Raw genomic sequence first — 72,089 nt, 5'->3', positions numbered from 1 at the left:
AAAGTTATTGTTTCTACTCAAAATGTTTGAAATATGTATATAAATGTTACCCTACCCCACCCACTTTAAGAAGTTGTTTGTTCATTTTTCTACTTGGAGGGCCTTATTCAAAATATCCCTAAAATTTACTCAAATCAGGGGCTGTTTTCAAAGATTGCATAAATTTTCTAAAAGGTTTATTGGTTGCGCTTGTCAAATATAAAATACTTTTACCATCTAGTTTTTAATTTATTAGACTTTGAAAATACAAGGCTCCATATTTGATAATAAAATTGACACAATTTAGCCAATAAATACCAATTATAATTGTTTAATTAAAATGAAACACTTTTTTCTTATCAAGAGTGGTCTTTGAGACACACATAATGTTCAAAGAAAAAAAAAGAAAAAAAAAAGTTGCCTCTTCTGGGGCTTGAACCCGCGCCCCTCAGTTTCAATGCAGTTGACAGTAGTTCTAGCCTATTTGAGTACACTTCAAAGTGGAGGTAATGCATTTTAACATATTTTTTTCATTCTGACGCTTCGAAATTTGTGAAGTTAGCAGCCTTGCAAGATAGTACAAACATGAAAACCGTCGAAAATGATTCGGTAGCACAGACTTAGACCGTTCCACGTCTTCTTTCAGTATCGCGATCTTTTTTTTTGAATATTGAACTTTGTTTTTTTTTTGTTTTTGTTTTTGTTTGTTTTTTTTGACGCTTCGAAATTTGTGAAGTTAGCAGCCTAACTGCCTGGCAGCCGAGCAGCCTAGCAGCCTTAAGAAATCTAAGGATAATTCAAACATGAAAACCGTCGGAAATGAATCGGTAGCACATACTTAGACCATTCCAGGTCTTATTTCAGTATCGCGATCTTTATTTTTTTAAATATTGAACTTTGTTTTTTTTACGCTTCGAAATTTATGAAGTTAGCAGCCTAGCAGCCCAGCAGCCTAGCAGCCTGGCAGCTTGCAGCCTAAATAGAATTAAGGATAATACAAACATGAAAACCGTCGGAAATGAATCGGTAGTACGTGTTTAGACCATTTAACGTCTTATTCCAATATCGCGATCTTTATTCTAAAAAAAAAAAAACTTTTTTTTTCATTCTGACGCTTCGAAATTTGCGGGATTAAACATGTTTCGTATAACGTAGGAAGTAGTCTTAGTCTTAGAACATTTTATCGGCTATAAATACCTTTGTTACTATATATAGTATTTAAATCTAGGGTATTTCAGGGCCATTATGGCAAGATCTAGGTCATTATGCAATTTTGGCCGCCTTGCTACTCGGCATTATTTTTCCATAATGGGCGAGTGAATGAGCGCACGTGCAGAATGACGTTATCAACTCTCAGTGACTTTCAAGATGGCTGCTGACGTTGAATGAACTGTAGTCACTTGCACACAAAATATTTTAAAGTTAAAATGGCATTATTATTCACAATCAGCAAAGCTTAACATTGAAGATTTATAAATTCAAGACAATATATGACCCTCAGAAATTCCAAAAATGATTTCAGATTGACGGTAGGGAAAAGATCGGATCGGTGGCATTTAGACCTAGACATCAGTCTCAGAAACCGTTCTTGAAGGCACAAAACTTCATAGAAAGTGGCACTAAATCTTAATGTAATTCTTTCAAAAATGTGAAGAATAGCTGTATTTATCAATGAAAAAAAAAACAAAAAAAAAAAAAACGTTTTCTTATATTTATTTTGTGTTGTCATGTTTTTAAGTTAATCGGAGACCTTTTCCATATCTGGGGCTTTGTGGAATCTCCAGATCTCACAACCATAATTTAATATTGGCAGTATCATTGAGTCAAATAACTTGAGTTTTTCACTAATACCAAGAGGTACAGCTTCAAATAAAGAATTTAATGCAAACAAAGCTTTTAAAGCCTGTTCTGACAAAAAAATTACCATTTGCAGACAATGTTACACCTAGATAAAAATTTACTAACAACATCTAAACGTGTGTTTTCGTAATATACATCAATATGTTCTTGCCTATTACCTAATTTACAGATCATAACAGATGATTTACTTCTGTTTACAGATATATTCCATTTCAAACAGTAAGCATGTAGTTTGTTCATTAAAGTTTGTAAACCATCTACAGAGAAGGAAAATAAAACTGTATCATCAGCAAAAAGTAACAGGAAAACTTGCAAATCGTTTAAGGATATTAAACAAAAACACTCTTTTCCATATCAGTTATAAACAATATGAACAATAGGGGAGATAACGTTTCACCCTGCTTAACTCCGTTGTAACTATCAAAATAATCAGTCAATTTACCATTGGAACGGACACATATCTTAACATTCTTGTACATACTTTTTTAACATGTTTATAAACTTAGATGATAAATCATAACTTAACAGTTTATACCAGATACCATTTCTATAAACAAGGTCAAAAGCCTTTTTAAATTCGATAAATGCACAGTAAATTTTCTTTCTTTCGTGTTGAGTAATCCTATTAATTAAAGACTGTAAAACAAAAATGCAATCAATAGTACTTCGTTTTTGTCGAAAACTAAATTGAAAGTCAATTAAAATGTCATTTTTCTCAACATACAGACGTGCTCGATTATTAAGTAATTGAGAAAATATTTAAGAAAAGATACTAGTTAACATTATACCTCTATAGTTATCTACATTACCGGTATCCCCCTTTTTTATGGACAGGGACTAATATACCTTTTGTCCAAGATTCAGGGTAAATTCCCTTATTGTATATATAGTTAAATAATTTACACAAAATAGGAGATAAGATATATTAGATATGTAGAAAATCACACAAAAAACATCAATAAGGAACACACCATTTCTGTCAAGTTTAATCTTCTACAAAGTTAGTATGATTGGCATAAAGACATAAAAAAGAATTATAATTGAAGTGTGAAATTAAGTCATGTGCTTGATATAAAACATTTTTGAAGATAACTTTTGTCAAAGCCCTAATCAAACGACAAGAAGGAAAAATATCGCAATAAAATCCCATTTCTTTTTTCAAAGGAATTTAATAAATAATAAACAACTTTAACTAAAGGCATTCTTTGTATTTGAAAAAATATAAGAACCAATGAACTAAAGAAACACAGAACGAACTAAGGAAATACAACGTGACTTTTTTAAAGTGCCAATCTAAAACGTTATGTTTTGTGAGTATTCATATTCGTATTCTTCATATACTTAAAAGACAAACAAAACTCAGTTTTCTCTTTTTAAAGATTATTTGATTGTTTTAACTGTAAACTTACGGGTTGTCATCTAAAACTTCGCGGAATTATGCCAAGACACTTTTATTAGTCACATTTTTTGGTATCGAAGAGTCACACGGTGGTGACATTCAAAATTATATAATGCTTAAACCTTTGCAAAAGTGTTAAAACAGTTTACACATGTGTAAGTGACATTAGAGTTTCATGATTCACCTTTTGTCCATGATTATACTGTTTTATATACACATGCATGTTAACATAGAAAACAGCTAAAACCATTATTCTGATATAATATCAAATACTCAGTCGTAATGAAAGTAATTGGTTATTATGATAAATTAGATAAGGCCAATTCTTTCCTACAGTACAATTATGTTTTTTTTTTTAGAAATTTAATAAGTTAAGCTTGAATTGTAAAAAGAAAAGACACTCCTTCCTTTGAAATTGAATATTTGTGAAAAACGTTTGAATGGGATTTTTTCTTTGAGATTAAGCTATTCGGAAGGAATGAACAGGCGGAATTCATTAATAAATAATAAGTATGTTGTTGAAAATATGAACCTGAACAAAATAAAATTTCAGAAGACGTTGGAAGTCGCAATACTTCGGAAGTATTAAAAAGGGGTGATTTTTAAATTATTTTAACTATCAATGGATAAAGTTACCTTCCTGCAACTATTTTTTATAGTTTTGATAACATGTGTTAAACTTTCTCAAAGCTTTATGATAAGAGTTATATTGATCCGTAAACACCGTGACCAACCCAATCTAAACTCGTGTGCAGCTGAACTCCTCAGCAAGGTAACGTGTTACGATATTGCATATTCATTAATAAATATACTGTTTATTTTCTGTGCTTTGCAAGACTGACATTTAATGATACTTCAGTTGTAAAATATATTCTCGCCTATGAAATTTGGAAAAAAAAACAACATGAAAATCTCATTCAAACAAACTTTGATAATAAGCTTCTGCGAGATATCAACGAAGTTAATGAACAGTAAGTTCATAGTAATGAAATAGATCCTTTCAAGTTGTCGCATTTTGGTGATGCCATTGCTGATAAGGCGCACATAGACGATATGATTAAGTATGTTAATGGAGTGAAATAAAGGTCTAAATCCTAACTTTTACAAGCTGCCCAAAAGTGTGCCTAAAACGATGGTGAAAATAAATAAAAACGTTTACCATAGTATATCTTTAACGTTACGTTTTTGTGTTAGATTATGGCTAGTTATTGATACTTAACCCAGATCATGGTAATCATTTTCGTTTGATTCTAAATACATATAATGAAACAAGTCACATCGTGGTTTACCACGCACTTACTTTTCACATACGCAACATATATTTATTGTTTTATTATTAGTACGATATAAGATGAGATATGATGAGACAAACTTTTTGTAATGCGAGATTTTTTGATGTCGAATTTGGGGTATTCATGACAATGATCATCTTTTAGAAAAACAAAAAGCCTCTTAGCAGTACTTTATTAATCATTATCTTTATGATATGATGTTGTGAGTATTTCATTTATTTTCTATTTGATATAATTTTGTCAAAAATATTTGATTCAGTTTTCATTTCATAGCCACGTGCTATGATCTATTACAGCCACGTGCTATGATCTATTACACATGCATTTTCTTTAGGCTGTTAGGCTGCCAGGCTGCTAGGCTGCTTACTTCACAAATTTCGAAGTGTCAAAAAAAAAAAAAAAAAAAAAAAAATAGAAATAAATAAAAAAAAAAAAAAAAAAAAGTTCAATACAAAATGTATTTTAAAAAATAACTGAAATAAGACGTGGAATGGTCTAATAATATGCTATCGATTCATTTCCGACGGTTTTGATGTTTGTTTTATCCTTAGTTTTCTTTCGGCTGCTAGGCTGCCAGGTTGTTAGGCCTCTAGGGTGCTAGGCTGCTAACTTCACAAATTTCGAAGTGTAAAAAAAAACAAAAAAACAAAAACAATGTTCCATATTTTAAAAAATAAAGATCACGATACTGAAATAAGACGTGGAATGGTCTAAGTATTTGCTACCGATTCATTTCCGACGGTTTTTATGTTTGTATTATCCTTAGTTTTCGTTAGGCTGCTAGACTGCTAGGCTGCTAGGCTGCCAGGCTGCCAGGCTGCTAGGCTGCTAACTTCACAAATTTCGAAGTGTCAAAAAAAACAAAAACAAAAAAAAACAATGTTCAATTTTAAAAAAAAATTAAAGATCGCGATACTGAAATAAGACGTGGAATGGTCTTAGTATTTGCAACCGATTCATTTCCGACCGTTTTCATGTTTGTATTATCCTTAGTTTTCTTTAAGCTGATAGGCTGCTAGGCTGCCAGGCTGCTGGGCTGCTAACTTCACAAATTTCGATGTGTCAGAATGAAAAAAATATGTTAAGATAAAGTTCAATATCAATTGAAAAAATGCGTGAAATGATCTAAAAAAGTGCTACTAATGTATCTCCGACTGTTTTTTTTGTTTGAATGTACAATTCTTAGTTTTCTAGGCTGCTAGGCTGCCAACTCCACGAACATTTGTAAGTCATGAAACGATATTAACGTTATGAGGCTATTTTTCTGTTTTTGCTTGTTAGGCAAAATACGAGGAGTTATTGACGATTTAATATGTTCAAATTGAAAAGTAAAACAAATTAAAGGTTTATATCCATTAAAATACATAATCAGACACTCATCTTATATATGTATTTTCCATTAAATCAAAAGTAGTATAATTACACTTTTTTAACACTAGGACATACTAGAAATGATTTAGATAAATATATATCGGTTTATATGTTATAAAATGAAGTCACTCACAATGATCTTACATAGTCATATTACAAAGGGCATTTAATTGTTGGGTTATTTCTGAATTTATTTTAGACCGATTATGTAGGTGTACGTGTAAAAAATGAGACAGGTGTATGTGAAGGTTTGTCACGTGACTTAGCGATCCATGAGGAAATCATAGATGAAGCCTATGCTTATGCGTATAGACTACAATACGACCAACTCTATCGACCACCGGTAACTTTCTTTGAATATATACCACATACATGTATTATACATAAGAATTGATAGAAAGCATATAAAAACAAATTTAGATCTCTTTTTCTCTCTTTGCTAAACTGGAGTTTCTTGAACTGTTTTATAACATTATTATTTAATGTTTATTATTTATTTGTTTTTCAGCTGGAAAAAAACACTATTACATGGGTTTTGCCTGGAATATTCGAGAGTGGAGCACAATTAGAAGTCACTGCAATAATGCCGCCCAGCCAAACAATCCTGTATGTAAATGATTAACACGAATACGATAAAATGTGACGAGCTGTAAATTGTTAAATAATGAATTTCATATATTCTGTTTATACATGTAAAATATGGAAAGGAGTTAATTACTTAAAGTCCGTTTTCTGTATTTAAAGTTCGAGACGGGTTTAAAAGGCCCATTATGGCACTGTACACTGTTTTTATTTTTCATCCCCTAAAGCTTTTTATTTCTGGTGTCTAAAAACATACTCACAAGCCAATTGTCCACGGAGCTAAAGTTATTTAATTACCTTGTTAAAAGCAATGATTGACCTTAGGCACTCATCTGAACAAATGATATAAAGAAATAAAAACATCTGGTTATTCAAAAAACGTTTTTACGGATTAAATTTCTAGATATATTGATAGGGATATGTACCTTTGATGAAAGATGAATTCTAACCAATGAGTGTAAAGTTTCTTGCTCACAGAGGCAACATCTTGCCCCGGACGGACTTTGAACCCATGCAGACAGCGATCCTTTGAATACTATCTCGACGCGCTAATTACTCGACCATGGCGCTCCTGAATGGTCAATTCACTTTCTGTTCGTGTCTAACTTGACAAGTAAACTTGAGAATACAGACAAAATATGATATTTTAAGCATTTTGTAAAAAATGAACATTGAAGATGTTTATTTTGTACAAAAACTCTTTTTTTTTTAAAAAAAAAAATTATAAGAGTTTGTGATTTATTTTTTTGTAGATATGTCGGCCTTCATGACGAATACGCAAGGGATTTGATGCATTTCCAGTAAGTTTGCTAATTAACAGTAACTTGATTTTCAAATGCAGCAAAAAGGTTCATATTGACACTGTAAAGTCGCATATGTTAACTACAATGACCCTAATTACAGTTACTATTAGTGTTCCCCTACAATAAAAATATGTTGTTTACTAGCATAATGCTTTAAAGGCCGGTTTTTTCATCTTAATTAAAGTGATTCTAAATATCCAGAGAATATTTTCTTGAATTTTTAATTAACAAAACAACCAACAAGTTGTATCATAAAGTATAGAGGAAGTTTTGTTTGATTGATTGTTTGTTTGTTTGAATGAATGTGATATCGGAATATATCTAAATGAGCGAGCGCTAGACTGCATTTGTCGTATGTTGGAACTTAGCGTGGCTTTAAGTGAAAATATTACAGCTGACTTGCGTTCACAAATGAAAAATATTCCTATCTTATATGTAAAACAATTAAAATTAAATTATGTTAATTCACGATTTTTATCAATTTTGCTTTTTTTGTCGCGTACTCCATGTCAGTTTGATGATGTCAAATATTGATATTGAAAATCAATAAAGTCATTATCCTAAGTAATGTAACATAAATAAAGTAATGGGGCGTCCGTGGACGGGTGGTTAAGGTCGTTGACATCAAACCACATGCCTTTTTACGCTGTGGCTTCGAATAAGAAAGGGACTTTGCATTCCTTTATGTGAGGAATCTTGTCAGCTAGCTGAGGGATTGTACAACAAACAACAACAATCACACCGTGTTATTCTAATTGTAATTGTCCATCAGTATCAATCCTATTATGCGTGGTCCGTAAGATAAATAGGGTACTATGGAGCTTTGTTTCCATGGCCGGTGATGTTGGACCCTAGAATCTCTGGAATAAGCTTGCTAATCACTTTTTTACCAATGTAACAAGTCTACAAACACACACTCCTTAATATCTTGCAATTTCTTATAGAGATTGATATAATTTTCTGTAATTGGCTGAAAGGATTAAATTCAATCAAATAAAACCTGGTTTATTGTTAATTATACTTAAGAATTTCCAGTAAGAAAAACATTTACAGGTATACTATTGAAAAAATTGCATCATGAAATATCAGAAATATTGAAATACAATTGTTTACCTTAAATAAAATGCAAACCTAAAACATTTTTATTGTATAATATCTAGATATAAGCACAATTCGTAACGTTATTATTTCCTTACTGAACATATACAATATTAAAATTATAATATATAATTCAAACACTTATAGTGCATGAAATGAATACTCTAAATACAATTTTAACTGTTTTTGGTTATAAACTACATTGCTACAATTCATTTAACAGTATAAATGGTAACGGAATGGTTCTAGACTACATGAACAGTGCAAAAGAATGGAAAGGTCCACGGAATATAGGGCATTTTGAAGATCTCACTGACGGTAAACATTTCAAGATGTTATATGTCGCGGAAGCAAATTTTATAAAAGTAAGTTTTCTTGAGACCAAATATTTACCAAATATTGATTTCTGCTTAAGCGTGGAAGGCAACTTCAATATTCAAGTACTGTCCATGAACAGGCTCAATCAAACCGGGCTTGCAGCATTTTCAATTTTGTCTTTTTTTGCGTTCTTAAGGAATATTGGATACCTTATTTAATTTTCGTTCGTTCGAACCCGGAGGGCACATTTGTTCGAGACATTGGTATTTCGGACCAGCCACGTCTGAAGTTGTATCATGTATAAAAATACGGTACTTTTCAGGGACATGGGTACGAAGGTTATTCTGGTGATATATTTGTTTATTATGGTATAAAATGATACTTAAAATGATTTAGCTGATTAATAAAAGGGAGCAAAATTATATATTATAGATTAGAATGGTGGTGGCTTAAAACATGTGTTACTGAAATCAAAGTGTTTGTTTTGAAACATTTTTGCTTGGCGGGTTATGCTATAATCTGCTGAATATAGATGACGACTGATTCAGGTTTTACTGTAGATAGCATATCATTTGCTTATCCTTTGCAGACTGTATACTACTAAATCAAATAACCAAATTCTTGTGCAAAGGTTTAGCGTACTATGAAGCACACTGGCAGTAACAATAGTTATCAGAAGAACTCTATGATATTTGATCAATCGTAACGGGGTTTTATGATGCTGCTACTGCTACTGCTGCTACTACTGCTACTGCTACTTCTAAGTTCACTATAATTTACTTTGGAATAAAACTTTCTATCGTAAAATAAATCCCTTTTTTAAAAGAATTCATCAAAAGAAGATAAAGAAATCAGAATTTACCTTCGTACCAAGCGAAAAAAAACGAACTTGATTAAAACTTCCAATCAGAAGAAGTCATTGTTTACGCAAATTGAAAAATATATATAGTGAACAAAATCTGTAAAAATTACATTGGAAAATAGTCGACTGTCAACAGATACTGGTATATTTGAAGTATTGATAGACAAACAAATACTCAAAGATGAAATCTGAAAACACTCAATGTAACTAATATTAAGCCACTTGTGACAGGGCAAATATTGATGCCCTGATCATGCGATCACAAAAAACCATCTTGTACACATTATATCTTTGTAAGGTAAAATGTAAGAAAATTTCAAATAAAAAGTACAAACATTTATATCAACATTACTTATCACATTTTAACTTCTTGTAACCCAACACCTGTGGGACAAGCTAAAAAGTTTAGATATCAACAATGCTCGTGGAATCACTATTAAGATTCTAAAAGGTTAGCATAACAGTAAAATAGTTTTTGATATACCAGTCTGATTTTCAGATAGGCTAAAGATAAAAGTAACATGTAAAAATCTTAAAGTAACATGTAAAATACCCGATGTGAAATAAAGAGTATGAAACAAAATACAAAAGGCAATAACTCCAAAATAATAAACAAACGAATGATAGTTCCAGGAATATACACATTTCATAAATGAGATCTATCATTCTAAAAGGTTTATAGTAAATATCTCTATTATTTTTTTTCAGTTTTGCTCTCGACAATTATCTATTGAGTTAAAAGTTAAAATCTCTATTGTTATGCATCTCCCCGTTCGAAAAAGAGAGAGTAAATTGTTTTGCTAATGTCAGTCGGTCGGTCGGTCGGTCGGTCGGTCGGATGCTCTGTCTATTGGTAGCCCACATGGTTTCCGCTGATTATCTTTAAAACTATTTATTTCAAAGTCTTCATATTTCGCATACTGTTTGATCATAACTAGTTAATAATCCTTATTGATTTTGGTGTCACTCCGATCGGTCAAAGGTCAAGGTCATCGGGGCCTTAAATATCAGAATGGTTTCCCCTGATTATCTTGAAAACAATTCAGCACTAAGTCTTCATATGACACGAACTAATTGCTTATAAATTGTTGATGACCCTTATTGACTGTAGGGTCACTAAGCAAAAGGTCAATGTCACAGGGACCTTAAATGTCAGAATGGTTTCCGCTGATTATCTTGAAAACTATTCATCACATTATATTCATAATTCACACAGTGACTGGCCATAACTTGTAGATTATCCATATAGATTTTGGGGTCACTACTTTAAAGGGCACAGAGGCCTTAAATGTCAGAGAATGGTTTTCGCTTATTATCTTGGAAACTATTTTATCACAAAGTCTTTATATTTTACATGCTGATTGGTAATAATTAGCAGATGACCTCTTTTGATTATAGGGTTGCTAGGTCCAAGGTCAATGCCACAGGGGCCTTAAATGTAAGAACGATTTCTGCTTATGATCTTCAAAGCTATTTATCAGAGGTTTTCATATTTCACATGGTGATTGGTCATAACTAGAAGGTGACCCCTATTGATTTCGGGATCACTTAGTCTAGATCAAAGGTTAAAGTTACATTTGCCTTGAATGTAAGTTTGGTCCCGCTTATTATCATGAAATCTATATATCACAAAGTCTTCATATTTTACATATTCTATATCCATATGTTGTAGATGACATTAATGTCACAGAGGTTTTAAATGTAAATATGGTTTTCGCTTAAGAGAGGTGCCCAACTTATTTTTGAACAAAAAGAAAACTTCAACCAATTCTAAGGAAACACTCTTTTATTGTAGTCATGTTCAATATGAGATCCATGTCAGTTGTAAATCATCCTACAACACTTTGATCACGATTTTTAAGTCTTATTTATAGTTTCTTGGTCAAGTTTGCATCACTTGTCCTTCAGTGCCCCTTTGAGACCGACGAGCGTATTTAATTGCCGCTTCTGCAGCCGACGTTTTAGAACACCACAGATACGAAAGTCCATCGGTGCAGCATCAGGTGATTTTGACATCCACTCCTCGGGGGTAAAAAAGTTAATTTGACGGTCTTTCAGAAATGAAAGCGTTTTAGATGTGTGGCTTGATGGAATGGAAAAGCCTTGGAACATCTTTCTCCAAAAATGGCTTTAGCACTGTGTTGATACAGTAACATAGTTCACCTTTGTACCTTTATCGATGATCCGAATCTCCGTTTTCCCTCTTGAAGACACACCATTTCATGCCATGAAACCGCTGGCAAAAGCATCGCGATAGACAAACTTTAATTTCTCATCAAGTTCACCCCCTTTTCTGATAAACATACCTGTCTTCGCCAAAAACATCTGCCTAAGTAAAACATAGCCTAATTTGTAAAGTTTTTCAACTGGTTGCATTTTAATTTCAGATAAGGCTTCGAAGATCTGGCCTTGTGCGTCTTAATTTGTGCCATGTTAAGCTGATGTACTTTGCACTAAGTCTTGTTTCGTAATTTTGCTTTATTATAGTTCCCGTTGACACACCCAATTTTGAAACCATTTCTCTCTAAGTAATGAAACGGCCAACCTTCCTTATGACGTCAGATGTGGCCGCCATGGGCCGTTTTGTAAATGCCCCCCCCCCCTTGTAACATTCGGAGATGTGGCACTGTGTTGTGACCCGATTTGGTAGTTAATATTCCCAATATAGCCCTAAGCAATGCTATAACCCGTAGATTTAATTTCTTTTTGAATAGTTCTTTAGCTGCGGTTAATCTTCAAAAGCCCCAATACTATACCCTCAACTTTGTCGCTTATTTCAGTACGTGCCAATTTCTCAATCGAGTTAAAGTACATGTAAATGTAAACATAGGTTATAACAAAGCCGATAATATACAACAGCCACGATAAACTCGTGCATATGTCTAACAATGCAGGATTTCTTTTGTTCAAAAATAAGTTGGGCACCTCTCGTATTTCCTTGAAAAGTTTCACTCACATTTCACATTGGTTATAACTAGAATGTCATTATTCTTTTTTCCATAACTGAATACTTCCATGTACCCATTATTGGCAAGTTTCTATAACAAAATTACCAATAATGTGAGTCAAGGGCTAGAATGGGGGCATATGTGTCGTTCGACATTTCTTATTTTTTCAATTTTACTCTGGACAAAAAAATAAAAAAGAAAACGTAGGAAAGACAATTACTTTTAAAATATATTATTAACTTAACATTTCAAGTACTTCGACATATGTCCTGGACAAAATTAAGTAAAACAAGGGCAAAATTTTCGCAAAATACGCAAGCCACGAAAGTTTTTTTCAGACATGACAGAGATTCGGGCATTATAGATATGCATATAGGAGATATGACCTGGGCAATATCCGGACAATATCTGGATATTTTATCATTTCTTGTGATTTTGACCATGCAAATATTTAACTAAATTAAACGTGACGCACTTGTAGTCATGATAGTTATTATTTGTGTTTCAATCCATTTGATGGTCCCCGTACACAAAATTTGACCCCTCAATATGACAGTGACTATAGTAGCAGGGACCTGGATTATGTGCGCAATACTTAGCTTCACAATGGTAGTCATGATAATGACCATTAATGTTCAATTCCTTAATAAATGAAGACTAAAGGTCCGAATAAAAGTTTTCATGTGACCTGATTCATGCGCAGGAGACTGCATGACATAGTGTAAAACATTTCTATAAAGTTTCATTAGAATCCCTCAATATGTGTAGGAAATATGCTCTAGACACCTTAAGAAACATTGACCTTGCATATATTAACCTTATTAACATGTTTCACACATGTAGTCATGAAAATGACCATTTGTGTTTTAATCCCTCAAAAATAAGGGCCCGCCCAGACGCCAGCCCGCCGAAATTGTTTAAATGATATTAAGTTTAATTCAAACTGACGATCTGTGCAATGTATTTCAAAAGCACTGGTAATATATGGCCCCGACTCGGCTAAAAGCCTCAGAGGATATGGGTCACACTCGCGTTTGTTAACATATAGAAAAACGACCCACTGACAAGATGTGAATATTAAAATAATCTTTTATTCTATGATTTAAAGTTTCTTTCCAACTTGGAATGCTTTATTTTCCTTGCATACTTAAAACAATTAAAACATTTCTTTCCTTAACACCGCTGGATCAAAGCTGTTTTGAGAACTACATTGAGTTGTATGCTTTGTCGGGAAGCCCTGTGCCAGATATTGAATGCCACCATTGTATTTCCTGATCCAGTTTTACTGCGTTTCCAATATTTAACATTGAACACTTTCTTTGACTTTCAGTGTTATGTAATCAGAGTCAATAGGTTATTAAACGATTGTGTATAAAATAAAGTAGTAAATTTACTTAGTAATGTTACTATATGGGTCAGAGGTATGGAGTTTGTAAAATTTTTAAAGATGTGGCCAAACTACACTGACGTTTCTGTAAATACATTTAAGGTGTTAAAAAACAAACTCCAACATCTATCGTTTATGGTGAACTTGCCAGAATACCATTATCAGTCATTTGCAAAGAAATGTCTATAAAATTTTGGTTAAATATTATGAAAACTCCCTACTCCCCTATGTATCTGCTATATAGAGACCTATGTAACACAAATTATTGGGCTTCTAAACTCTATTCAATTAATGATCATTTAGGTCGCAAAACTATTCGCTTAAATTATGACTGTAATGAAAATTATTTAAATTTGTTTAAAAGTAGGATTCGGGTCCAGTTTATTCAAGATTGGAATCATACAATTAATACTTCACCGAAATTACACTATTATTGTAAGTTTAAACAATTTTGAGTTTGAAGATTATTGACTTTTAATAAGCAATGAGGCTTTAAGAAAATCTCTTACTCGCTTTAGACAGAGTTCACATGATTTGGAAATTGAACAAGGGAGATTTAATGGGATTGATAGACAGAATAGATTATGTAAATTATGTACACAAAATGTTATTGAATCTGAGTACCATTTTTTGTAATGTTGTAATAAATATGATGATTTAAAAAGACAATACTTAGGAAATATCCCATGATCAAATGTTCGTAAATTCAAACAGCTTATGTCAACAAAAATAAATTTAAACTTTTTAAAATAGCGCAATTTATAGATGAATCAATGAAATGTCGAAACAATTATTTAGAATTTCTCACAGCTTCTTAACAAATTGTTAAATCATTGTCTCTTAAAAATAAAAGTGGTTGATTATTAACTTGTATTTTTTCTATACATTTGTTTCATTGTATTAGTGTAAAATGTAAACATGTTAATAGCTATATTGATTTTAAATGTCTTTGCCATATAGTGTATGTGAGTAAATGGCCAAAGACAATAATAGTCGATTTTCCAATAAACTTGAAACTTGAATTTACGGTCAGTAATTTCAGTATAATACTACATGTACACGTTTTTGCTTTTTTGTATTAACAGTATTTGTATGAATTATGTGTATGTTAAAGTTGACAAAAGAAACCTATTATGATTTACAGAGGGTACATAATTCATACAAAAGGAAATGCAAACCCGATAATTATGTTATTGTTAAATAATACAAAAATGTCTTTTGTTTTCAGGTATACCTGAATGGGAAGGAAATCGTTACAGATCACGATCCCATATTACCGATAAATTCGATTAGAAAATTTAGCATTGGAGTTGGAATAGATGACACATATTTGCCATCTTTTGTCAGCTTAAAATTCAAAGATAAAAACTCGAAAGAAGCATTCAAGACTTCTTCTTAGGCGAGACAAGAAAGCATAATTTTTATGTCCTTTTTGTTTCTTGCAACTGTGCAGAGTGCGGAGGGTGAAAAACTACTCACGATGTACAATCAGAACAGTTTAAAAAAATAGCAGTTTAACAAGAAATGGATACAAATCGATACAAGTAAATGACCAGAAAGAAGCAACACACTTTTGAAGTTCTTTTTAAAGCAACAAACAAAAAAAAACAAAAAAAAAACATTTCTCTCGATTTATGATGTGACATTTCTGCTCATCTTTACTCAATGTACTTGTTTATTATCCAGCTTTGAAATTGGAATGCCCAGTAGCAGTTCCAATGACATTATTATCAAATATTAAACGTACGCATGCACGGGATGGATAAATGCATACGGGATGATCCAGAAGTACCCGGAATTATGTCATAAATTTAATCAAGTTCATATAACAAACACTATATTAATGCGTAATATATTCCTTTACAAGGAAACAAAATTCACACACACATTATAGCCACAACATGCATATTTCAGAAAACATAGTAATGCGCGTACGGCGCTTTCTGGACGTTCTTATAGTATTCTTAGCGCTAGCGGTGACGTCACAAACATACGAAAATGTTTTCAAAGGATTTGCCGCTGTATGCAATATAAGCATGATGCCTTGTAACCAATCGGTTAAATAATGATGTATGAACACAGACGTTTAAAAAAGTCAATGAATTTACGAAAATAAATTTATAAACTGTTGCATCTACACAACGTTATACGTTGATTACACACATATCCAATGTTCAAATGACGTTAAATTTTGGACAAGATCCATTTCATAGTATATTACAAATTTAACATGCGTACGTTATTTGAGCTTCGCCGCTGTAGCATGGTTATTAAATACGCTCTGAAACGTTACAGGATGCCATTAAATTAAAAGTATTTTCCGATGAGATAGAAGAAACATTTTATCTTACTTAAGTATAAATATAATGAAGATGGCGACATGAACATTATCAGTAATATTTACAAACTCCTAGTTATTCTGGATCATCCCTACAATACATACATACATACATACATACATACATAGGATATTCTATTGAATGAGTGTTGGGTTAACACTAAATTTATTGGACGAGTTATATAGAATTATATTATGCATGCCTCTGAGTTCAATACATTTAATAATGATGCTATACAATAATATTCTGTTTATCACAAACCCTAAACAAAGATTGTTTAAAGTGTAAACGAATCATTTTTTCTTGGACGCGCCTTTAGTGTAACGCTAACATTTAGTGCGTCTTTACACTATGTTTGTATACCGCAAATGACGTCATGTCAAAGTATATACAAGGTCGTGCGATACCATTTTCGCAAAAAGCATCACGGGAATGTAATAACGATACATGTATTTACTCCGACATAATTTCAGTAAGAAGAACTAAACACCCAGAATTGGTTGAAATGATAACACCGTTGATATTTTGTGTGTTCCAGAAACTAAGCTTAAAAATCGTTTGATGAATGATATATATATATAATTCAAGAATGCGAGTATGTTTTTCGAATAAAATTGATTTTTTACCCAAAATTTTAAATCGGTATCATCCTGGGCTCAGCATATACCTGATATATTCCGCCACAACAATCTCGTTTTCATAACGATGATGCATTTATTCGTTTTCAAAACGAGGTTGCATATATTTGTAATAAACATGAATATTGTATTTTGATAGAGATCACCAATGCACACACATTGTTCAGGCTGATTTCATTATAGTAGACAATTTTCATTTAAAATAATTTCAGTTCGTTTAGGAGATGATAAGCAGTCTTAATTCAATAGATCAAATGTAATAGTAATATTTAAGTTAATCGTGCTTCAAAAGATACCACGACAAACGAGTTTGGTTTAAACGTTTTAACATTTTGTAATAATAATAACATGTTGATCGTAATTTCGTGTCATACTTTAATGATTGAACATGGTAGACATAGGCATAATCCGAGAGACGTCCGTTCATGTTCTTTTCGAGGATGAGCTTATATGTCTTCTTTACTCTGCCTAATGAGAACATATGTTTTGTGTTTTAAGTATAATGAGGCAATTTGATGTGTGTATTAACGATAAGCATTATTAATGTAACACTACGGAACCAGGTATTTTTATTAGATTATATATGTTTTCTTACATTTTATTGAACAAATGTCAATGTGTATCGTGCTTATTATGCATTTTGAACTTAACATTGTTAGTTCTTGACTTCATACTTACTTTATTTTAAATGTAAATTATAATGTTGTATTATATACATGTATGTGTATAATTCGGAGGCCTGATTATGCAAAAACTTGAAACTAAATCTAAATGGCAGACTAGGGAAGAATACAGATATTGGCAATTTTACTTTTCGGGAATACTTGTAATAGTTTATATATTGTAGCTTCGAGCAAATGCTTTTCATACTTTTTTCCGAGACATTTTTTATGTATTTGAACGATCAAGAGTCTATCTGAAAAGAACGAAACCCCGGTCTCGAACTCAAATCAACCCCATATTGACAAGAAATACGAGTATATCTAAAGAAATGATTCTTCTTTATGCAGATGATACAGTTATAATCAATTGACAATTCTGTCTCGTTTCAAAATAAGCTCAATGACTTTTATAACTAATTTTCTTAGTTGAACCTGAAAATTAGCATGTGTTTAACAAAGGTTACCTACCGGCTCTTTTGTTAAAAGCGGTCTAGTAAATCACTTACCGACCGCTTAACAGGTTTGCAAATATATACCGACCTGTTTTTGTTCTATTGCTCTCTATACAATAGAAAATATGTGAAGTCGAGAAACTCGTGCATTACACTACAAAATATTAACCGTTAAATAACGCTGAATTGTGGGGGAGGGGGTTAATGACCACTTTGAATAGGAAAAGGGGGTCGATATATATTTTAAAGATTAATAGAAATAAATTAGCGCATACGGCTGTAAGGACCCCCATAACATATATTCCAGATTATTTGTGAGAAAAACGAACAGTAGCTGTTCTGGCGTCGCCGATGTTAATGAGTACAACAACGCACATTTAGCCTTTCTTTCTAGTTTGCTTTTCGGTATACCTAACACATTTGCCGAACTATATAGCCTCATAAGATACAAGTTTTCGGAATTTATTTTCACAACAATGTCTGATTTTGCACAATCCTGCATTATTTAACAATTCTGCATTATAGGATATATACGACGATTATATTATTGGTGCATATCGAATCAAATTTTTCTTTCAGTAAGAATATAGTTCATCTTGAGTATAAGACCGTTTTTATCATTTTTCCAAGTTATTTTTACATTACAATTTTAATTTTGTATCCCAGTACTCGCCTGTTCATCGCAAGAATACGACTTGCGTTTCCATTCTAGACAGCATTCAAGCAAGCGGTCTTATCAAACATATGAATAACGGATGATGCTAATTAAGAATACACCGAAAGAAAATTATTCCAAAACATGGATGAAATTCTAAGAACATTTAAAATCAGCCATCATAAAAAACAACAACAACAAAACCCAACTTACATGACGGTGTAACTACATTTAATACTAATATTTATTCATAGAACCTCGTCTTTTACTTTCCTTTGAAAAAATCGTATAATTACATTATATAAGAAATAGTCTGATCATCTATTGACCATGAAATTTATTATATATAAAGATAAAGTGTTCCGTTTTTATGATAGGAAAACATTTTTATCTTCCTCAATATTTGTTTATATTATTAATATGTTATGTATTCATATATCAAAATAATGATCTTACCTTTCCCTACTCGACAAGTTCTTTTGTCATTGTCTGTGACTCGACTTAACAAGTACATTACCTGACCTTATTACATAATGAAACCACACGAAAATCACGAGAATATTCAAATAACACCGAACGAATGAATTACAAGAGCGTAGTGGATGGTATCTTTGCTTCGCTTTGGAATGCTTTCTTAAACATGATAAAGTACATATATATTATGTTTCTTGTGAGTAATATTAATAAATACTGAGTTAAAAACTGATGTACGGTAACTACATGTATTACTTATTGTGTTTAGTTCGAATCCCCCCCGGACATTTCACCTTTCCTTTGAACAATAAACATATTGAAACGGTCAAAGAATAAAAATATTTAGGTTTACTATTGTCCTCTTCAAATTGAAAAAAAAAACAACAAAAAAAAGTCGGACAAGTAAATAAAGCAATGGACATTCAACGATTTATAATTTAGACCTACCAATAGACATTCAATTGAAACTTTTTGATCAAACTATCTTGCCCATTTTTACATATAATTGTAAATCATCAGGCGTTGAAAATTATGATATTATAGAGTGGGCCGATACAGATTTTCTAAGAAAAATAACTAATTCCAAAAAGTACACCTAATAAAACGTTATACGGTGAGTAAGGTCGCCATCATATTACAATTAAAACTAGTATTGGGCCAAAAGTTTTAGATGTGACAAAATATGTTACGTTCAGTTTCAAACTTCAAATGGATAACCGTTTAAATAGAAATATTAGATCTGGCGGGAAACATTTTCGTTTTGAACAATAAAATATCTTAGATTTACAAAACATACGAAAAATATACCGGCTCTTTCGAAATAACATTGGATAAGAAAAGAATCTTACAACACTTCAAGATAAATCGATTTCACCAAATGACCAGATACAATACTTTTCAAAGAATTACTTTATACAACTTCCTATAATATCTTAAAACAAATCGCCAGGTTATTCTTTTAGAGTTGTTCTACAAACATTTAAATACATTCCCCTCGAAAATAAATCTTGTTTTAAAGTTTTGATTATAAATCACTATTACTCACCGATTGGCTAACCTATTCACTAACAATGAATTGTTCAAAATGATTCATTGATTTAACATGTGAATCTAGAAATTTAGAAATATTTACCTTCATTATAGCTTGTCACTCACGATGATCACGTTGCTAAATTGAGTCAATGCTATATAGTTCACAATTATGTAGGTTTACTTTTTGAAGTTAAGGTATATATTGTTTGACATTGTTTTGTTGTGTTGTTTAGATGAGTATATTTAAACGATTCACCAATGTCGCCATGTCAATTATCAGTACATTGTTTTAAACTATATTTTCTGTCACATTGTTTTGTATATTTGCCTGATATGAATAAACGTTTATGTTGTTATTTTTGTTATTGCAATTAATTGTGTATACTGGTTTATACATATTTTTAACAATGAATGTAGTTTTCTTAATTTATATTGAATTTTGACAGGATATGAGGTGCTAAAAATAGACAATATATAGAGGTTATTGAATGAGTGTAAGGTGAATACTGAAATTATTAACGAGTCGAATACAATTATATCAAATAAGCCTATGACAATGCAAATGAACGAGTTTAATAAAACAAATATTATGCGGAATGGTGAAAACGCTGGTTAGTAAATTTTATTTTATGCTTTTCAGTGGATTACTGAATTATCCTTAAAAATTATAAGTGAAAATAATCAAAATATAATTTCACACTTTTCAAAGATGAGACTACTTTTTTAAAGATTTTCTCCATGCGGTACCTCGATTTTATTATTGTTGACCATTCTGACATTGTCAGGGCTGTTTAGAGAAAAGCAAAGCTGAAAACGATAAATAACTGCAACTTCAAAAGTAATGAAAAGAAGAAATCTTCCAATTCATTCAAATAACCTGAATCATCAAACATTATCTCAAAATATTTGTTTCATGTTTACAGTCTAAAAAATACAATTCATACCACATGCAGAACTGCTCTTGACCATGCCAAGCGGAAATCGCCTGGAAAAAGTTTTTGGGTTAGAGCTATGATTTTCAATTTGTGCAAAGAAGCCTCTCCAAAGTTGTACAAAAACGAATCTGCAACGGAATCAGACATAAGGTGTCAGAATGCTTAGCTTTAGAATATGGTGTTTTAAAACACTTTCTAAACAGAAAAAACGTCGGTCCAAAAATAACCATGCCATACGGAAATCTCCTGGACATAATGTTTGGGTTGGGGCTTTGGTACTCATTTTGTGCAAAGAAGACCCTCTGAAGTTGTACAAAATTTAATTTGCAATGGGATTATGAATTTGGTGTTTAAACAATTGACTGTAGAATATCGCGTTCTTTACGAAAATTTATACACTTTATAGAGAGTGGAAATCAGATCGCTTGTCCAAAAAATGGCCATGCCACGCGGAAATCTCCTGGAAATATTGTTTGGGTTAGGGCTTTGGTACTCATTTTATGCAAAGAACACCTTCCAAGGTTGTACAAAAACGAATTTGCAACGGGTTACTTAACGGTTGGCTCTAGAATTTGGTGTTTTTTATGCACTTTATAAACAGAATGAACAAATCGCAGGTGCAAAAATGACCATGCCACGCGGAAATCTCCTGGACAAATTGTTTGGGTTAGGGCTTTGGTCTTCATTTTGTGTAAAGAAGATCTGAATTTGTACAAAAACGAATTTTTCAACGGCATCAGACTAATGGTATTTGAAAGGCTGACTGTAGAATATTGTGTATTTTCAACGAAATTTCATATCTTTTATATACTTACAGGACTAATCGCCGGTTAAAAGATAATGATCATTTTATGCGGGCCTCTTGCTATTATAAGACTTATACTGCTGTGAATAATATCCTCTGAAACATCACAATCTTATTATCATTCCATTTTTTTTAAATTCGTAGCGTTCATTTTACAATGGCTACCTGGGCATGATGTCAATTCTCGTAAGAACGTTCTCTAAACTATGTTTACTCTAACAACACTAAATTACATTTTTATTAAGTTGTAATCGATAAATAATGTAAAACACAATGTCAGGAGGGTTTTGTCTCCATGATGTGACATTGCAAATTTTAAGTTGATCTACGATTACATGTATATCGAAAACAGCAAATTGTCTCTCCAAAAACGAACAAGCCATGCGGGAAATTTCCGGACAAATTGCTTAGGTTAGGAATTTGGTGTTCATGTTGTGCAAAAAAGACGCTCCATAGTTGTACAAAACGAATTTAAAACGGAATCAGACAAATAGTATTTAAATGATTGGATCTTGAATATGGTGTTTTTTACGAAAATTTATACACTTTATATAGAGAAAGAACAAAACTCGGGTCCAAAAATGACCATGCCATTCGGAAATCTCCTGGAAAAAGTTTTTGGGTTAGAGCTTTGATTTTCAATTTGTGAAAAGAGGACCCTCCAAAGTTGTACAAAAACGAATCTGCAACAAAATCAGACAAAAGGTATCAGAATGCTTGGCTTTAGTATATGGTGTTTAATTCACTTTCTAAACAGAAAAAAACGTCGGTCCAAAAATAACCATGCCATGCGGAAATTTCCTGGACATAATGTTTGGGTTGGGGCTTTGGTACTCATTGTGTGCAAAGAAAACCTATGAAGTTGTACACAATTTAATTTGCAATGGTATAAGGAATTTAGTGTTTAAACGATTGACTGTAGAATATCGCGTTCTTTACGAAGATCCCGGAAGCAAAAAATGACCTTGCCACACGGAAATCTCCTGGAAATATTGTTTGGATTAGGGCTTTGGTACTAATTTTATGCAAAGAACACCCTCCAAAGTTGTACAAAAACGAATTTGCAACGGAATCAGACAAATGGTTACTTAAATGTCGCTCTAGAATATGGTGTTTTTTATGCACTTTATCAACAGAAAGAACAAGTCGCAGGTCCAAAAAATGACCATACCACGCGGAAAGCTCATGGACAAATTGTTTGGGTTAGGGCTTTAGTCTTCATTTTGTGTAAAGAAGACCCTCTGAATTTGTACAACGGAATCGAATTTTTAACGGAATCAGACTAATGGTGTTTGAAAGGCGGACGGTAAAACATGCTGTTTTTTAAAGATATTTCTTATCTTTTATATACCTACAGGAATAATCACCGATCAAAAAATAACGATCATTTTACGCGGGCCCCATGCTATTATAAGACTTATATTGCTGTGAATTATATCCTCTGAAACATCACAATCTTATTATCATTTAATTTTATTTTAAGTACGTAGCGTTCATTTTACAATGGCTACCTGGGCATGATGTCAATTCTCGTAAGAACGTTCTCTAAACTGCGTTCTGTGTAACAACACTAAATGACTTTTTTATTAAGTTGTGATCGATAAATAATGTAAAACACAATGTCAGGAGGGTTTTGTCTCCATGATGTGACATTGCAAATTTTAAGTTGATCTACGATTATATCGAAAACAGCAAATTGCCTGTCCAAAAACGAACAAGCCATGCGGGAATCTTCCGGACAAATTGCTTGGGTTAGGAATTTGGTATTCATGTTGTGCAAAGAAGACCCTCCATAGTTGTACAAAAACGAATTAAAAACGGAATCAGACAAATGGTGTTTTAACGATTGGATCTTGAATATGGTGTTTTTTACGAAAATTAATCCACTTTATTTAGAGAAAGAACAAAACTCCCGTCTAAATTATGACCATGCCATGCGGAAATCTCCTGGAAAATTTTTTTGGGTTAGAGCTTCGATTTTCAATTTTTTGCAAAGAGGACCCTCCAAAGTTGTACAAAAACGAATTTTCAACGGAATCATACGAATGATGTTTGAATGGCGGTAGATAGAATATGGTGTTCTTTTTTAAGAAATTTCTTAGACTTTTCTAATCGCCGGTCAAAAAATAACGATCATTTTACGCGGGCCCATGCTTTTATAAGACGTATATTTTGTGAATAATATCCTCTGAAACATGACAATCTTATTATCATTCCATTTTCTTTTAACCAAGTTTTGTGCACGTTACTGCATTTTAGGAAAATGAAATAGACTTTGTACCATAGCTGCACGATAACACTATATATACATTCTTGACTTTTAAAAATAGAAATAAGGCAAGATGGAGTACGATATGCATTGCATATAGATATTCTGGACTCTGAAAAAGAACACGAGGCTATATTAGGGGTACGATTTGCATTTCATGTAGATATTTCGTACTCTGAAAATGAAAGCGAGGCTTTATGTATGGGGTATGATATTCATGTAAAATGGATGCTTTGGGCTCTGGAAATGAAAACGAGCTTAACATGCTTACATTTGATTCGATACTGATTACTGTTTGAAAAACGCTAAACGTTCATTGATTATGTTTCATAATGGTTGAAATAATAAATGAAACAAGTTTAACATTTCTATTTATTCATTCATATTGAATCTGGAAAGTGTTTATAAAAAGTGAATTGGTTCTGTTTATCAGATAGTGTCATATTTTCTCTACGAATTAGCTAACAAATTGCGTTCTATACTTAAATACCTCGTAATGATTATAAATGTCAATGTTGTAAAAGAGCTAAATAAAGTTGATAAAAAGCAACAGCAAATACCATATTGTTTGGCTTATCAGTATTCTACGCTGTTCTATTTCAATTTATAATCTATAGTTAGATGTATCGTATTGTCTTGACATGAGCAATGCATCATTTTCCTACGTCATTCGAGTATCATTTCCTTATTTTATCAGATGATTTGTCTCATATTCTCGTACATCGGAACATTCCTAGTATTGTGAACAATTGCCAAGAGATGATGCATTAAACATCAATATATCAGAAATGTTCTCGAAATGTTTGTTCCAAACAAAGAAAATCTACGTGTTTGGAATGGAAGTAAATTATCACAAAATGGGTTTATGAATCAAAATAACTATTTATCAAGTAATCTATGCGAGTAAATTACTTGAATAATCATATATGTATCTCAATTATTATCATTATTATTTATTGGGTTTAAGGTCGCGCCAACACAATATATGTCACATAGGGACTTTCCAGCTGCACGGGTGGAGGAAGACACCAGGTGCCTTTCCGTGCATTATTTCAGGCTCGAACGGGCACCCTGAGTAAATTAATTTTATGTTATGTGTCATTTTATTTATTCATTTATATAATTTTTATTACTTCGTATTAAATGTTTAAGTTCACTGACCAAAATGAACCTTTTCGCCAAGAATAATACGACTTAGACACACCCTGAAATGTTTTGTTTATATGAAAATTCGTGTCAGAAAATAAACAGATTAAAACAACATACAGGGAATTTTATTTTACGGATTCGAAACACGGAAGTGGATACATCATTGTATTGAACTTAGGTCGAAAAAGCGGCACTGTTTCCTGAAAAATACCTTTCGCTGTCATTCGAATTTCAGAAACTATTACCAAAGACAGAGTCTTGTTTTGTATACGTATTCAGTGTTGTGATATACTCGTACTTTTAAATTTTTGAAACCTCTATGAATGTCGGTACTCAACAGTTGATAATTTCGTTTGTGATGCCATTATTTTCGTACTTAAAATGTAGTTAAAGAGAGACAATTCCGCAGTAAATTGCTGTAATATTGGCGACGGAGTTGTCGCCTTTTGAAATCCTTTACATGTTTGTAATTTTGTATTGTATGAATGAATGAATGAATAAATAAATAAATAAATAAATAAATAAATAAATAAATAAACATATAAATAAATAAATAAATAAATAAATGTATCTATTGACCACTATACTATTTCTTTCATTTTTCGCCTGAAGAAAAGGATAATTAACGTTATAATGATATTAATTATTGTAATAATTTGAATAAATGACATACTGTCTAATGTTCTATAACGATATACCCGAGGCAATACATGCACCTGTCATCCGGGCAATTAAATCATAAATATTGTTGTTGTTGTTGTTGTTGTAATTCATAAAATATAAAATATATACACACTAATTTATAAAAAAAAAGTTGTCGACTAGACATTGTTTCTCTTTTTTGCATGTGAACATTTGAATGGATATAAATTGTTTATTAAAGGCACGGAGTTATTTCCTTCTTTGAATTACTGAACTGAGCAGAACATATCTTTATTAAATTAAGTTACATAAAGGAACACATAAATATATGTTAAAACAGTGGTATATCTTTGGATTTGTTTTCTTTATGTAGTCATTAGACTTTCAATTCAAACGTGTAATAACAATTGTTCTATAAAATCAATGTAAGAGAAATTTTCAAAAAGAAAAGAAAATTGAAACAAAATGCGGCTGCCTGCTATCAAAAGTATAAGTTGTCTTTTGAATTATAATTACTAAATAGTAAAATTGATATTTATACTACTCCCATACTACATGGACTTACAGCAGATGTAGAATACAACAATTTCGGCGATGTTAATGTCTTAAGAATGATACTCGCTACACGGGCGAGCAATAGGAAAACGTTGTTTTGTTGTTGTTGTTGTTGTTGTTTGTTTGTTTGTGTTTTTTTTTCTAATTGTAAAATCTAAACTTGCTATACTTGTAGTTTTGAAATATTTCTAGTTTGATGAGTTGCTGTCAAATTTGGCACGCAATATCAATGTTGGTTTATAATTCGTGAAAAGTTTTCCTTTATTGTGCGTATAATGTAAATTTATGCATTCTTAACTTTTTTTCTGTCAACTCATAGATACATTGTAAGTTTGTTTGTTTTTCTGAGTTTTACGTCACACCGACACAGTATAGGTCATATGACGACGTTCCGGCTTTACTGGTGGAGGAACACCTCAGGTGCCCCTCCGTACATTATTTCAGGCTCGAACGGGCACCTGAGAAGGACCAACGACGTTACGTAAGCTAGCTGGATAGCTTCCTCACATTAAAGAATCCAAATCCCTGTCGGGATTCGAATCCACAGCGGTGATGTGCAAGCGGTTTGTAGTCAAGGACCTTAACAACTCGGCCACGGACGCCCCAAACAAGTTGACTTACAATGAAATTCTAAAATCGACGTGTTCATCTTTCAATATAGGAAAAAAAAACATTCACCATTTTAGTGAAATTACAAAATATAAAATGAGTGAAAAGTGATACAATTTCTGCTGGTCTGCACTCGTAGCCTTTATTACGGAATCAAAATTTTTATCATTTTAAATCTCTGCAACAGATAACATAAACGAAAAATAAAACCTATTTTCATGATCATCTGTTTTGTACGAGCAACTGTTACAATAGACTACCTGTCTACATATGTCATATTTATAAGCTAACAAGTGATGATGGTTTCTGCAGAAAGGTTTAACTGTATAATCAAACTGTCAACAGCGATAATAATTATCAAAATAATGAGAGGAAATTATATGTAAATTAGTAAAACACGTGCGATAAGGTTCAATGGCCTTTTGTTATCAAGCTTCAACTACTTGGCTTTACCACTTTTCCTTTAAACACCTATCATAATTCTAAGAGCGTTCCTTTCACACTCCCTTAGCCACATGCCCACGTGCCATACTCATCAAAAATATGATATTATACTATACTATAAAGAAAGGAAATAAAGATAAGTATCTTAATGTTGTCAGAGCTAAATGAGCAAAACAAGGTGTGTGCTGAACATGTTTCATTGGTGAAACACACGTTTATTTTCTTTTTCTTGATTTTTATCGCATGAAACTTTTGACGGCACTAATAAAGTTAGTGAAAACGTCTGAAAAATAACATCTCTATCAATTAAAGGTGATTAGGCATAGGCTCATATTTATAGACATAGGAAATAAATTTATAAATTCGCTCTTTTTATTATAAAAGACACAACTTGTGTAGCATGTTAAGTTATTCCTAAGAAAAAAATTACGTGTTGCACTAAGAAAATAAAATCATTTTTATCAATTTATTTTCCAGTATCAAGTATATTTTAACGACTAAGCTCGGGTTACTTAATGTGATTGTTTTACTATTGGTACAATTAAAATGATATATTTATTTATATACACGTGTAGTTATTTCAATAATCTTCTTCCCTTCATAATTATGTTTTTTTTTTTTATCATGTTTGTTTGTCGGTTTATTTTTTATTCATTATTTTGTTCGGATTAAATTAAATATCTATTTTAGAAAAATAACCTATTTTCATTTTTCGAAATGGATTGGATAATACTAGAAAAAAAAAGATAATAAAGTTATATCAAAATTATAATTAGCTTTATAACATGTTTCGTATAATGTATTGTGCTACAAAAAAAAGATAAGCAACAACTAAATAGATGATGAAAAAAGTACAACTTCCACACCTTTCTAGGAATATGTTAAATATGACAAAAATTAATTCTTCTTTGTTTACAAGTTTAATGAATCAGACGAAGACAATTCTTAGTCACGCATCCCGTAATCTCGCGAGAGATAAAGAAGTAGTTGCACATTACTCACGAGCTGTTTATGAATGTGAATGAAATATCAAAAAGAACAGGTGAAGGCACATGTATTGGTTTAAAGCGTTTGGTAAAACATGGATAAATAACAACAAAAATGAATTCTCAATTTGGCAAGTGTTATAATCAAGGATTTAAGTATTTCACAAGGGTGAGTGACGTTTTTTTTATTTTAATGTTTACTATATCTTATTGTTTTTTATTAAAGTAATGATTTTTGAATGTCAACTGATATAAAAAGAAACACGGATAAAGTGGTAATAATAATCATCATCATTTTTATTTTCATTCTAATCATTACTACAATATTCATCATCATCATTATGATTATCATCATCAGCATCATTATTATTTTTTACAACTTCCACACCTTTCGAAGAATATTTCCGGAAAAATATAATTATCATTATTAGTAACATTTTCATGATCATTATCTTTATCATCGTTGTCATCATCGTCATCATCATCATTATCATCATCATCAGCATCATTATTATTTTTTAAACGTCCACACCTTTCGAAGAATATTTCCGGAAAAAAAACACATTTTAAGTAACATTTTTATTATTTTTTATCATTATCTTTATCATCGTACTCATCATCGGCATCATCATTATTATCATCATCAATCATCCGCATCAGTATCATTATTTGTATTTGAATTCGTTAATAACATTTAAGAATATTTCTTCGGACTATCTCATTTAAAGCATATTTTGCAAAGAGTACAATCATAATGGTTTTTCGAAGAAAAAAAGTCAAGTATCAAGTCACATGATTATGTTTAAAACCTAGATACTGAAACCGAAAAATAAGGACCCTTAACAAGTCGACCAACACGGCACAATTGAAATGTTGCACTCGTTTGCTTAAGTACGCATGAAAAGTTTCCTGTTTTATCATTTTCTGTTTTAAAGATATAAAATATTAGTATTACTATATGTCTTGGAGACTTATTTTGAAACGTTACATGTATTTTGCTAATATATGTATATTATATTATCCTAAAATATTTCGTTCTAATTTTTGCATTTTGATAATACATGGAATACCTTTAGAGATAATCTAAATCACAGATTTCAATAAACGTTATCAGTCGAAGTGACTTAACATACTGTTTTGAGCTTAAAACTTTTTATCAAGGATTTAATTAAGTATCATTTTTTCTTTGTACTCGATATATTTAAAATGTGTTATTTCCATCAATAATTCTACGAAGCGCAATTCGTTTCTTGTTTTATTATATATATCAAAAATGATATTTTATTTAACTAAAGATTGTTTTATCTACATTGATTGTGATAATATGTTTACTTAGTGCTTAAAGGGTGTGTGCACTTTTATCAAGATTAGTTAGTTATTCTTGAAAATAAAACTGCAATGCGCTGCTTGAATTTTCTTATAAATTTTTATTATTATTATTTTTTTTTTTTTGTTTCTTTTTTTCTTATTATGTTTATAAACCGCTCGAGACATTATGTGAACCTTTCAATGGAAGGATAGTATTTCAGAAATAAAACAAACAAATGTTTAGAAAATTTACAGAAAATACGTATGTCTTTGGAATAGTGTAATGGACAAATAATGAAAATGGTAGTTTAGGTCAGAACCGCAGATCTAAAGTGTCAACCATTTAGCATGGTTTAATACATTATCACTTTCAACATATTAAAAAAATGATATAAAAGGCTGAAAATTTAGTCTGCTTATTTGATATATGTGAGCAGTAACGCAAGTTTCACTGTAATAGTTTTTACGTTACTTTCCTGTTATATTTCATCTGAAACCGGATGTATTACATAAGTTTAGGTTCTTATCTAATGTACCGCAAACCAGTCTAAGCGGAAGAAATGGGTATCCGTCTATGAAGGAAGAAAGTCTAGTGTGCGGCACGATTAACTGAAATACGGAGCTGTATTAATTGAAATGCAGTGCAGAGTTAATTGCTAATTATGCAGGTGATATTTTCAGGTAATCTGGTGCGTTGTATCTGGTTTATTATTCTGGAGAACCTATGAACACTACAGGACTGGCCTAGAATATGTATATCTGCACGAAATTCTCGGGGTAATAAAGTTTAACGTTTATATAGAATACTACGGAAGCTGAGAGGTGACATACAGTAATGTTTAGTTTACTTTTACTTTATATATCGTGGTAACGAGAAATTAGACCAAAAAAATCAGCACTTTGCCACGAGATAATAAAAATGCCCTCTTGTCACATGTGTATTTTCCGAAGGATATACATTAATCTTTGAATCACATTTCCGTATATTATATTTTTTATGTTAAAAAAAACAATTTATTTCAATACAATAAATTTATTATCAAATACCATTGTAAGAAATTGTCTTGTCGCCTTATAGTATAACTCTTAAAGTCGCTTTTTATGCGAACTTAATATGCAGTCGGGGAACATGTACGTCTTAGAAATAAATGCTCGAGATATTATCTCGCAGATCTAAGACGAAAGGTGTTACAGCTGTTGATATTGTTGTTGTTATTGTTTACTGATATGCAGCAAGAATGGGGCGGGAATGTTTATGTTTAATTAATACGTCATATTGTGAGCGATACAACAAACGTTACTCTGCATCAAAATATGCATTATATTTTCATTTAATGCTCCCATTTAATTGGTTTTGAAGCTCAGGCTGCTAAAAAACGGCCTTTTTCAATTCAATGTTAAACATACTTCATAACTATACAAATTGTCTGGATTTCCAACTTTGTGGTTTGCTATACTGTATATTAAGTAAAGTATTGGATAATATTTACAAAATTTTAATTGGTATTAACATAAAAATACAAAATAATTGTCTTATTAAAACTATTACTATATGTACCTCGAACCAATACTGCATAGTGAATAAATTGTACATTACTATAGTTACTGTTTATTAATTAGTTTTGTTATTCAAATTATGCAATTGTTTATATATTTCTGACTAATACTTCTGACTAATTGCGCAATATCTTATAAATAACAAAGATTGGATTTTAAGAGCTTTTGAGCTTAAGGTTAAAGCTTTATATGGTGGATGTGTTTTAAAATATGTTTCTTTTAAATTTCAAAGATAAAACATATATTCATAAAAGATATAAATGAAATATGTTTGTATATATCCTAAAGAACGAATGACGCTTGCTCATTAAAATACTAGCAAAATTCTAAATTTCAAAGTTTTTTTCTTTAATACCGGTAAAGAAGTTGTTTATGTATTTATTTATAAATTAACTAAATATCTTTATAATATAAACGTTTTAATCTTTAATAACAATTTGATCTTTTAATTACATTTTAATGTTTCAGACATGGCTATGTCTTGCACGAGGATCAGCTGCGGTCTTGAACCTGAACTGTGCAGTTGTGTTGTTACCAATGTGCCATACACTAGTCTGGCTTCTCAACAGAGTAGTGAGAAGGGTATTCAAAAATTCGTTATTATAATAAAGACACATATTTTATAATTACAATATTCGTTGTAATTGTTATTAAACGGCAGATGAAATAATAAGCCATCATCAGATTTTACAAATCAAATCGTGATCGTCTCTTGATCAATGCGAATGTTTGTTGTGTTTTATAAAGAATAATTTGATCATTTAAACGTTTAAATGAAAAAAAAAATAAACGTTTTTGTATTCGTTTCTATTATGATGAACGCTTTGCACTCTCTAATCGAACAATTTACTACCCAGTACAGTCAAACGTGTATAAAGCGATCGCGCAAGGGAAACACCCCAAAAAAGTGTCGCTTAATACAACGGTCTCTTTAGAAAAAGAATGCGACAAACTTTATTCATGATGTCTTTCATGTGCACATATAAAATGAATGTGGCCGAAGAAATGTTCGAACCAACGATACTTCAGTTGAGAGGCAAACTTCTTATCCGCTATATATTACATAATTATCAAACTAGTTTTAACTTATTGATTTCTTGTTTTTAACTCGTTTCCAGGTGACTGTCAACACCAGATGGCTAAAGATGGAAACAAAATCATTCCATATATTCATAGGATATGTAATATTATTAACTACAGGTAAATCAATGTTCATATATTTATAGTTTTACCCGACAAACGAAGTTTAATGGGGTAAATGGTGGTCGGTCAGTTGGTCCGTTGCAAATTTATTGTCCGGGACATAACTCTGAAACTAAAAGAGATATCAATTTCAAAGTGTGTATGTAGATAGATCTTATTGGAAAAAAGTGCAGTGTAAAAGAACCGTTACTCTGCCTTGTCTAATTCTGGAGTTATTGCCCTTTGTTTTGTTTTTTGCACTTGAGCTTTTTCCGGGACATAACTCTAAAACGACAAGGCGTATTAACAAGAAACATTGAATGTACATAGATCTCATTCAGTAGAAGTGCAAAGGAACCGTTACTCGGCCTTACTTAATGATGGAGTTATTCCCCTTTGTATATTTTCACTTTGAACTTTGTCCGCGACATAACTCTTATACGACAATAGGTATTAACAAGAAACTTTGTAGGTAGATACATCTCATTAAATAGAAGTGCATTGCGAAAGAATCATAACTCTGTCTAACCCTATTTTGGAGTTATTGCCCTTGGTTTATTTTATACTTTTAACTTTGTCCGCGAAATAACTCTAAAACGACTAGGAGTATTAACAAGAAACTTTGTAGCTAGTTAGATATCATTGACTAGAAGTGCAGTGCATAAAAAACTTTATCTGCATAGTCTAATTTTGGATTTATTACCCTTTGCTCATTTTTATACTTAGAACTTTGTCCGGGATATAACTCTAAAACCACAAAGGATATTAACAAGAAACTTTGTACGAAGATAGATCTCATTGAGTAATCTATATGACCAACAAATGTTTCTATAAATAATATAGTTAAGAATTTATCATTTACACTACTTTTTTTAAAGGTGAGACAGTCTTTTTTTATAATTTATAACGTATTTTTATTGTATCATACATATATTCATCATAATAAAAAATATAAAGCTTCGGTCTCACTTACTCCCGGCATCGCGCAGGACAACCCCGTAAGTTACTGGCGGGGTGAAATTATTGTTGCGGTCACACTTACCCCGGCAGCACTACGGTAATTCCCAACTAATCACCCAGGATGCGCTCCGGACCATCCAGGCAGAGCCCAGGTGAAGCTACGGTTCATGTCATGTGCTTCCCCGGTCGTTCCCGGATGACGCCGGAGCCCCGGTCGATCCGGGCAGAGCCCTGGCAGAGCCCAGGACGATCCAGGCAGAGTCCCGGTAGAATCCCGGTGGGTGACGCGCGAAAATTATTACATTGTTACATAATTTTTATTTAATATGATATCAATTGTTCCAGAACAGTAATTTATGATAATTTTCTGAAAAATCCTTCCGCAAGACTGGATAGAAGGGAAATGGGAAGGGTCTTAATACAAACAAGTGAAATTATCGCGAATTGTCGTGATTCTTTTTAAATGAACCGAGTTTTACCGGGGCTCTACCGGGATCAACCGTAGTTGCATCGTCATCCTCCGGGGCTCTGCCTGCATCCTCCAGGGCTCTGCCAGCATTCACCGGGGCTCTACCGTTGCTCTACCGGCTATATCATACCCTGGATCATCCCTGGTTTGTGCCTGCAGAGCTACGGTGCTTCCCCGGTGTAACCCTGGTCGTTCCCGGCCGAGACGAAGCCGGCAAAGCTATACTTCCCGGATAATCCTGGACCACCCCAGTGATTTTAAATATCTATTTCGTTCGGGGTCGAATGCAGGATGTTCCCGGATCATCCCGGACGTTGCCGGCAGAATTACGGATGTGCTCCGGTTGTTTCTGGTCGTTCCAAAATCAGCACGGACGTCTACCGGGGCTCTGCTGGGATGTTAGTTAGACTGTAGCTTTATAGCCAATGTTTTAAAATATATAACTATTTCAACTCAATTTGACAACGACAGAATTAGCATAATGCCACTTTAAATGATTTTGTTTGTTATGTAATATTGCAGCATTTAGATTTTACACCTTTATATTACATAAAGTTTAAATTAACTTCGTATTTTTTTTGTTAAAGGTGTCCATGTGGCTGCACATGTTGTTAATATCAACAGTTTCTGTGAAAACTTCCATGAAGAATTTCTTGAAGTAAATCCATTTTCATATAAACCAAAGGTAACAGTCCTAGATTTAGATGATTAAAATTAAAAAAAGTGCCAGTAAAAAGGATGGCGCATTTGTCTGAATTTTTAAAAAAACTCGACGAGTATATGGACAGGATATTAAACAGCCCATAATTTATATAGACAATAACTGTGACATAGATTGAGGTTATTAACTGTTAGGATTAATCATATTTATATAAGCTCGATTGCGGAACAAGTTCTTGCGCTTATATTAATCACTCTCGAGTCCGCTTCCTGGAACCAACCAGTACTTGTGTCATAATTATGCAGAAACATGGTTGTGACCCGATAAAATAAGGGATCGACCCCATGATCCCTTGTTTGAGAGGCAGATACCTTAACCACTAGGCCATCACTTCTCTTATCGATTGACAATCATGTTTAAACTTTATGGATTATCACGTTTAGAAACAAGTATTTATTGACATAAAATGAAAACATATCTTAATAAAATGTTGCATTTTCATTGAAAAGTAAATACGTACCTTGTAAGATTATAATACTTGGCCTTGTGTTTAACTTAGTTTTTTTATGTCAAAACCTGCATTAAATGAATAAATATTTGTTTGCAGATATATAGCATTGTTTTTGGGACAGGTAAGTTTCATTTAATCATGTATTATATAATTCATATTTTGAAGAAAAACTAACCTTTTTTATACATAAAAATTATTTAAAAACTTACTCTAAACAAAACTATGATTCACATTTGAAAAAGAAAAAAAAAGATATGTATTTATAAAAACTTGCTTTTCATTTCACGTTGTTACTTTTGGTTATTCCTTATTTTCTGTACTGGCATGAAAACAGTTTTGCAGATAACTCTTTGCATACTTAATGTATTTGTCACGAAACGTTTATCTCCCTTTCCGTGACAAAAATCTCTTTACGTCCTTATTTTCTTTCAGTAACCGGTGTTACGGGTATATTAATGACATTAATATTGCTGATGATCTTTTTGACAAGTCTCAAAGTAGTGAGGTAAGGATTTTTTAATTTCCACTATATTGCCTTACTGAAAGAAATACCGCTGAGGCTGAAAAGCCTAAAATTACAAAATTTGAAAATAGTTCGTACATGTAACTCAACTGGTGCACTTAAATGACAATCTATGATACAGAAAATGTATAAATATACACAATAAGATATTTTTATTACATGCGTTTCGGTAGTTTATAGAACTATATCAGTTAAAATAAAAAACTGTAATTTTACTGTTTGAAACAGTGAAATTATCAAATTGATAATTTTCACTGTTTTGAATTTAAGCCCGTTACGTTGTTTCAGTGAAATACCAACGTGAACAGTACTGGAAATCAAATACTGACGTGACACGTGGTATTATTATTTGGCGCACGTTTTATTTAACATTAGGTTAAAACGTTATTTTGCGTATAATAAAAAGAAAATTTGTTTACGTTAGAGTTACAAGATCGAAATATATTTCAGTAAGATCGAAATATATTTCACCTCGTGAACACTCAAAGTTCATATTTCACACGTGGTTGCGCCACTCGTGAACTAGACCTTTTGGTGCTCACTCAGGGAATTATAATACGATCTTACACTGAACTAAACAAATATCCTCTACATAATCGTTTTATGCAACTTTTTGGGCCTATTTGAGTGAAAAGCGTTGCAGCGTTTCAATTTGAGGTTAGATTGCACAATACAATTCACTATTTCAAGAGAATTTCTGAAGTGAGAGAATGATCTCAAATTTTGTTCAAGCTATTGGTCCACACCTACACCCAATTATCATAAAACAAAATCTTAAAGAAATAAACCATGGCGGCATGGCCGAATGGTTAGGTAGTTATCTAATAAGTGCTAGCCGAGTGGGTTCAAACCCTGTCAGGGGCAATCCGTTGTTTTCGAGAGGAAAAAACATTACACTCATCGTTAAGTACCGGTTGGTTCCAGAAAGGGATTCGAAAGTGTTTCAATACGCTTATAAAATATCTTACAACGCAACCGAACTAACATAAATTTATGTAAACTAATAAACTAACAAAGGCATTATATTTTATAGATTTAATTGGCTGATTAAATTAAAAATCTCCTCTAAATGCAAACAAAAATATATATCATTTAGATTAGTGTTTTCCCGATTGTCTCTGAAAATCGATAACTAATCGGACCACCCCAAAAACAATCGATAGTTCTTTTTAAAAATTGATAAAGTTGTAATACAAAAATTGCCTGTCACAAAGTTGTATTAGGTATTTATGTTTTTTGTTTTGGATTCAAAGAATACATCTTACTTTAATCTTGGAGACAAGAGTTTATATATTCTCAAAATGTGGTCACTACTGTAGAAAAAAATACATACAAGGATTGATACTTTAAGAAAAAAGGGCCATAATAAATGCGAAACTCGATTATACTATCGGAAGACAATCGATTGTGGTGGTCCGATTGTCGATAGTGATTTTCGAGTCCGATACACAACACTAATTCAGATACACACAAATATTGAATATCGCACAGAATTAGCTAAATATCTGATGTTGCAGCTGTTGTTATTTCTGAAGACTTTTTTCATTGCAGACGCCGCTGTTTTAACACGTTTTGGTACAGCCATAGAATATTTGTAGTTTTCTATTTATTGTTTGTATTTCATGGATTCAGGTAAATATATTACCTAACAGTAAATCAAAGCCTAGGGTTTTTGTTATATTTAACGGTCTATAATACTTTTACTGAATGTTAAGGTCGGAGGTTATGTGTGTAGGCATTTCTGACAATTAATTGCATAGTGAGTTACAAAAATGGAAAATCCATTCTTTTGTGAATATAAGAACAAAACATCTCTGATCAGATCTACTTAAGTTATTTCATTCATGTAGCGTGTATGGGTGACGTCATGTCTGTACTTGAAATAGTAAAATTTGCCTACTTAGTATAGGTTTTCCAGCGGTTTAAAATAAGAAACCGCATCGCTTTGAAAATTGTGAAAGCTCACCGATGATTGGCTGTTTGAAAGGTCAGGAGAAGATGGTTACCTTTTGTTAGTCGTCAGATCCTTTTGCGTAGCTTTAATTAGGAGCTGGTTTCAATCAGATTGAAAACATCTGCCGCTTGTGTCATTTTTAAGAACAGTTTCATAATGCCATAATTTCATAACAATTGCTTTTTAGTTTAATTCTATTTCTTATAATACAATGGAAAAAAAAAATTCGTGTTCCGACAATTTCTTTTAGGGGCTTAACATTTTAAGTATAAAATTCTGGGAAGATAACAGAATCATACATTTCATTCACATTTTGTTATCTTATTTACTTTAAAAGAGGACCATTGCGCAAACAGATAAACGTTGATAAACATATACCTGGTTGCCACAGAAACCGTATTGATGAGACAATGGTGATAATCACCAGCAATACCACTGACAATTCCAGCATTTATATATCGAACGAAACTTGTTCAGAAATGCCAACATTTGTTCCAATAGGCTGTCACGTAAGTTTGATAGAAATTATAACATTGTTTATCCACCCTCTTCCCCGTATGAGTAATGCTCTTCAACTTAATTCAAGATTACCAGTGTAATATGCAAAATCATTTTGATTAAACATTGAACTTTTAATGATAAGTTCGAGTATTGTATATATTTTGAATTCGGGCCTGTTTTATTCAATATTTATTAATGTGTGCCATATATTGTTCACTGATGGTAACATCATAATGATACGTATCTAACCCTTATGGAATGGATTATCCGCCACTCTAATTAATATAAATACATTGTAATTAATATGAAAACATTCTTATTATTTTGAAGACATTCTTATTGATAGGAAGACATTATTACTATTATGAAAACATTGTTATTAATATGAAGACATTATTATTAATACGTTGTAATCATTTTGCAAACTTAAGATGTTGTACTTGCTGATGTAACTCGAGTTCATATTGAAATATGCGAACATTCAATTTACACTTCAGTTCTAAGGCTGTAAACATATATGCATGCAAACTATAATTAGATATTTAATTTGCTGGCTTTCAAATATAATTTTCCTTTATTTGAATCTGCTTTCTAAAATTAATTTGACACACATTTTATTCTTACAGTGTTTCAGTATTTATTTTACAAAAATCATGCTGACATTGTGTATCATGCATTCGAAACAGCAGTTTGCATAGCACACCAATAGTTTCGAAGTATAATTCAAAATTAATTAGGTTTTTGCGCTAGAATTGGCCCTTTTAATCAAGGGGGAATAACTGGTAAAATGTAAAAAATAATAATCGCTCCCTGACTGGTGTTCACAAATCTGATACTACGAAAACTAATCCGATCATGTGGAGGTTAATGACTACCAAATATTTCCCCCTATATATAAAGTATTGTAAAAAGGCCAAGTTTGAGGCAAAATATCTCAAAATCCGCCGCATACAGTATTCCACATGCATACCTTTTCTGAAAGATCTTCCAAAATGAGTTAATTTAAAGAATAAAAATGATATGTTACGCATTATGCAAGAGAAAACATGTTCGTTGTTGTTGTATATAGAGCTAGTAACAGCTTTTTTCAAGGCAGGGTATCACGATGTTTGATCGGATCTTTTTTATGAGGTGATTTTTACGTCCGCACCGAAAGGGATCAGTTAGTATTAAACAGCGACCTTTGTCGTAAGAAAACGCACTTCAAAAATTGGTTCCCCGCTTCGTTTTTTGATAACGTCAACATTGTTATGAAGACAATTTTGTTTTAATGAGTCAATGTTAATCAGCATTTTATACCGCGAATGATGTTTCGATTGTTTTGATTAAATGTTGAACATTTTATTACAAATGAATTAACACATATTTGGTAGCGTCCATACACTGAATACCTAATGTTGATTTTAATGTGTGATTTTGAATTAAAATGTTTAAAATATATTTTAAGGGAAATCATACCAATTTTCAGAATAAAACAAGAAATTAAAAACGTGTATAAAAATAAAATTAACGTATAACAACGATATATTTCAAAATACTTTTATAATTATAAATATACGAAATACACCAAGTCTTGAAAATAACCAAAATCTAACATCAAATTCACTATCGCAAAAGTAAAAACGAATGTCATAAAGCATAATAGGTGAGCTGGCGGATAATCACTTCCATAAACCCTAGCATGGATTTCACTTTATTTCCACGGATTATTGTTTCTCTGTTAACGCGCTGCAAACATTTCGTTTTGTTAGTCAGTCTTATATTTTACCAGTATATAAATGCGTTATTTATTTAAATACTCTTTAAAAAATAAACCTAAGCAGTTGTGTGACAATACCAATTGAATAAAATACAAACATGTTTTGCTTTTTATCAGTTATACTTTTAATTCACGTCACATTTTTTTATTTGAGTTGATTGTGCAAGTAAATTTTTTAAATGTTACAGACATGGTTGTGGGTAGGCATTCCAGTGTTGATATACATATGTGACGTTGTATGCAGAATTTTCCGCAGACGACATTCCGCCGAAATATCCGATGTTCGACATATATGTGACGATATAATAGAAGTGTCTTTTTATAACTCAGATCTCAAACCTCGACCAGGACAGGTTACAAAATCTTATTATGTTATGATTTGAAAGTATTTTATGTAAATTGTTACGTAATTCAATAATGACGTCAGCAATTTTGATAATTTCAATAATAAACATTTTAACAGATTTCCTTTGGCGTTAGATTCTAATTGTTTAATTTTGATTATTATTTTTTATTATTTTTTATCTTTTCTTTCGTTATTTTTTAAATTTGAGAAGACTGGTGTCTAAAGGGTTCTATTTATTTCAGTATGTATTTGTCAACTGTAATCAAATCTCCACTATTGAATGGCATCCATTCTCGGTAGTTCAGGTAAGTTTCTTTAGTTTATACTTATAAATGAAATATAATTGAGAAATAATTATGAAATGGAATGCGTTTTCATTATCTTTTTCCGTATTTTCAATTAAAATATATTTTTCACTGCAATGAAACATATTTTCCGCATTTTTACTGGTGTATTGCCGGACTACTGTCTTTAGAATTCTGCCAGTACACAAAATTTAAAAACGAAGTCTTTTAATTGAAATGTCAAAAAGAGAAAATGTATATAATAAACGGAAAATTAAAGATCTTTTATATATAAAAACAGGATTTATTTTCATCCTCTGAGATGAAAATTATCATATTTCACTCGTGGTAAGCGCCATTTATAAAATATCTATTTTCATACCACTCGATAAAAATAAGTGTAGTATTTATAGAAAATCTTGAATATCCTCTATTTACAATAAATTAGACTCAAACCTTTTAAATATATAAACCTACCCAATAACATTATTATACTAAATGCGTAAGACTTATTCGAAAAGAAAACTAGTTAGGGTTTCGCGTCACAAATTTACTTAACAGGTTAAATAGCGACTGTCCAGATTTATAAGTAAAAGAAAACTTCAGGGTCAAGTTTCGAGCATTATTTTCTGACACAAAAATGTACCTTAGTAATACCACTGGCCTTCCGCTACTCAGCTGGACAAATTTCATATGGAACTGGATTCAATATTTCAGGAGGTGATCGTAATGGTGATGAACATGTTAAAATTAGACACCTCAACCTTGACCACAGACGTAACCATGAAAAAACAAAGGAAGGATCTAGTACATATTGAATAAAACTACATCTCACTTTACCATACAAATACGTCAAAAACAAATTGTACAGCCTAGATAAATTTTCTTTCTTGTTTTATTTCTAGGTTCCTACAATCTGTAATAACAATATTTTTAAACTTTGGATCAAATCATCCGGCGATTGGACAGGTAAGAAATTTTCATTTTAGAAATTTATGTAATTATTTAATTTTAAAAATTATCTATTTCTTTTCTATTTTTATTATTTATTTTATTCTATTTTTATTATACAGAGCGTATTCTTGAAAGTTCTTTCTATAAATACAGGATAGATTTTCACAGAGTGGTATGAAAACAAATATTTTATGAGTGACAGTAACCACGAGTGGAATACGATTTTTTTCATACCACAATATGAAAATAAATCATGTATGATAATTTATTAAAAAAACAAAACTTTTTTGTTAGTTACATAAATTATTATACATTTTCAACATTGTGACATTACAAGTCGTAAGATCTCCCCTATTTTGACTGAATTTAGGAGAACGTAGTCCGACAAGACATCGGTGAAAATACGGACATATGTTTCACTGCAGTTAAAACATATTTTTTTACAGTAAAAAATATGGAAAATGAAAATGCGCATTTTATTGCATCAACATTTCTCAATATTTTATCAATAAGTATATAATTTTCATTCATTCATTCATTCATTCATTCATTCATTCATTCATTCATTCATTCATTCATTCATTCATTCATTCATTCATCCATTTATTTATTTATTTACTTACTTATTTATTTTATTATTTTTTCTTTGGGAGGGGTAGGGGCTGAAGGGGTGTTTTAGGGGTAGGGGGAGGGGATTTTTTAATAATTATATAGATAAATTCAATGTTGCGCCCCTTTTGTCTTATATTCGTAATAATAAAAACTTTTATTTCTAATACTATAATTTGAGTAAGTCTTATTTTAGAATAACTTTGATTTAAGAATCTCACGCGCTCCTTTGCGCACTTCGTGTACGGACACCAGAGTAAAACCACCGACCTTCCGTCAGCTAGCTGGATATATTCCTGACATGAAAGAAATCAACGTCTTTGGTGGGATTCAAACCCACAGTGATGATAGGTCACATTTTTAAATATAGAAATAACATATATATGGTTACACGAATAATGTTGTAATATATATGAAATATACCTATTATCTTCAAAGAGAATCATATTGATTATTTCATAGATCAATTCGTAGAGAAAACAAAGGGAACAAAATCGGGATCATGCTGCGAGGATCCAATGCAAAGGTATTTTATTATTTTATCATTTGCTTATGTTTAGAATTAAATGTTTAAACGGAAGCGTCCTGGTGCTAATTAAACATGTTCTGTAAAAATGTTAAGTTATAAACTCCTAATTAGTTTTTTTTATCTCCTATGTAGGAGTTAAAAAGTCCTACGTAGGAGTTTAAAATGTCCTACGTAGGTGTTACAAAGTCATTCGTAGGACTGATAAAGTCCTACGTAGGAGTTATCATTTTTTAGCTCGACTATTCGAAGAATATAAGAGCTATTGTAGTCGCCCCGGCGTCGGCGTCGGCGTCAGCGTCCGCGTCGGCGTCTGCGTTGGTTAAAGTTTTTTGTAAAGTCAAATATCTCAATTACTACTTGAGATATTCAATTGAAACTTACAATACTTATTTATAGTAACAATGTACATCAGATTGACAAGTTGGATAACTCTGCTTACAATATTGACAGAATTATGCCCCTTTTTAACTTAGAAATTTTGGTTAAAGTTTTTTGTAAAGTCAAATATCTCAATTATTGCTTGAGATATTCAATTGAAACTTACAACACTTATTTACAGTAACAAGGTTCATCAGATTGACAGGTTGGATAACTCTGCCTACAATATTGACAGAATTATGCCCCTTTGGAACTTAGAAATTTTGGTTAAATTTTTTTTGTAAAGTCAAATATCTCAATTATTGCTTGAGATATTCAATTGAAATTTATAAACTTTTTTATAGTAACAATGTACACCAGTTTGCAAAATTGCATAACTCTGCCTGCAATATTTGCAAAATTATTTGCCCCTTTGAAACTTAGAAATTTTAGTTAAAGGTTAAAGGTCTTCAAAGATATTTACTTGAAACTTTACACATGCACTAAGGGTCATAATTGGAGGGTCATAATTGTATGTCACTGACCAAGTTCCACAACTCTATCTTGCATTAAGGCTGATTCATATCCCGTTTTCTACTTAGTCTCTTGGTTAATGTTTACATGCACATTTTACATATCTCAATAACTATTAAAGTTATTTATTTAAAACTTCACATATGCATTTAGGGTCATAATTGTAGGTCACTGACAAAAATCCACAATTCTATCTTGCATTAAGGCTGATTTTTCTCCCCTTTTTCAACTTAGAAATTCATGGTAAAGTTTTGCTTGTAAGCTGTTATCTCAATAACTACTGAAGGGTTTGTGCCTTTTTTTGGGACAATTTTATGCATTCATAATAATTAAGCAGTGATTTACTTGATAAAACATCTTAATAACAAGCCTTTGTACCTTTTCTGTCAAATTTATGTATTCATAGGTAATTAGTATTATTATACTCAATAAAACACCCTTGTGACATTACCTTCCGAATAGTCAAGCCAATACTGTATAATTAGACTCTCTCTCAGGCCTTAAACATGAATTTATAAAAAAAATTAGCCCTTTTGTGAACTTAAAAAATTTAACATTATCCAGGCTCTTTTACTATCAAACACTTAGAATAGTCGAGCGTGCTGTCCTACCGACAGCTCTTGTTATTGAACATGTTTAATTTGCCCCAGGACGCTTCCCTATGTTTACTTTTAAATTCGATCATAGTGTAACACAATCTTATAATTGTTATGACATATGACTGAAGAATGATAATGTACGGTAACATGCAATTACGAGTACTGTTTTTAGCAGGCCCAATTAAATCGAGCCTGCGACATTTTAAATTTTACCATTTTGGTTGTCCTTTAGGAATTTCGTTTTTTCTCTATTTATGCCAATACAGATTTCCATGTGGGGATACAGATTTCCATAATCCTTCAGTTAGATGTTTTGATATTTTGATAGCATGTATTATGTCTAATTTTCATTTTGAAAATTAAAATACGAATATTATCTTTTCAGATATCCAACAGTCCAGATTGATGGGCCATATAGCAGTTCGATGGAAAACATATTAAAGTACAAATTTGCTCTATGCATTGCCGGAGGCGTTGGGATAACTCCGTTTTTATCCCATATTTTATACTTAGCAGAAGACAGGTGATGCCAAGATTGTTTTTATCTACTTATCTAGTTATCATACAGAGTTTCCTTTCTTGAAAACGAAATGGATGATATGATAATGACGAAACGACGATGATAATTATAAAATAAAAGTGATGAATATTTATGATCAAATATTAATATAATGTTGACAACACAAAGTGATGATGATGATGATTAATGATGATGATAATGATTAATAATGATAATATATTCATATAATCATGAAAATTAGAGACTCGGTTTGATTGAGTCTTTACATAAGGGATAATAAAAGGTGCAACATCCCTCATGCCCCCTAGCACCGGCTTGAGCGGTGCTCAATTTTTACATTTTAAAGTGTTGGAATCAATGATCCATAAGGACCATACAAATAAAGCAGCACTGAAGTGGATTCGGGGCAACTTTTACAGCTGCCACACAACACTTGACACCTGCTGTTGTGAAGTATAACTAGAAATGTGTCCATAGGACACGGATGCCCCAACCGCGCCACTGTTCTGTCAATCTTTTTACAAAGTCAAGGGAAATAACTCTACAAATACTGGATAAATCCACAAGCGAAACCACAGGTGCAAATTTAAATATGCCGAGCAACCTGCCCATAAGGTTTAATGACTATGTCAAATCCTTTTTGAGTAACTTGCGACACAAGTTGAAAATTGCAAAATTTTTCTAAGTCAAGGGCAATAACTCTAAAAATACTAAATAAATCCAGAAGAAAATACCTGGTGCACAACTGCACATGCTGTTCAATATTCCTGCAAAGTTACATGACTCTAGGTCAAATACTTTTTGAGTTACGTGCGACACATGTTGAAAATTGCAAAATTTTACTAAGTCAAGGGCAATAACTCTGAAAATACTAAAAAAATCCAAACGAAAATACCTAGGTGCACAACTACACATGGTGATCAACATTCCTGTAAAGTTTCATGACTCTAGGTCAAATACTTTTTGAGTTACGTGCGACACAAGTTGAAAATTGCAAAATTTTACTAAGTCAAGTGCAATAACTCTGAAACTACTAAAAATATCAACACGAAAATACTCAGGTGCACAACTACACATGCTGATCAACATTCCTGTAAAGTTTCATGACTCTAGGTCAAATACGTTTTGAGTTACGTGCGACACAAGTTGAAAATTGCAAAATTTTACTAAGTCAAGGGCAATAACTCTGAAAATACTAAAATTATCCACACGAAAATACTCAGGTGCACAACTTCACATGCTGATCAACATTCCTGTAAAGTTTCATGACTCTAGGTCAAATACTTGTTGAGCTACATGCGACACAAGTTGAAAATTGCAAAAATTTACTAAGTCAAGGGCAATAACTCTGAAAATACTAAAAATATCCAAACGAAAATACCCAGGTGCACAATAACACATGCTGATCAACATTCCTGTAAAGTTTCATGACTCTAGGTCAAATACTTTTTGAGTTACGTGCGACACTAGTTGAAAATTGCAAAATTTTACTAAGTCAAGGGCAATAACTCTGAAAATACTAAAAATATCCAGACGAAAAAACCCAGGTGCACAACTACACATGCTGATCAACATTCCTGTAAAGTTTCATGACTCTAGGTCAAATACTTTTCGAGTTACGGCGACACAAAAGTGAACGGACGGACGGAGGACGGGCGGCCGGACGGACGGACGGACGGACGGACAAGGGTAAATCTAAATGCCCGCCACTAACTTTGGGGCACAAAAATCTGGATAAAGTGTGATCCCTAAGAAGCATTAATCATAACAAAATTACATGAAAATTGCAGACTCGGTTTCATTGAGTTTGTGCATAAAGGATAATGAAAATAACAACCTCCCTCACGCCTCCTAGCACCGAGTTGAGTGGTACTCAATTTCCTACACTTAAAAGTGTTGATATCAACGACCCCGAAGGACCAGAAAAATGTAACAACATTGACCTACCTAAGATATGAAAAGACTCCCACACTTTTTATAAATTGAATCTTTCTGATAAATTCGGATGGATATTTTTAGATATTTATGTAAATTACGGTGGTTTACTCATGGATAAACAGAGTGACTTTAAACAACGCGCAGAAGAGCGTCTTAGGCGTTTTTCGATTAACAGGGCAACTTTACCATTACAATTATCCATGCGACATGAGAGCTAAAACATAACAAGTGATACAAATGAAATATATCTATTAAAACTGAAACCGATCTTTCTTTCTTTTTGATTAAAATGTGAATGTTATGTATTGAGAAGTTTCTATATAGGATATTAATAGTAGGGCTTAAATTAGAACAGTCGAGAGAATATACGTACTATATATATGTATACATGTAATAGAAACACAAAAATGGCTTGTCGTAAATTTTCTTATTTAGTATACTTTATACTTTCTGTATAATTTATATAGAAACACTTTTATGACTATTGCTGAACAAATAAACAATTCTAATTATGCTTTTACATTCTTTTTCAGGGGCAAGAACAAAAAGATAAAGTTGAAATGTTTACATCTTATTTTTGCTGGAAGAAATGAAGATATTCTCCAAAGTTCTTTTGAAACCATTCAGAAATCATGCGAAAAGGTTTGAATATCAGTATTGCCCTTTGTAATTCAGGGTATAGAAAAAAAAATCTATTCTGCCAAGCTGCCGAAATCACTTTATTTCTGATATGTTAGTTTTGACTTTCTAAAAATGACATTAAGTACACAAGAAATTATATGAACTTTATAAAACAGTGAAATTAAATGTTGTCTGGGTATCTCCAAAATAAATTCATATAATGCGCGCTATATAAATTACATGTATGTAGATTGTTCATAAATGTAGATCTCCTTAAATGTAAACTTGACCAAAAATAAATACCTTCAGAACTTATACAAGGTCACTTAGAATATGAAATGAAAGATGATTGCAAAATAAAATAAACATTCCACATTGACATTCGTTACACGCGTGAAAATCGTTCTAATTTGACTTTTCTTTTTCAGGTGAACGGAAGAGTTGATATTGATGTTAAACTTTTCTACACTGGAAAACTCACAAAAAATAAGGTAAATCATTTTCATTTCGGCGTACACGATCTCTCACACATTATTATGATTGTTAGACGAATAACAACGCTCATTCGTTTTAAGCGCATTTCCTGTACTGGCACCCGTTTAGTTAGTAAATTTGTAAAACTTAGTCATACCGATTGATTTTATATTTTATTTGCCTCATTATAAATAAAAAATATAGACTGGACTGGTCATTTAATCAGAAACAGTAATGTTTTGAATTTGTTGTAGTTTGTAGTTTTTTATATTTACCTATCAAGCTACAAATGTTTAAAGGAACTCAATGTTGTTTCAAAGACCAAAAAACATAAACTTAGAACTACTTAGTACGTAGATCAGCTGGGCCGCTAAAATCAGAAAAATATGCCAAAGAAAATTAAGCAATATACTCAAGGATGAGTAGTATCGCCATTTAAAAATAATTATGCATACAACTTGTTAAATTCCTTGATGAAAACTGTTTTAATTGATTTGCTTTCAGAATGCAGTGACAAGTGCAAAAATACAGAATGGCCGCCCACAACTTGGTCAGATTTTCAAAAATATGTCTGCGAAAACGACCTTTGCCAATAAAAGGTAAGTCCACCTTGAACGAAAATCCGTTCAAATTTTGAGTCAATATTTTAAATTTTGATTCAATCATTGTAAAATAGGTAAAACATATTATCCGTCTCACACTGTTGTTATGACCTAAGCTATGCGTACCAAAATGTAAAAATTGTTCTATAACAGTTACTTTGTATAAAGCCCTTTCAGTTCATGTCACGAATTAGACTGGTATTTGTCCTTACAATAAAAGATCCAAAATAACTTTTGATACGGTTGAAGGCTATACAGAAGTGATTTGTTCACATGCTTCGGGTATAATTACACTTTCTGTTTATTCCGTTATTACATCAAGTCATTCTGACTTACACAATGATTAGCAAAAACTAATGAATCGCCGCTTTATATGTGTACGTTATAAACATAATGATTAGTTTAAATGCATACACTATTATATCGGAAAGTGGAGGTTTAATAATTGAACCTTGTTCAAAACCACTATTTCATAATTAAAAAAAAAATTAAATGGTTATTGCAACGTCAATATTTAATAATGTTTTCCATTTTTCAGGTGTACTGTAGGCGTTTTTGCGTGTGGTCCTGTTGCTATGTGCACTGATGTCGCAAGATATTGCAATACGTATTCTACCTTACATACAAGATATGCGTTCCATAAAGAATCATTCTAGAAATTCAAATATGCGAAACCCAGAGTTTTCTTTCTTAAACCACTGCTTTGAAAATATTTGCTAACTTTATATATGACATTTCTGATGTATTTGAACATACTAAGGCTGCTTAGTAAGGGTCAATGTTGAAAAATCAAAATGTATTTCTGTGAAAGAAATATAATAAATAATGTGATATTTGATAGCTAGAGGTTTTCTTTTGTTTCTTTGTTCTTTTGTTTTAAACTTTTCCTAATGGTACAAAACCGCATTTAAAGTCGAATGTTATGCAGATGAAAAGCCGAAAACATAAAATGCGTTCTTGACATTTAATATGATTTTAAATTCAGGGTTTTTGTTCTACAAGTTACTTTGAATTTTGAATTTGACCTTACCAGCAGTTTAATACCATTCAGTTCTGTGACTGGTCGGTATCCGATTTTCATTAATGTCGAAGAAGTTTAAAGAGTGGAATACCAACACTATTAATAACATAATATTATTATGATAATATGGGTTTGACTCTTGTGGATTTTTGATACGCCAAGGACTCATGGGGTTCGTTAAAATACATAATGCTAATCGTTTCTTTGCATTGTCTATATATGGCTAAAGACTGGCTGTTATAATTGTGATAGACAAACATTTTGTATTACAAAATGTCAAGAATAAAATATAAATCTGCGTTAAATATCAAACAACTGTCCCATTCTTTATAATAATTTAAACTTTACGGGTATATTCTGAGGGATTCTTCCAGAAATTCCATTAGGCCATGTGAGTTATTTATCGTTTATGCCAATTAAATCATAAGACTGGAAGTAATTATGGCAAAATTTAACAGATTTTGACTTTCACCTGTTCACTTACTATAAACTCTTGTATGGGCATACTCTCACGCGTCACCTAAGTTAAAAAAAAACCAAAAACATTAAATAAATAAATAAGTAGTAAATCAGTACCCTTTTACAAATACATTTTCCTATATATCTCCTCGTATGCAAACAATGTTTTAAAACTGCTATGTAATGACATTAAATGCATGACCAACTTCATTCAAGATCGCACAAATACCCATACAATCTTATACAAAACCGATATTCTCTTAGCATGGGCGTTTTAATTCAGTAATTATAGAGTATTATAGAGAACGTTTCCTCGTGCAGAGATCTCAAGCTTTTAAATCGGGATAGATATACAATGGTAAAAAGCGGAACTACTGTGGTAATATATTCTAAAATAACCCTTTGTTTGTTTAAGCTGAATGACAAGCCAGTGTAATTAAAGAAATACATGTAGTTTAAATACTTTTATAGGGTTATTTTTAATGACTAAACACCACGAACACGGGAAAATGTAATTTGATATAGAATTAGGTTTATCAACATTATCCTTAAATAATGGTAAGTGAAAGTATTGACGAGTAAGCAGAGCAAACACAACTATATCTCTGAAATTAAAAAATAATATATTATATACTTATTAGTAGAATTGTCTAAGTAAAGCAGAAACACAATGAATACATGTTATGAAACAGTTTGATGGATAAAGTTATATAAGCTGTATTGTTTCCCATGATTAGCGCTAAAGACCATGTTATATGCAAAACATTTCTCCAATTTTAATCTGTTAGTTTGATAATGATTAACTGAAGGCACGTGCATGTGGTAAAGTACTGTAAAATTCCATTCGTTATCGCGGCGTCTTCTTTGACACTACTGAGAAGTACATTTCAAACTATTTATCATCATTAACACAAACATTTTGCATTTTTATCTATTTCCAAACTATCCTTTTGTTTTAATAACGTCATGTTTGATTACACTTTCTTGTATCATCACAAAACGAAGTAATTTTTATTGCAATGATTTTATAAGCTTAATTCATTCCGGGTCACTAGTCATAACATTAAATTTACACATGTAGTAATATTATTTGATAAGAAGACTTCATACAACAGAAGTATTGAATCCAATAACTCTACCACTTTAACTGATCATTGTCACATGTGCATTATCATCTCTACAAAGTAGTTTTCTCAAAGTCTTTTTAAAGGCTTTTCTGTACTCCATGTTTCTGTATCCATATATAATCCAGTTCAGAGATGAATTCAAGAGCCCTGGTATAAGACTCACTCTTCTTATGTAATCTGATTGACTCGTGTCCCAAAACTGAACAACAATGAACATCGTTACATATGGTAACCAGCAAAGGGCGAACACTCCTAACACTATTACCATTGTTATAACATTTTGCAAATCCTTTGCACCTTTGACTCTCTGTGCAACACTTACTCGCGCTGACCTTTGTCTAGCTTTGTTGATAGCAACGCGTACGACAATGGCGTAGCAGATAATATTGAGTATGATTAAACCGACAAATTGACCATTTATCCATTGAATATATTCTTGAGGCCATATGTTTCGATCAAAACACTGCAAACTTTCGCTGTCACGATAATTGTTCCAGCCGAATACAGGTATCAGTGAACTAATTATTGCAGCGCTCCATTCTAGAAATATAACAATTACCTTTCGTCTATTTTGCAGTCCAATCATTTTCAATGGATACATAATTGACAGAAATCTCTCGCAAGAAATAAGCATTAAACTTATACAAGATGACCCTAGACAAGCAACAAATATGGATAACAAACTTAGACATATATATTTACTTTGTACAAGATCAAAAATCCCAAATATTAAATTGAGTGGTATCAAAACCGCCCCTACTAACAAGTCAGGCACCGCTAAGTTTGCAATCAAAATATGCATATTGCTCCTTAAATATTTGTATTTGTACACACAGTACAGAATCAGTCCATTTCCAAACACTGTTGGTATTATGATTAAACCGTAAAGAATATATTTAATAATATGTAAAGCGTCTAAATGTATCTCCATCATTCTTTCTGAGTTTCCAGAATAATGAACTACCTTTTATACCGGCGATACGTATCTCGACAGATGGTTGACTATTGAAAATGTAACCTTATGTCAACTAATAAGCATTAAACTCGATGTTTCAATAAGTCGTCAACATCAAACCTTTGTTTAATTTGACAGCAGGTGTTTTGGTAAGTGTTAAAAGGATGGGGTCGTAGATATTTGCTTCATTTTGTTTCGGCATAACATGAAAATAAACAAATAAAATTGTTTAATAGACTGAAAAGAAATGAATTTGTAATACATTTTGCATCATGATTTTTATAATTTTCAAAATTTTATGAACTCTATAATGCATTCGGGGGCATGCATCTTTAAATTATAAGCTTTCGTTTTAATTTTTGCTTTGGCTTTATAAAAACAAACAGAGCGAATAGCCGATAGTTGACAAAATCTTATTATGCATCTAAACTTTAACTTAAAAGTGGACCATCAAATTCAAATTAATGGTCTTGTCAACGATCTTGATAAAGTGTAATTAAATTAATTTTAGTGAAGTATTTGCCATTGAATCACTAGGGGCATGGTCCCTCTTTATCTTAGTTACAAACTTTGTTAAAGGTAACTTGAGAATGATTAGCAAACATGTCACAAACTTTTGAAATCTTCCAAACAATACATGTCGATGGTTGTATTACAAGTATTAAAGGACTTGTCTGATAATATCAATAATTATTTAAAGGCAAATATTTGACAAATGAATCAAATAAGCACATTTATCAAGTGCTCAATTTAAAAAAAGCCAACTTTTTTAAAGGTTACTTGAGAATGAAGCCGGCTTTTATATTCGAAAGTTTTCCATATCCAATTAAGCAAATATGATATCAAAGCAATCGTTTTATGCAAACATGTAATGCTGATCAAAACGATTAACTGGTAATATGTGGGAGTATTTAAATTGACTGTGACAGGATCCTATCAAATATGTCTTGCTATACTCTATTATAACCAGTAGTAAGACAAAATGCAAGTTTTCAATTAATGTAAAGTTACATAAAATGGATATACACGCAAAATGTTTTGTTCATGCTTTTATAGTGTCTTATATCAACTTGATTATTTTCTTTGCTGATGTTTATGGTAGTTCATCTTCGAAGTCTAAGCATTGCATAAGCAGAAATTCTGAAATCACATGCAATTATGAACCGCTGGATATTCCGGACGGCACAAATTCGGTCAATCTTAGAATTATATAAGAAAATACATTAAGCAAAGGATTATTTTCGACATATAATTGGGGTCAAATAACAAACCTTGAAATCTCTGTCGGTGAGGACTGGCATGCAGAAAATGAAAGTGCGCCAACATTTGAGTCGTGTTGTTTCTGCGGACTAAAAAGTTTGGAAGTGTTACGTATTGGAATATCACAGAAGTTTAAATTAGCAAATGACTCATTTGTTGGACTAGAAAATCTCAAACGTTTAGATTTAACCGGTTGCCGACGGGTAAATTTTGAAGACATTCTGGATGCAATTGACAATTATAATGTTATACCAAACTTGCAGAGCCTAATTTTTACTTTTCTAAATAGTTATCGTACCGGTTTGTCTTTTGATGATCGATTTTTCAAAATGATTTCTGACAAAAAAGTCAAAGTGCTTGACATCAGTTCAACCCAAATTCGGTATATAAACATGACTTCATTTCTAAATCACTGTCATAACTTGGAATTTATCAACATATCAAGAGTGAGAGTGGACAGTTTTAAGACAGACATAAACACAATGCAGTCATGTGAAAACCTTAAAACTGTTGATGCCAGTTATACGATACTTCCTTCAAACATTGTGCCTTTTCACGGAAATTCAGAAACAATTTATAAGAACGCAAACATACCAATAAATATAAATTGGCTAAATTCAGTTAACTTTCCGAAAAATATCCGTTATTTAAATATGTCAGGTGTAATTCCAAAATGGATATCGTATTCTTTTGACAACTTTACAGCGGAGGTGTTTGGAGCCAGTAAACTTAAATTAGAGGTCATCAACATAGGAAGCAATAATTTCGGTAGAATGGACTTAACACTATTAATGCCGAGATGTCCCTTTAGCAAAGTAGATTTGTCCGGATGTGACATACGTTATCTAAATCCGGATGCCATTTCAAGTTTTAAATTATTATCAGACATTGATCTCTCAAGAAACAAACTGAACAGTATGATGGCAGAAGATTTCAACTTGTTCGAAAATCTGTTCACAAAACTTTTTAATCTACGCACAATACGTTTGGCTTCAAATGGATTAACACGTCTTCCAAAATACATTTTTGCATACAATTTAAGACTTGAGTTCATAGACATATCAGACAATCAGATAACTGAATTTTCTTGTGAAGTGAATCATTTAACGCATCTCCGGACAGTAGATGTCAGAAGAAATAGAATACAAGTCATAGATGCAGCCACCTTTGATACATTTGACAATGTTCAGATACTACTACTAGGTAACCCTATTCAGTGCTCTAAATGTGATTCATTGGACTCTATTAATTGGCTTAAAAACACGGCATCAAGCACAACCAATAATCCAGATTTACCATTACAATGTGAAAACAAGGACTCCGAGAAAGTATATATTACTGATAAGACCATTAATGAAATACAGGAGATATGTAATAGACCCAAAGTGATCATCGTAATATGTTGTACAGCATTTCTTGCTTTAGTTTTAGTTGTAGCTATTCTGTTCAAAATACGGAGATGCCAACGGCAGCGAAAATATCAACGTGAAATGGAAGATCGCATTGCTCTCATTAGAGAGGGGGCCGACGAAAGCAAATTTGTTGTTTTTCTTTCATACAGCAGTAACGACGACGACTTTGTCAACAAGTATGTATATAATCAATTAAATGAGAATCTTCAGCAAAAGGTAGGGAAGGACAGTAATCTAGTCTGTGAAGGAGACAAACATTTCCAAATTGGCAGACCAATTCCAGAGCAAATGTCAAGGTTTCTTCGTAAGTCGTCTGTAGTGGTGATTCTTTTAACGGATCATTTTATCCAAAGTGTACATTGTCGGAATGAATTCGATCACGCTATCTTGTTGGAAAAGCCTAGCGTTCTTATGGTTAAGGATGAAATAGATATAGAAATGATGAATGGTCAAATGCTGGATTTATACGAACACAGGACACGAATTTTATTTATGAGGGAAAACGATGAGTATATACCGAAAACGTCTTGGGAGAATATTTGTACATCTATCATGATAGAACTTGTTGAAAATTGATGAAATATGGACTGTTAGACCATACTATCAAAAGTAACAATATACGTGCTATGTTTGTACACTCATTTATAACACTAATGTGATGGAATTTGAAAGTCAATACAAAATAATTGAAACAGAGTGATATGAGGAAAAGATATATGAAGGAAATAAAATTAGACATAAACTTAAACTGTGTCATTGTCAAGGTGACTGATTTGTGCCATTTGTGTTTTCGTCCCGCGATCCCGCCAAGCGAAAAGTCGAAAATTAACAAGTTCAAATGGAGGGGTCGCGGAGCGAAAACACGCTAATTAATGAGGGCGCGGGCAAAATTTATTAAATAAAATCCCCCTTCCGCTTATTAGCGTATTTTCGTCCCGCGACCCCGCAAAGCGAAAAGTCTATAATTAACAAGTTAAAATCGCGGGGGGGGGGGGGGGGGGGGGGGGGCGGAGCGAAAATATGCTTATTAGCGGGGCGCTAATAAGCGTGTTTTCTCTTCGCGCCCTTGCCGTTTTTTTTCTTAAATCTCGTCCTGCGCCCTCGCTTATTATCGTATTTTCAACCCGCGACCCAGTTGTTTTAACTTGTTTTAACTGGCAATAACAAAAGTTATCATAAGAACTCTGTGACATCTTCAGAGTTATCACAAGAACTCTGGGACATTTGAAAATTCGGGTATAAATCTGTTAGCATGTGCTTTATGTTTGCAATTTTGCATTATAATTAGGAAATTATGTATGGCAAGGATGAAGACCAGAAATAAACAGGTCAAAACTTGTGAATAGGCACACGCCCGTTTAACTCACAACGAGTGAAAAATGTCCATCGGTTAAAATGTTGTGAGCAACTTCCGTTCCTCGTTGTGAGCACCCATCTTCGACGTGTGACACGATAAACAAGGTGCGTTTTTCATAATTTTTGAAGATTACAGACATTTATGTAAAAATATCGAAATGCAGTTAGCTAGCGATGTGTTATCTGAGTATGCACATGTAAAGATATTGCCTGTTGGTGGACAATTTGATGGAAATAATGTGCGACGCAGTCACTCGGGGTAGCAGGAAAACTGGAGGCAACTTCCCTTTGGACCTAATTTAACATTGAAAACGTCGATTCTGGTGACTTTTTGTGCATTCTTACCTAAAACAGATGCCCACAAGTCTTCAGCGTAAATTATTATCTGAAAGTCTTCATAGAAGCGAAGATATACCTTTTTTTGCTTTAATCCTCGTTGTGAGCACCATAACGTCGTTGTGAGCAAGACAAGCGCAGTGCGTGTATGGTTTTAATATATAAGACAAGCTTAATCATTAAAGTTTAATTTAGCACCTAAACTCATTTTTGAACGATGAAAATAACCATTTTGGACGAGTGTTTTTGTAGTATATACAGATGTTTTCCGACGAACTCCGTGACAGTTATCACAAGAACTCCTGAACAAGTTATCATAAAAACTCTATCCTTCGTGTAACACTTCCTCCCCCGTGAATAGACTTACTCCGGAATAAAGAATATTTGGGGTTTTCCGCAGCTAATAACGCATGTACAAACAAACTTTTACAGTTACAGTTCCGAAAAATAAGCGAAACGGGTTGAGTAATCTATTGTGACGAATAGTGCACCGTGAAGCTATAACGGTACAAATTGGTTTGTATGGGAAAACCCAACTTTGCCAAATTCCCGATAACGTCTATGTGTAAATACCTTATTTTGTTAACTTTGCCTTTAGGTATATCAAATGGCAGTTGCTAAATTGCAAAATAGAGAAGAGTTTTGACTAAAAAAGTTTAAAGTTAATAAATACATAGGGCTATGTAACCATTGGAGTGACTTATTGATTCCAAAATTAATATGCGACAGTGTTGCAAAAGTTTGAAACTGAACATTACACACATACTGTTATGTCAAAATTCTGTTTCAAGACTAGGTATTAAATAAAAAATATTTTCATAAACGTTTAGTCAATATATCATTATAGTGCACCTGAGTTATAAATTTTTGTTAAATACCCTCCTTTACGTATTCAAAACATCTCACGTATTTCGGCATATATTTTTGTCCTGCCATTTTATCCAATTTGTTTTACGTCGTTTTCCCTCAAAGGATATTCTGTTTATGCTTCGCTTTGTCAACTAAATTAAAACTGAATAAAAATATTCATAGACCGAACCTAAATACACAGAATTTCAATTCGATCGCTTTATTGCTCCGCGCCCAGAGGGCTACTTGTGTTTACTATTTTTTTTTGTCCATGGGCACGGATTTTATCAATAAATCCCTTCGATTTACAGCTAAAAATAAATTCGGATTCTATAACTCCTTTCGATTATTATATTGGTCCCCCTTCGATGATTCTCAGCGTGTCATATAAATGAATGTGAACCGGGGAGCAGTTCTGCTGTACATGAATTCGAAAGCTTTAAATAGCTATAAATGTTCTGATTTTTGACACTTAGGTTATAAATTTGTTATTTCCCTTTTTAGTAGTACATGAAATTATAATTTGTTACATTTTGAATTGTATTTACACACAGCATATCAAGTATACTATTAGTGATTGAATTTTTCAACATAAAGAAGATTTCAGGCATAAGACTTTAATAATTTTGCTTTTGATAATTATTCTAAATTTATATTTATAAAACTAAATGTTTAATAATAACAGGTTGATATATTTGTTGTTTTGAAATAATTACAACACTTTGCGCCTCAAAATTAGCTCTTTAAGGGCACGACTGGTGACATGTCCGGGGGGTCCGTCCTCGACAGCGAAAGCTGCATTTTGTGCCCGTATGGGCGGATGGACCCTGATTAAGCATAGACTATAGATAGATAGATAGATTGCATCATTGGTAACAGCAGAAACTGCAGTTTGAACATGAGGTGTATTGTTTCTTTTTATGAATGGTTTTTAAGCAATTCAGCAAAAAAAAGTGTATTGATCTCCCAATAAATCAATTAACAATAGCTTTTTATATTTCACCAATGTCAAGTAGCTTTTATATCTCTGACTCGCATAGTGAATTTCCTCATGCCTGCCTAAAATTCATGTAACAGTCTTCTATCAGTATTGAAAGAAACCATTTTTTTTTTAAAAAAAATTGACATGAAAAAAATTGCGTGTAATATTACTATATTTTAATATTAGTCCCTTTTGTTACTATTTGTCTATTTGTTACAATTAATAAAAACAGACTTTACAGTAGTGACACAAATAGAACACACATAACATTTACAAGTCTTGTAAGTCTTGTTTGTATTCAATGGAATTACTTTCCTTACCAGGTAGGCATCAGTGAAAGCATTTTTTCAAATTAAATATCTGGCCCCTCTTTTTTTTAATTATGGACAGTGCTTAAGATAAGTAAAATTATGCAAAAAATGGTTTACAAAACATTCGGAAAAAATCTACAATAGTACTTAATCCGAATATAACATGACCTGTGCGTAGGAATAATTTGGTCAGGTATCTGTAACGAGCGCATTTTTTGCGCGGAGCTTCTCCATTGCTGCATTGCAGCAACATTTGTACTTGTACCAGACATAGTAATATCTTTCTTGTATTTTTTTTTCTGCTTTCTGTTGACCGCATAAAGGGAGAAAGTAAAACCCCTGTCACACTAGGGCGGGGTTCTCACGGCGTCCAAAGAAAATTTAGAACGCCGCGTAGAGCGCAGTAAGATCGTAAACATCGCCGCAGCATCTCCATAGCATCGCAGTGGCATCGCATAGAACGCCAACCGACGGCGCGCATTTTGAGCATGCTCAAAACAAACGCCGTCACTCGGCGTTCTGATGAGAGCGCTGTGGGATCGCAGTAAGGACGCCGTAGCAACTCAGTAACATCTCCTACAACGCAACAGGAGCACCGTAAGAGCGCAGAAGGATCGCCGAATAAACGCCGTAATTAGCCACGGTGCTTGTACGGAGATTGTACGGCGTCTCTATCGCGTTTATAATGCGTGTGTACGGCGCCTTTACGGAGCTTTATTTTTTCTAAAACGCTCTTACTGCGACTCTGCGGCACTGTCACGGCGACCATTGCGCACTCATGACGATTCTACTGCGTTGATCTGAAATTGCAGAATACGGTACAGTAGAATCCCTACTTCCGACCACACCAGAATTAAGACCAACCCTCTAATTAGACCTATTTTTTTAAAAGGAATTTTCTGTTCGTAATGTTAATGGTTACATGATCCACAATTAAGACCACCCCACCTATCAACATTTAAGACCACCAGCTTTAGTCCCAATTTATTGTTTTATTTATCTAAACCCACTGTTGAGACTACTGATATTCCAGTAAATACCTATTCAGATAACACGTTTTTTGTTATTCATCTGCTTGAATTCTCTAAAGCATGACACTTGAAACAATGTGTTAAAACTGTTATGATAAGAATATTGTATAAAGGTAAGGAAATAAACTTCAGATTGGTTTAATGTTACTTTCTGCTCATTTTTGTGGCGAATTAATTTCTTAATTTATAGGTGAATTATGTCAAGAAACAGGACCTATGAAAATATAATTTTTACATTAAGTATCGTCAGATTAATGTTCTATTTAGGATAAAAAATATTATAACATCAGTTTACATTAATATTTGAAGGTAATAATATAATTCTTTCAACATGTTTACACATAATAATTCAAATAGAGTCGTCATGAAATAGATATGCTTTGATAATTAATTATATCCACAATTAAGACCATCCGCAAATAAGACCACTTTACTGCAGTCCCTTTTGTGGTCTTAATTGAGGGTTGTCACTGTATATATAGAACGTGAATATCCTTTTAACCATGTATGATGTACGGCAGCAAGCTAGAATACTGCTTGCTTGCATGCAGGTGCAGCAGGTACACGACTATTCAGAACTTGTATGTGAAGCACGATTTCAGCTCAGTGTAAGCGCCACAATAGCGCCGTGTGAGCGCTGTGAAAGCGAAGAACTCAGTAGAAGCGCAGTCCAAACGCAGACAATCGCCAATGAAAACGCCGTAAGAACGCATTGTAACGCCGTGGAAGCTCCGTAGCAACGCCATGATTGCCGTGAGGACGTCATGAAGACGCCACAAAGTCTTCGTGTCATCAAAAATATCAGATTTTTCGTGCGATCTCGCGGCGCTTTGAAAAATTTAACAAGGCCGTGCAAACGCAGTGACAGCGCAGTCTAGTGTGACAGGGCCTTAAAATGTATTCATACACTGAAGTAGACCTCACCTAAACGATCGGGTAAATTTGGCGTACCTTAATGAAAGTGGCATTTCTTTTATTATTTTGTTTTCGTCTTTGATAAATATCAATATAACCAACGTTTTTAAAATACACGTAATATATGATGGAATTTTGAACAATCGCGTACGTTCTTTAAATTCTGTACAACTCGGCGGATATGCATTTCGTATGGTTACCCGACTGTCGTAAGCGTAATAATAACAACTAAGTTTGTTAGAATGGGGGCAATATCCGGTCTTTGTCCCCTGGGGGATAGAAGCATTTCAGAAATTGAAATAACAAATTTACTTTCTGATCAGGGTCACTCAGACGCTTATTTACATTACGGCCAGTAGGCGTCGCCACCAATAAAATAATAAAAATAACCTACCGAACGAAAGGGAGATCAATCTGTTATCCATAAATATTATTAACTTGTAACTGTTATCTTCCACTTTATAATATGCACGGAAAATTGAAGCTTCTTGCTGCGAAATGTTTTTTAACTGATATATATGTATTTCCACTTTAGTAAAGTCCGAGTCGGAACTAGACTAGACAAATGTTTTTTTTTTGTGTATGGGTTTGGAACTTTTTAGCCCCTCTGCCACGTTTTACACTGCTTACGTCTGAATAACCTATTGGATGGCATACATCTGTCCTCATTCTTGAAGTAGATGCCCCTTCTGCTTTCTTAGTGCTCTTCAACGACGAGCTGCCTTTAGCCCCAGACACACCAGAAGCGGAGGTTGGAGGATGGAGTTGTCATTACAGTGTCATCATCATCATTAACCTGTGTTGTATAGGACGCTGGCGCTGTGTAAGGCTTTCTTCTAAGCTTAATTTTTATATTCTGCTTGGGGGTTAGTGTTGCAGATGTAGGGTTATTTGGGCTTTCAGCAATAGATAAGTGCAAAGTATTGTCAGCATTCTCGTCGCTGCTGGAAAACATGTCATGCAATATTTGTCGAGTACTTGCTGACATTTGTGCAGGAGCAGTATTATGTATAGAGGGTCTTTGACCACATGCCATGTCTACTTCAGACCCAGAGGAAATGCATACTACATCTGCTATAACAGATTCTGCATGGGACTGCGAGGCGCTTTCGGACTCTGAATCCGCATCTATTAATGCTGGAACTACTTCCTAATCTGCAAAAGCAGATATATCTGTACTTTTCTTCTGCCAGGAGTAAAAACAAAGGTGTTGGGTAAGAGAACTGTGGTGGACATTGAAGTATATAAACCGCCTTCAATGTATCAAGAATGGTACATACAAGTTACCTTTCATACGAGACCTCCAAATAACCTCTGCCAAGTGACCTTCAAATTGTTTGATAGTTGTGCCTGACATTCGTTTAAGTGCTGCATAGCGTGTTTCCTAGCCCCTTCGATTTGATTAGTTTACACTATCACAATATCTCCAATTCCAACATTTCTATACTTGGTTTTGAACGAGTACTTGTAGATAAAGGAGAAATGTCTATACCCCAAGTCGTTAAGGTCGTCGTATGCGCTCCAATCATCGCCGTGAATGGTAGCCCCAGGATCCAAATGGCGCATAATCAGTGGCAAAAGTATGTGCTTGTAACGGTCGTTAACAGGGTATAAGATGACAGTATTGCTATCTCTCTCCACCATTTCAAATATCCATATCTTAAGACCCCGATGTGGATTTCCTCTGTTGTGCTTAACTCTCCTACCGAAGAGAGATTCATCAATTTCGATCTCACCCGTAAGTTTTGTGTTGCGCACGTGTCTGTAGTGATACTCCATACATATACTAAAACAAAAAAGAAACTTTCTCCAAGTTTGAATGTAGATATGTTTTTCAATCCTTTTGATACTCGATTTCGACGTTGAATAAACATATCGGGCTTTTATACGGGGATTAGCTGACCGATTTTGCAAACAAAACGAGTTGTACAAGCTACTACATGTATATATGTGTGTACATCTAAGTGGTACCCTTGAACAACTGGCTCATACTTTGCGAAAGTTTCTTTTTATGCTCCCCGAAAAAAATTTGGGGGAGCATATAGTCGGCGCCTTGTCCGTCTGTCCGTCCGTCCGTCTGTCCGTCCGTTGTCTTGTCCGGAGCATAACTTGAAAACCCTTGGAGATAATTTGTTTAAACTTCATACAGTGGTAGAGGGTATTGAGGGGGAGTGCAGTGTCAAAGAACCATAACTCTATTTTGCCCGGTTTTTGAATTATCTCCCCTTATAGAAAAATCTTGTCCGAGACATAACTCCAAAACTATAAGTGACATCAACATGAAACTTTGTAGGTGAATAGATCTCAATGGTTAGATGTGCAGTGCATAAGAACAATAACTCCTTTTTCCTTATTTTGGAGTTATTGCCCTTTGTTAATTTTAACACTTTGAACTTTGTCCGGTACATAACTCTAAAACTATAAGAGATATCAAGATGAAAAATTGTAGGTAGATAGATCTCATTGAGTAGAAGTGCAGTGCAAAAGAACCATTACTCTGTTTAGCCTCATTTTTGAATTATCTTCCCTTTTAGAAAAATCTTGTCCAGGACGTAGCTGTAAAACTATAAGAGATATCAACATGAAACTTTGTAGGTAGTTATATCTCAATGGTTAGATGTGCAGTGCACAGGAATCATAACTCTGCCTTGTTTGATTATGGAGTTATTGCCCTTTGTTTATTTTTACTTTTTGAACTTTGTCTGGGAAATTACTCTAAAATTATAAGATATATCAACATGAAACTTTATTGGTAGATTGATCTCATTGAGTAAAAGTGCAGTACAAAAAAACATAACTCTGTTTTGCCCAATTTTTTTTAATTATCTCCCCTTTTAAAAAAATCTTGTCCGGAAAATAACTCTAAAACTACAAGAGATATCATCATGAAATATTGTAGGTAGATGGATCTCAACGGGTAGATGTGCAGTGCACAAGAACTTGAACTCCGCCTTGCCAAATTTTGTAGTAATTGCCCTTTGTTCATTTTTACATTTCGAAGTTGTCCGGGACATAACTAGGAAACCATAAGAGATATCAACAAGAAACTTTGTAGGTTGATCGATCACATTGATTAGAAGTGCAGTGAAAAGGACAGTTAGTCTTCCTTGCCTAATTTTAGAATTTTTGCACATTACTCTGAAACTACAAGAGGTGAACTTTCCTGTGTCCAAAACCTATTCGGGGAACATCACCCGGCTCAAACCGGGCTCTTGTTTTTCTTATTTCCCTGACAAAAGTGACCAAATCAATTGCAGTACTCGTTGTTCCTGTTTCTCGAACAACGTAATGTGTAGTGTAGCCTGTGGTTTTCCAGAAGGCTGAGATTATTTCATTATTCCACTACAACTTGAACCAGCGGAAGGTACTCACGCAAGAAATGTTGTTTGGCAAAAGTCAACCAGTTCACAACAAGACTAAATAGGCAGAATATGCCCCAAAGAAAACCCTTTTTCGGGGGAAACCTCCCCCTTGAATGCGCTGTCTCTTTATATATAATCCGGTCTTTGTCCCCAGGGACGTTGCCTCGTCTTATATATGCTATTCATTCCGTAATGAAAGAGCATTAAGACAGTAACCCCCAAAAGGAATGCCAATCCCCATTTTCTATAATATAACCCCCCGACGAAAACCCCCTTTCCGGGGAGAATCTATCCTTTATGAGGCTTAATATAAAGTTTGTTAGTGAAAGATATTTTTCCTCTTTATATATAACCCGGTCATCGTCCCCAGGGACGATGACCGGATTATATATATAGACGGAGCAGAATTATTTAACGTTATAATGCCTCTGAAGGGGGAGATTTCTTCGGGGGTTTTTATTATAGAACGTGTTTCATTACGGAATGAAAAGCATATATAAGACGCGGCAACGTCCCCGGGGACGAAATACTAATGCATTTAAAACATTTACCTAATGAATAAAATTATGAAAACAGTTATTTTTTTAACTATAGCTTTACGGAATGATGGCATGTTTCATGACACATTTTTAATGACCAATGTTCATTCCTTCATTACGGTTGCCGTTGAAATGCCCCATGTAAGTCATGCACGGTTGTATTAAGATTTTTATTTCCTTATATGGAAGTATAAATTTAATATACACATGCTACATGAGGTGAGGAATGCATGAGTTGTGCGTGCGTATGATCAAGTGTACTTACAATAGTTAGCGAGCATGTTAAACCGAAATCTTGATATTTATAATAAATGGTCAATAATTCAAGGTATCGTAATACTTTTTTCAGCATTTGTTTATGTAAATGGACTTAATCCTGAAATATTTATAGAATGGGTACATCTTTTTGGTTTAGCACGTGACCGCGCCCCGTCAAATCATTTTTACACTTTTTGATGGTGGACATTTTAATAGGTCTTTATATGCATTTAACATCACTAATAGTCGAAACGAGTATTTAAACGGTGCAATAAGGATATACCAAGAAACTACAGGTATGGTTATCATTTTACGGAATTTACGAATTACTATTATAATAGTTTGATATCCAATCAGATTGCTTCAGGAAAGTTCAGACATCACGTTACTCTTGACAACAAATATTCGGCGGCCAAAATCTGATTTGTCAGATTTAAAGCAAGCGCCGCTCCAATAATCCAGATCAACATAAAAAGTGCATTATTCCTCAGGGAGACAAAGACTGGATATTGCATTTTAACTTATTGCCGGAAAAATCATATGTATTAAGTATAATTTATATACTGGTACTTTCTTCAATTTCTTTATTCCAAAAATTATCAACCGATCGGCCATGTTGTAGGATGATTTACCATTTACAAATAAGTAACTTTCGTTTTCATCCAACAAAATGTAAACAAAAACAACAGGTTCTAGAATGCCCAGTAAAAACGATTTTATTAATTCTATTTTCTTTCTTTTGAATATTTCTGCAACTTATTATTATAATTTAGCTTTGAAGGTAAGTACGCCTGAAATTTATATTGTTTAACAAAAATAATTTTCAAACTCATGAGGCGTGAAATTACATGAAAGGTAGTGGATATACAAGTATCTCACTATGGTGTACTGATGTGCTCAAAATTACTGAAATTTACTGTCATATATTATTAATGGAATTTATTTTAATTGTTGTGTCAGTGTATTCATTAATTTGAAGAAAAAAACTTACTACTTGGATAACTTGTGGAGAACGCATCACTTGAAATTTATGAAACTATTGTAGTGGCAACTTCACCAGGATGGGTAATAAAAGAAATAAGAAAGGGAAATGACAAGTGTTTGATAAGGCCACTGGACTATACAGTTTGAAATATAAAAGGAAAATTGTTATGAAAGATGAAAAGTAAAGAAAAAAGCTGAGGAATCTTAAACATGTGGACCCATTTATTAGGCAGATTAAACAAGGTTTAAAATATACACATTATATAGTAAACTTATTAATTTTTCAGAGAGCCAGAAAGTTAAAATGTGTTCCCGATAAAGAAACTGAAAGACTTAATATAACTTTCACATCTTCACATGCCGCTCTTTGTACAGAAGCTCACTTGAAAGCTCTTTCAAATGACAATATTATTGTCCTAGAAAATGAGAAAAGGAATGGTTTTTATACCATAATCACCTGTAAATGCCAAGGATGTGGTAAGACCTTTAATCTGGAAAACCGTGAAAAGGTTGGTTCTACAAATATGGTGGATATCAATGTTCGTTCTGTTTGGGGTTGTATAGTAACTAGAGGAGGTTGTTCTTCCCTCAATGAATGTTTTGGAACTATAGGTTTAAAGTATGCAGGAAGAGCGTGCATTGGCAAAGAAAAATTACGAATATTTTCAAGGTACTCCAGCAATAACTGTCATATGTGATGGCGGCTTGAGTAAGCGTAGTCACAAACATAGCTACAATGCCATGGCTAGATTTGCCGTCATTTTTGAAGCAAGAACAAAGAAACTTCTGCATGTAGGTATCAAAAATAAAATTTGTTATATATGTAGTCGTGCTGAAACTGCAAATGAAGATACAATATAATGAGTGCTTTAAAAACTGGACTGATTCTGCCCAGGCAATGGAGAGAGATATCATTTTAGAAGGGTTTTTTTTTAAATTGTGAAAAAGAAATGGAGTGAGATACATGCATGTAATTTCTGATGGAGACAGTCACATCTATGCAAACATTATAAAGAATGTACCTGTTTTGGGGCAATATGTAGAAAAAATGAATATGCTAACCATGCCACTAAATGTCTATTATCCAATTTAGAACTATTAGTATCTGAGAAGCCACATTATAAAGGAAAAGGTAAACTCATGAGAAATAGCGTTAGAAGAATTTGTTCTGGAGTACGATGTGCAATTGTAATGCGAAGTTCCGAAACCAATACAATGGCAGCAGTTAAAAAACTTAAACATGATAATTATACGAAATGCCGATAGACATGTCCTTGCCTTACATGATTTATGTTCAACTGATTTTTGAAAAAAAATGAAAAAGATACAGACATAACAAATTCAAATGCTAACAAAATGGAAAATACAAATTATGATGAAAAAGATATTATTATAAGCTAATGCGAGTACTGGACTGATTCTGTAAAAAAATACTCGGAAACTGATACAATGGCAGCAGTTAAAAAACTTAAACATGATAACTATACGAAATGCCGGGAGACATGTCCTTGCCTTACATGATTTATGTTCAACTGATTTTTGTAAAGAAACAGACATAACAAATTCAAATAATAACAATATATAAGAGATACTAAAAGATGCTAACATGTAATATACTAGTTGTCATACAACATAGTGTTCACACAAGTTTTTTTTCCATACATGATATTCGTACCAAAACAACCAATGATATAGAAACATCCGCAAACTCCTCCTTTCTCCATCTTTCTCCTTATTATTTTCTATCAATTGCATACATGTATTGTATTTTTTTTCTTCACTTTCCTTCTATTAAAATTATGATAAGCCATGTATTATATGAACATATTGCTTTTCTTAAAGCTATTGTAGCTGTCGGTCCAATTCCTTTCTGTTTAAATTGTAAATTATTAACATACATATTACATTGAATCAAAATATGTTTAACCCAAATAATAACAATATGGAAAATATCAATAATGATGAAGAAGGTATTATAATAAACCAATGTCAGGACTGATTCTTTCAAAAAATTACTCTGAAACTGAAATGTTGAGAAAAGGCGGTAACACAATATCACAGAAAAATTATTATATTAATATTAATATTATTATATTATATCTATTTTTGAATCGTCTGTCTGAAAAGGCAAAAACAGACTGATTGGTAACTTTACCAGTAACTGAGCCGAGTCGTGGATGAGCATAAAATGATAATTTTTCCGTGACTCATTTTATGCAAGATGTTATGGTGGAACGTTAAGGTCTTTGCTGGATCCAGCATGGTTACTACAAGTTTACAATCAGCTTACAGGTAAACGCCCAGATAGAGTTTTCATTAATACTGACAGACAAAGGGATTGTACGCTACAGATGGTGAAAGCGTGCTGCAAGTTACAGCTGATATTAGCCAATCACAATTAAAAAAGGAATGTGATATGTTTTATAAAACAATCATATCTACATGCACTAATAAATTAATTAAACAACATACAAGTGGTCAGTCAAGAAATCTTGTTTGCTAAAAAAGAGAAAGAAAAGACCCACAAGTTCTGCATTTGGAGAAGTGATATCAAAATCTCAAAATAATATCAGTCCGAATGTAGTTTAAAGGCTTCTATATTCTAACTTTAAAGGAAATATGTATACTTTGAAAAACTTAAGTGAAGAGGATAATGCAAGAATTGAGTACATTAATTTGAAATAGAAAAAAGAAACTTTTAAGTACAAAATTGATATTCCGGGTCTAATAGTTGACAAAGAGAATCCTTTATTAGCAGCCTCCAGCGATGATAGTTTAGTGGTTGGATCCAAAGGTCATGAAGGTCTCATTGAAGTTATAACTGAACAAAAAAGCAATGATCAAAGAACATGATAAAGCCTTTTGTTTTTCAGTGCAAAATGGCATAATTCAACTAAAAAGATCATTAATATTTTTACCAAATACAAGGTCAGATGAATATTATGAATAACAAATGGTGTGATTTAATAATTCGAAGAGTAAATCTATTTATTCAACGCCTAAACTATGATACAGAATTATGGAGAAAAGTTATGATTCCCAAATTAAAGGCTTTCTATTTCATACATATGTTACCTGAATTAGAAGTTCGAAGACATGGTACTCTATCTGGAATAAGAAAACCTGAATAACCATGGGTATGTTCCCAATAAATGTACTACTCATTTCTTATATAGTAACTGGTAATTGTTTTATTTTTCAGCATATTAACATGTGCCTACATATATATCAGCCTATGTAATAACTTACTATGTCTTATAATAAATTGATATTTATTGAAACCTGTATCTTTTGCCAAATCCTTCATTTTTATATTTTACAGTTTTCTGGTACATCATGCAAGAGATAAGAAGAAAAAGAACTCTAAGAGAAGTGAAGTTGACAAATCAGACAAAAAAGACTTGCTTACTCAGATTAAGACAGAAACAGACATATAACTATATATAAGAACGATTTTTAATAATTAAATAAGAAATATCACCAATGTGCACTCTTCTAAGGGATGTCAATTTGTTAAGGGAATATCACTATGGAGAAAACATAAAAGTTGTGTTTAAAGTTAGGTGGTCTTAATTAACAGGTAATTTTGTTTCTTAAATTATGGAAAGGGACAATTGTAATGTGTTTTTAACACAGAAATTGATGGCTTTAAAGGAATTATCCTTATTTTGGACAATACGTCGGATACAAAATAACGCTGTTTTTCTTCTTGTTGTTGTTGTCGTCGTTGTTGTTCTTCTTCTTCTCCTTCTTTTCCTTCTTCTTGCAACTCCATATTTTTTCTGATAATTGTTTGTACTTCATGCATTCGAGTGAAACAGAATCGATAAATTTACGAGAACAATCCTTTTCATGTCCATGTGTATAAGAGTGAAGATTTTGTGATATTAAGAATTTTTGCTAATTGTAGAACATTTATTTTAACAAACTTGTTGACATTTTGAGAAATACCCTTTTGAAACCATTCCCACCGAAATTATCTGCTGAACATAAATAATTATTTACAATCCTAATGCGTCGCCTCAGACCATTTCTCGAGTTGACAATATCAACTTTCGTACACTATCATCCCGACAACAATGTTTTATTACAGCCCTATTACGTATCAAAAATGCTCACAGTTTTATTTTGTCTAAAACTTCTCTTTTTTCCTTCTTTTTTATCATTTTATTTATTTATTTGTTTTTTTTTTCATTATTTTTTTGGTTTTGTTTCTTTTTACATTTTTCATAGAAATATGCTATTTGCTATATGAATTATCTTATTGTTTTCTCCTTTTGTCATTTTGCTTTGTTGGCAATGTGTGTAATATCTTTTATAGTATATAAGTATTTTGTATGGAAGTCAAAATACTTTTTTACATTTTGATATCTTGACGACACACCACTGAACGCTCAACGCTTCTTTCCTTAGTTGTTAAACAACTCATTCTTCAAAATCCGTTATAAAAATATTATGTAACACATGTTTGACAATTTTGATGAATTTTGATAAAAACGGATTTTTGAGGCAGAGTATGCTTTTAAATATATTTAATATGTAAATTTAACATAAAACATTTTAGTGACTAATTGTAAGCTAAATATTATCGAGAATGAAAACCAACACTTTTTATTTCATGTTTGTTTCCTATAATTTACAACTTTGCATTAATATATTCTGTACCTATTGCCATTAATCTTTACACCATTCTATGAAACGCTTAATCGTTATCTCACGTGATGAATTATATGCTCATTCAAATATGAAACTTAATAAAATATTCTTTCTATTACTGCAAACTGTCATCGTCCTTTACATATTAAGATAAGAGTAATTATATTTCGGTATACATTTACAAAATTAAAAAAAGAAACATCCTGTTTTCAAAACAGTTTTGATTACAAATACCACTTGCATCAGCATTATTTTTTATTTCAAACTGGTATGATTTATGATATTTAGACTTGTTTGCGTTAAATGTGCATACATTTTATTGAAACAGCTTTTGAGAAAAATGCATTGATATTTTATGGCAAGCTGGCAACAACAAAAAAAAACAACAATTAATTAAAAAGAACATAGCTTATATCCGGCTCAACCGTGTCTATGACAACCCTTTTTTGTGAAGCTTGCTTTTAGATTTATATAACCAAATATAAAGTTCATTGGTTAATATGAGCGATCATGTCAGTCTGTTTGCTTGCCTTTGGCTCCGTCGGTCCGTCCGTTTCATGGCCTTAATTGGCTTCAGTTGGCTTAAGTTGTATGATAATATTTTAATAATAATTTGTTTACATATGCAACTTCATTTCTAATTAGGTTTCAGATCATATATTTGTTTCTAGTATTTTATAGAATTTATAAGCTTATAGATACACTTTCGAATCCGTTCCTGGAACCAACCAGTACTGGGTAATGAATGTAAATTTCCTTGCTCAAGGAAACAATGACTTGCCCCTGACGGGGTTTGAACCCATATGGTAAGCGATCATTAGATTACTATTATGACGCGTTAACCACTCGGCCATACCGCCATTTGCTTTAATAAAGTGTAGGTTCATTTTTATTAGTTATTTAATAATACTTATAAAATAAAAACAAATTAGAAAAAGAAAAAAAAAACAAAAAAAAAAAAACACGCAGTTTCAAGATGATCACAATGAATTAAGTTTTCGGATGGATTTTTATTATTGTTGAAATTGATTGTGAAATATTTAACATACAAAAAGCGGTAAGTTAATTGAAATTAGCAAATATCTGGCTGGAACATCTATTTCTTTTTTCTTTAAAATTAAAAATAAAAGATAAAGCGTAATATTACGAGCATGTTATGGACGTGGTCATTAGCGCTGACACGATATAATTGTGACCAAATGTCACGTGATCACCCAACCTGACACATTTATAACATACATGTCTGTGCCACTGACATTTGCAACATGGCACAGCTATACAATTTATAATATGCGTAAATACGCTATATGATAGCGTTAGTAGTGGTAGCTATTGACATTTCTTAAATCCTTCGCCCATGATAGTGGATTATCTGTCGATATAATAAGATAATTTTCAAAGTCAAGGTAATCATCCTCGGACCAGTTTTTACTTAACATGTTTTTGTAAATGTTCTTTTCTAAGGTTGAACACATTTTGTATGAATAATATACACCTTTATATATTCAAGTATTTTAATCTAACCCCTTTTTTGCTTATTTCTATAAAAAAATATATTCTCAGTTGCATATTAAAGTGTGCACATGTTCACTAGGAATTTTGTATACTTACTTGGGGACAATATTAGCATATTTTGTATCACAATGTGTAGAATTGTAGTGCCTACGCAATGGTTAAGCTATTTACACGTGAAACAAAATTTTATTTAGAATTAATAATCTAATTTCAATAAAATGTGAACATTCAGGTAGTACATTTCTGCAAATATTGATACCGAAATATGCTATGGAAATATTTTTGCTCATTAAGTCGAACCCTTTTCATGTAAACCAAGTTTTCATTTTCTTTTGAAACTGAGTATATTTTAACAATAAAATATATCTCTCATGGGTGAGAGCCTATGCTAATAATGTAAAGACTTTAAGCTATGTATGATATGATTATGTACACAAGGATACATTTGAAAATTGTTTGAAAAT

General features: G+C 32.5%; 3 protein-coding genes across 3 annotated transcripts; 2 read left to right on the top strand and 1 right to left on the bottom strand.

The window, feature by feature from the left end:
* Positions 1-28,524: 28,524 nt before the first annotated feature.
* On the top strand, positions 28,525-49,141 carry LOC132728784 (NADPH oxidase 4-like). The gene is made up of 18 exons (XM_060714456.1): positions 28,525-28,714; positions 30,535-30,630; positions 31,879-31,992; positions 32,529-32,610; positions 34,609-34,706; positions 35,290-35,314; positions 35,626-35,698; positions 37,268-37,348; positions 38,008-38,179; positions 40,119-40,283; positions 40,519-40,581; positions 41,466-41,529; positions 42,586-42,649; positions 44,528-44,665; positions 47,134-47,242; positions 47,650-47,712; positions 48,200-48,294; positions 48,836-49,141. Exons 1-18 carry the CDS (start codon positions 28,661-28,663, stop codon positions 48,951-48,953), a joined length of 1,674 nt encoding a protein of 557 aa, XP_060570439.1. The 5' UTR covers positions 28,525-28,660; the 3' UTR covers positions 48,954-49,141.
* Positions 49,142-50,898: 1,757 nt separating this feature from the next.
* LOC132728783 (adenosine receptor A2b-like) lies at positions 50,899-53,339 on the bottom strand. Its single transcript, XM_060714455.1, has 2 exons — positions 53,131-53,339; positions 50,899-51,587 (listed from the first exon to the last, which is right to left on the bottom strand). The coding sequence occupies exons 1-2, from the start codon at positions 53,337-53,339 to the stop codon at positions 50,921-50,923; spliced, it is 876 nt and encodes a 291-aa protein (XP_060570438.1). The 3' UTR covers positions 50,899-50,920.
* On the top strand, positions 52,980-55,107 carry LOC132728782 (toll-like receptor 2 type-2). The gene has a single exon (XM_060714453.1). It carries the CDS (start codon positions 53,449-53,451, stop codon positions 55,105-55,107), a length of 1,659 nt encoding a protein of 552 aa, XP_060570436.1. The 5' UTR covers positions 52,980-53,448.
* The last annotated feature ends 16,982 nt before the right edge of the window (positions 55,108-72,089 follow it).

Source organism: Ruditapes philippinarum, unplaced genomic scaffold (assembly GCF_026571515.1).
Source record: "Ruditapes philippinarum isolate M1 unplaced genomic scaffold, ASM2657151v2 ctg1582_1_1_1_1, whole genome shotgun sequence".
Taxonomy (NCBI): domain Eukaryota; kingdom Metazoa; phylum Mollusca; class Bivalvia; order Venerida; family Veneridae; genus Ruditapes; species Ruditapes philippinarum.
This window is presented reverse-complemented; position numbering and strand designations above follow the sequence as displayed.

Excerpts from the sequence above, each read along its gene's own strand:
- LOC132728784 (XM_060714456.1), top strand. The coding sequence starts at position 28,661 with ATGAATTCTCAATTTGGCAAGTGTTATAATCAAGGATTTAAGTATTTC. Across the intron at positions 32,611-34,608 it reads TGTAATATTATTAACTACAG|GTGTCCATGTGGCTGCACAT; the intron begins GTAAATCAATGT and ends TTTTTGTTAAAG. Across the intron at positions 34,707-35,289 it reads CATTTTCATATAAACCAAAG|ATATATAGCATTGTTTTTGG; the intron begins GTAACAGTCCTA and ends ATTTGTTTGCAG.
- LOC132728783 (XM_060714455.1), bottom strand. The coding sequence starts at position 53,339 with ATGTCTTCAAAATTTACCCGTCGGCAACCGGTTAAATCTAAACGTTTG. Across the intron at positions 51,588-53,130 it reads TCACCGACAGAGATTTCAAG|TTTGTTATCCATATTTGTTG; the intron begins GTTTGTTATTTG and ends TATATGTCTAAG.
- LOC132728782 (XM_060714453.1), top strand. The coding sequence starts at position 53,449 with ATGATTTCTGACAAAAAAGTCAAAGTGCTTGACATCAGTTCAACCCAA.